The following is a 72,089-nucleotide window of genomic DNA, read 5'->3' as shown; positions in this document are numbered from 1 at the left end:
CAAAATCATCACCAGCACACACATGCCTGCCACTGGCTCCTCATACCGTCATGCACAAGGACCTCACAGTCCCCCCCAGCACACACATGCCTGCCACTGGCCTCTGAAGACGTCATGAACAACTGAGCTCACAATCACCACCAGCAGACACGTGCCTGCCACTGGCTTTTAACTCCCTACGGCACAAGGACCTCACAATCACCACCAGCACACACATGCCTGGCACTGGCCTCTCAACCCGTCACGCACAAGTACCTCACAGTCACCCCCAGCACACACATGCCTGGTAATGGCCTCTGAAGACGTCACGAGCAACTGAGCTCACAATCACCACCAGCACACACATGCCTGGCACCGGCCTCTGATGACATCAGGAACAATTGAGCTCACAATCACCACCAGCACACACATGCCTGCCACTGGCCTCTCATGCCCTCTGGCACAAGGACCCCAAAATCACCACCAGTAGACTAGTGCCTGGCACTGGCATGTTGCAACATCACGAACAACTGAGCTCACAATCACCACCAGCACACACATGCCTGGCACTGGCCTCTCGCCCTCAGGCACAATGACCTCACAATAACCACCAGCACACACATGCCTGGCACTGGCCTCTAACGCCCTAAGCCACAAGGACCTCACAATCACCACCAGCACACACATGCCTGGCACTGGCCTCTCATGACGTCACGAACAACTGAGCTCACAATCACCACCAGCACACACATGCCTGGCACTGGCCTCTCATGACGTCACGAACAACTGAGCTCACAATCACCACCAGCACACACATGCCTGGCACTGGCTTCTCACGCCCTCAGGCACAGGGACCTCACAATCACCACCAGCACACACATGCCTGCCACTGGCTTTTAACTCCCTCAGGTACAAGCACCTCACAATCACAACCAGAACACACCAGTCTGACACTGGCCTCTCATGCCTCCACGCACAACTGACCTCAAAATCAACACCAGCACACACATGCCTGCCACTGGCTCCTCATACCGTCATGCACAAGGACCTCACAGTCCCCCCCAGCACACACATGCCTGCCACTGGCCTCTGAAGACGTCATGAACAACTGAGCTCACAATCACCACCAGCAGACACGTGCCTGCCAATGGCTTTTAACTCCCTACGGCACAAGGACCTCACAATCACCACCAGCACACACATGCCTGGCACTGGCCTCTCAACCCGTCACGCACAAGTACCTCAAAGTCACCCCCAGCACACACATGCCTGGCAATGGCCTCTGAAGACGTAACGAGCAACTGAGCTCACAATCACCACCAGCACACACATGCCTGCCACTGGCCTCTCATGACGTCACGAGCAACTGAGCTCAAAATCACCACCAGCGCACACATGCCTGCCACTGGCTTCTCACGCCCTCAGGCACAGGGACCTCACAATCACCACCAGCACACACATGCCTGCCTCTGGCCTCTCATGACGTCACGAAGAACTGAGCTCACAATCACCACCAGCACACACATGCCTTCCACTGGCCTCTCATGCCCTCAGGCACAGGGTCTTCACAATCACCACCAGCCAACACATACCTGGCACTGGCCTCTCACGCCCTCACGCACAAGCACCTCACAATCACCCCCAGCACACACATGCCTGGCCCTGTCCTCTCACGCCCTCGCACACAACTCCCCTCACAATCACCACCAGCACACACATGCCTGGCACTGGCCTCTCATGACGTCACGAGCAACTGAGCTCACAATCACCACCAGCACACACATGCCTGCCACTGGCTTCTCACGCCCTCAGGCACAGCGACCTCACAATCACCACCAGCACACACATGCCTGCCACTGGCTTTTAACTCCCTCAGGTACAAGCACCTCACAATCACAACCAGAACACACCAGTCTGACACTGGCCTCTCATGCCTCCACGCACAACTGACCTCAAAATCACCACCAGCACACACATGCCTGCCACTGGCTCCTCATACCGTCATGCACAACACCTCACAGTCCCCCCCAGCACACACATGCCTGGCACTGGCCTCTGAAGACGTCATGAACAACTGAGATCACAATCACCACCAGCAGACACGTGCCTGCCACTGGCCTCTCAACCCGTCACGCACAAGTACCTCACAGTCACCCCCAGCACACACAAGCCTGGCAATGGCCTCTGAAGACGTAATGAGCAACTGAGCTCACAATCACCACCAGCACACACATGCCTGGCACTGGCCTCTGATGATGTCACGAACAACTGAGATCACAATCACCACCAGCACACACATGCCTGGCACTGGCTTCTCACGCCCTCAGGCACAGCGACCTCACAATCACCACCAGCACACACATGCCTGCCACTGGCCTCTCGCCCTCAGACACAATGACCTCACAATAACCACCAGCAAAAAAAGCCTGGCACTGGCCTCTAACGCCCTAAGGCACAAGGACCTCACAATCACCACCAGCAAAAAAAGCCTGGCAATGGCCTCTGATGATGTCACGAACAACTGAGCTCACAATCACCACCAGAACACACATGCCTGCCACTGGCCTCTCATGACGACACGAGCAACTGAGCTCACAATCACCACCAGCACACACATGCCTGCCACTGCCTTTTAACTCCCTCAGTACAAGCACCTCACAATCACAACCAGAACACACGAGTCTGACACTTGCCTCTCATACCTCCACGCACAACTGACCTCAAAATCACCACCAGCACACACATGCCTGGCACTGGTTCCTCATACCGTCATGCACAAGGACCTCACAGTCCCCCCCAGCACACACATGCCTGCCACTGGCCTCTCATGACGTCACGAGCAACTGAGCTCACAATCACCACCAGCACACACATGCCTGCCACTGGCCTCTGATGATGTCACGAACAACTGAGCTCACAATCACCACCAGCACACACATGCCTGCCACTGCCTTTTAACTCCCTCAGGTACAAGCACCTCACAATCACAAGCAGAACACACCAATCTGACACTGGCCTCTCATGCCTCCACGCACAACTGACCTCAAAATCACCACCAGCACACACATGCCTGCCACTGGCTCCTCATACCGTCATGCACAAGGACCTCACAGTCCCCCCCAGCACACACATGCCTGCCACTGGCCTCTGAAGACGTCATGAACAACTGAGATGACAATCACCACCAGCAGACACGTGCCTGCCACTGGCTTTTAACTCCCTACGGCACAAGGACCTGACAATCACCACCAGCACACACATGCCTGGCAATGGCCTCTCATGACGTCACACACAAGTACCTCACAGTCACCCCCAGCACACACATGCCTGGCAATGGCCTCTCATGACGTAACGAGCAACTGAGCTCACAATCACCACCAGCACACACATGCCTGCCACTGGCCTCTCATGCCCTCAGGCAGAAGCACCTCAAAATCACCACCACTAGACTAGTGCCTGGCATGGCATGTGACAACATCACGAACAACTGAGCTCACAATCACCACCAGCACACACATGCCTGGCACTGACCTCTCGCCCTCAGATACAATGACCTCACAATAACCACCAGCAAAAAAAGCCTGGCACTGGCCTCTAACGCCCTAAGGCACAAGGACCTCACAATCACCACCACCACACACATGCCTGGCACTGGCCTCTGATGACGTCACGAACAACTGAGCTCACAATCACCATCAGCACACACATGCCTGCCACTTGCCTCTCATGACGTCACGAGCAACTGAGCTCAAAATCACCACCAGCACACACATGCCTGCCACTGGCTTTTCACGCCCTCAGGCACAGGGAAATCACAATCACCACCAGCACACACATGCCTGCCTCTGGCCTCTCATGACGTCACGAAGAACTGAGCTCACAATCACCACCAGCACACACATGCCTTCCACTGGCCTCTCATGCCCTCAGGCACAGGGTCTTCACAATCACCACCAGCCAACACATACCTGCCACTGGCCTCTCACGCCCTCACGCACAAGGACCTCACAATCACCACCAGCAGAAATATGCCTGGCCCTGGCCTCTCACGCCCTCACACACAACTCCCCTCACAATCACCACCAGCACACACATGCCTGCCACTGGCCTCTGAAGACGTCACGAGCAACTGAGCTCACAATCACCACCAGCACACACATGCCTGCCACTGGCTTCTCACGCCCTCAGGCACAGGGACCTCACAATCACCACCAGCACACACATGCCTGCCACTGGCTTTTAACTCCCTCAGGTACAAGCACCTCACAATCACAACCAGAACACACGAGTCTGACACTGGCCTCTCATGCCTCCACGCACAACTGACCTCAAAATCACCACCAGCACACACATGCCTGCCACTGGCTCCTCATACCGTCATGCACAAGGACCTCACAGTCCCCCCCAGCACACACATGCCTGCCACTGGCCTCTGAAGACGTCATGAACAACTGAGCTCACAATCACCACCAGCAGACACGTGCCTGCCAATGGCTTTTAACTCCCTACGGCACAAGGACCTCACAATCACCACCAGCACACACATGCCTGCCACTGGCCTCTCAACCCGTCACGCACAAGTACCTCAAAGTCACCCCCAGCACACACATGCCTGGCAATGGCCTCTCATGACATCACGAGCAACTGAGCTCACAATCACCACCAGCACACACATGCCTGGCACCAGCCTCTGATGACATCAGGAACAATTGAGCTCACAATCACCACCAGCACACACATGCCTGGCACCGGCCTCTCAGGCCCTCAGGCACAAGGACCTCAAAATCACCACCAGTAGACTAGTGCCTGGCATGGCATGTGACAACATCACGAACAACTGAGCTCACAATCACCACCAGCACACACATGCCTGCCACTGGCCTCTCGCCCTCAGATACAATGACCTCACAATAACCACCAGCAAAAAAAGCCTGGCACTGGCCTCTAACGCCCTAAGGCACAAGGACCTCACAATCACCACCAGCACACACATGCCTGCCACTGGCCTCTGATGATGTCACGAACAACTGAGCTCACAATCACCATCAGCACACACATGCCTGCCACTTGCCTCTCATGACGTCACGAGCAACTGAGCTCACAATCACCGCCAGCACACACATGCCTGCCACTGGCTTTTCACGCCCTCAGGCACAGGGAAATCACAATCACCACCAGCACACACATGCCTGCCTCTGGCCTCTCATGACGTCACGAAGAACTGAGCTCACAATCACCACCAGCACACACATGCCTTCCACTGGCCTCTCATGCCCTCAGGCACAGGGTCTTCACAATCACCACCAGCCAACACATACCTGCCACTGGCCTCTCACGCCCTCACGCACAAGGACCTCACAATCACCACCAGCAGAAACATGCCTGGCCCTGGCCTCTCACGCCCTCACACACAACTCCCCTCACAATCACCACCAGCACACACATGCCTGCCACTGGCCTCTCATGACTTCACGAGCAACTGAGCTCACAATCACCACCAGCACACACATGCCTGCCACTGGCTTCTCACGCCCTCAGGCACAGCGACCTCACAATCACCACCAGCACACACATGCCTGCCACTGGCTTTTAACTCCCTCAGGTACAAGCACCTCACAATCACAACCAGAACACACCAGTCTGACACTGGCCTCTCATGCCTCCACGCACAACTGACCTCAAAATCACCACCAGCACACACATGCCTGCCACTGGCTCCTCATACCGTCATGCACAAGGACCTCACAGTCCCCCCCAGCACACACATGCCTGCCACTGGCCTCTGAAGACGTCATGAACAACTGAGCTCACAATCACCACCAGCAGACACGTGCCTGCCACTGGCTTTTAACTCCCTACGGCACAAGGACCTCACAATCACCACCAGCACACACATGCCTGGCACTGGCCTCTCAACCCGTCACGCACAAGTACCTCAAAGTCACCCCCAGCACACACATGCCTGGCAATGGCCTCTGAAGACGTAATGAGCAACTGAGCTCACAATCACCACCAGCAGACACGTGCCTGGCACCGGCCTCTGATGACATCAGGAACAATTGAGCTCACAATCACCACCAGCACACACATGCCTGGCACTGGCCTCTCACGCCCTCACACACATCTCCCCTCACAATCACCACCAGCACACACATGCCTAGCACTGGCCTCTGATGACATCAGGAACAACTGAGCTCACAATCACCACCAGCACACACATGCCTGGCACTGGCTTTTAACTCCCTCCGGCACAAGGACCTCACAATCACCACCAGCAGACACAGGCCTGACACTGGTCTCTCACGCCCTGAGGAAAAAGGACCTCACAGTTACCCCAGCACACACGTGCCTGGCACTGGCCTCTGAAGACGTCACGAACAACTGAGCTCACAATCACCACCACCACACAAGTGACTAGCAAAGGCCTCTCACGCCCTCAGGCACAAGGACCTCAAAATCACCACCAGCAGACACAGGCCTGACACTGGTCTCTCACGCCCTGAGGAAAAAGGACCTCACAATCACCACCACCACACACATGCCCGGCACTGGCCTCTCATGCCCTCAGGCACAAGGACATCACAGTCACAACCAGCAGACACTTGCCTCCCACTGGCCTCCCACTCCCTCACGCACAAGGACCTCACAATCACCACCGGAGGACAAGTGCCTGCCACTGGCCTCTCATACCCACACTCACAAAGACTTTGCAATAACCACCAGCAGACACATGCCTTGCACTGGTCTCTCATGACGTCACGAGCAACTGAGCTCACAATCACCAGCAGCAGAAACATGACTGGCACTGGCTTCTCAGGTGCTTTGGCACAGGGACCTCACAATCACCACGAGCACACACATGCCTGCCACTGGCTTTTAACTCCTTCACCTACAAGGACCTCATAATCACAACCAGAACACACAAGTCTGGCACTGCCCTCTCATGCCTCCACGCACAACTGACCTCACGATCAACACCAGCAGACACATGCCTGACACTGGTCTCTCACACCGTCAAGTAAAAGGACCTCACCATCACCACCAGTACATACGTGCCTGGCACTGGCCTTTGATGACGTCATGAGCAACTGAGCTCACAATCACTACAAGCAGACACGTGCCAGGCACTGGCCTCTCATGTCCTCAGGCACAAGGACCTCAAACTCACCACCAGCCAACACATCTCTGCCAAGGGCCTTTGATGACCTCAGACACAATGACCTCAGAATCACCACCAGCACACACATGCCTGGCACTGGCCTCTCATAACGTCACGAGCAACTAAGCTAACAATCACCACCAGCAGAAACATGCCTGGCACTGGCCTCTCAAGCCGTCACGCACCAGGACCTCACAATCACCACCAGCACACAGATGCCTGCCACTGGCTTTTAACTCCCTCACCTACAAGGACCTCATAATCACAACCAGAACACACGAGTCTGGCATGGCCCTCTCATGCCTCCACGCACAACTGACCTCACAATCACCTGTAGCACACACATGCCGTGCACTGGCCTCTCATGACGTCAAGAACAACTGAGCTCACAATCACCACGAGCACACACATGTCTGGCACTGGCCTCTCATGCCCTCAGGAACAGGGTCTTCACAATCACCACCAGTCAACAAATAGCTGTCAATGGCCTCTCACGCCCCTAGACACAATGACTTCACAATCACCACCAGCACACACATGCCTGGCACGGGCCTCTCATGACGTCACGAGCAACGGAGCTCACAATCACCACCTGCAGAAACATGCCTGGGGCTGGTCTCTCATGCCCTCAGGCACAAGGACATCACAGTCACAACCAGCAGACACATGCCTGCCACTGGCCTCTCACGCCGTCAAGCACAAGGACCTCACAATCACCACCAGTGCATACGTGCCAGGCACTGGCCTCTGAAGACGTCACGAGCAATTGAGCTCACAATCACCACCAGCAGACACGTGCCAGGCACTGGTTTTTAACCCCCTCCGGCACAAGGCCCTCACAGTCACCACCAGCACAGACATGGCTGGCCCTGGCCTGTGATAACATCACAAACAGGGACCTCACAGTCACCCCCAGCACACACATGCCTGGCAATGGCCTCTGATGACGTCACGAACAACTGAGCTCACAATAACCACCAGCACACACATGCCTGGCACCGGCCTCTGATGACATCAGGAACAATTGAGCTCACAATCACCACCAGCAAACACATGCCTGCCACTAGTCCCTCATGCCCTCACGCACAAGGACCTCAAAATCACCACTAGTAGACTAGTGAATGGCACTGGCATGTGACAACATCACGAACAACTGAGCTCACAATCACCACCAGCACACACATGCCTGGCACTGGCCTCTCATGACAACAAGAACAATTGAGCTCACAATCACCACCAGCACACACATGCCTGCCACTGGCCTCTCATGCCTCCACGCACAACTGAGCTCAAAATCACCACCAGCACACACATGCCTGCCACTGGCTCCTCATACCGTCATGCACAACACCTCACAGTCCCCCCCAGCACACACATGCCTGGCACTGGCCTCTGAAGACGTCATGAACAACTGAGATCACAATCACCACCAGCAGACACGTGCCTGCCACTGGCCTCTCAACCCGTCACGCACAAGTACCTCACAGTCACCCCCAGCACACACAAGCCTGGCAATGGCCTCTGAAGACGTAATGAGCAACTGAGCTCACAATCACCACCAGCACACACATGCCTGGCACTGGCCTCTGATGATGTCACGAACAACTGAGCTCACAATCACCACCAGCACACACATGCCTGGCACTGGCTTCTCACGCCCTCAGGCACAGCGACCTCACAATCACCACCAGCACACACATGCCTGCCACTGGCCTCTCGCCCTCAGACACAATGACCTCACAATAACCACCAGCAAAAAAAGCCTGGCACTGGCCTCTAACGCCCTAAGGCGCAAGGACCTCACAATAACCACCAGCAAAAAAAGCCTGGCAATGGCCTCTGATGATGTCACGAACAACTGAGCTCACAATCACCACCAGCACACACATGCCTGCCACTGGCCTCTCATGACGTCACGAGCAACTGAGCTCACAATCACCACCAGCACACACATGCCTGCCACTGGCTTTTAACTCCCTCAGTACAAGCACCTCACAATCACAACCAGAACACACGAGTCTGACACTGGCCTCTCATACCTCCACGCACAACTGACCTCAAAATCACCACCAGCACACACATGCCTGGCACTGGTTCCTCATACCGTCATGCACAAGGACCTCACAGTCCCCCCCAGCACACACATGCCTGCCACTGGCCTCTGAAGACGTCATGAACAACTGAGATCACAATCACCACCAGCAGACACGTGCCTGGCCCTGGCCTCTGATGATGTAACGAACAACTGAGCTCACAATCACCACCAGCACACACATGCCTGCCACTGACTTCTCAAGCCCTCAGGCACAGGGACCTCACAATCACCACCAGCACACACATGCCTGCCACTGCCTTTTAACTCCCTCAGGTACAAGCACCTCACAATCACAACCAGAACACACCAGTCTGACACTGGCCTCTCATGCCTCCACGCACAACTGACCTCAAAATCACCACCAGCACACACATGCCTCCCACTGGCTCCTCATACCGTCATGCACAAGGACCTCACAGTCCCCCCCAGCACACACATGCCTGCCACTGGCCTCTGAAGACGTCATGAACAACTGAGCTCACAATCACCACCAGCAGACACGTGGCTGCCACTGGCTTTTAACTCCCTACGGCACAAGGACCTCACAATCACCACCAGCACACACATGCCTCCCACTGGCCTCTCAACCCGTCACGCACAAGTACCTCACAGTCACCCCCAGCACACACATGCCTGGTAATGGCCTCTGAAGACGTCACGAGCAACTGAGCTCACAATCACCACCAGCACACACATGCCTGGCACCGGCCTCTGATGACATCAGGAACAAGTGAGCTCACAATCACCACCAGCACACACATGCCTGCCACTGGCCTCTCATGCCCTCTGGCACAAGGACCTCAAAATCACCACCAGTAGACTAGTGCCTGGCACTGGCATGTTGCAACATCACGAACAACTGAGCTCACAATCACCACCAGCACACACATGCCTGGCACTGGCCTCTCGCCCTCAGGCACAATGACCTCACAATAACCACCAGCACACACATGCCTGGCACTGGCCTCTAACGCCCTAAGCCACAAGGACCTCACAATCACCACCAGCACACACATGCCTGGCACTCGCCTCTCATGACGTCACGAACAACTGAGCTCACAATCACCACCAGCACACACATGCCTGGCACTGGCCTCTCATGACGTCACGAGCAACTGAGCTCACAATCACCACCAGCACACACATGCCTGCCACTGGCTTCTCACGCCCTCAGGCACAGGGACCTCACAATCACCACCAGCACACACATGCCTGCCACTGGCTTTTAACTCCCTCAGGTACAAGCACCTCACAATCACAACCAGAACACACCAGTCTGACACTGGCCTCTCATGCCTCCACGCACAACTGACCTCAAAATCACCACCAGCACACACATGCCTGCCACTGGCTCCTCATACCGTCATGCACAAGGACCTCACAGTCCCCCCCAGCACACACATGCCTGCCACTGGCCTCTGAAGATGTCATGAACAACTGAGCTCACAATCACCACCAGCAGACACGTGCCTGCCAATGGCTTTTAACTCCCTACGGCACAAGGACCTCACAATCACCACCAGCACACACATGCCTGGCACTGGCCTCTCAACCCGTCACGCACAAGTACCTCAAAGTCACCCCCAGCACACACATGCCTGGCAATGGCCTCTGAAGACGTAACGAGAAACTGAGCTCACAATCACCACCAGCACACACATGCCTGGCACCGGCCTCTGACGACATCAGGAACAATTGAGCTCACAATCACCACCAGCACACACATGCCTGCCACTGGCCTCTCATGACGTCACGAGCAACTGAGCTCAAAATCACCACCAGCGCACACATGCCTGCCACTGGCTTCTCACGCCCTCAGGCACAGGGACCTCACAATCACCACCAGCACACACATGCCTGCCTCTGGCCTCTCATGACGTCACGAAGAACTGAGCTCACAATCACCACCAGCACACACATGCCTTCCACTGGCCTCTCATGCCCTCAGGCACAGGGTCTTCACAATCACCACCAGCCAACACATACCTGCCACTGCCCTCTCACGCCCTCACGCACAAGCACCTCACAATCACCCCCAGCACACACATGCCTGGCCCTGTCCTCTCACGCCCTCGCACACAACACCCCTCACAATCACCACCAGCACACACATGCCTGGCACTGGCCTCTCATGACGTCACGAGCAACTGAGCTCACAATCACCACCAGCACACACATGCCTGCCACTGGCTTCTCACGCCCTCAGGCACAGCGACCTCACAATCACCACCAGCACACACATGCCTGCCACTGGCTTTTAACTCCCTCAGGTACAAGCACCTCACAATCACAACCAGAACACACCAGTCTGACACTGGCCTCTCATGCCTCCACGCACAACTGACCTCAAAATCACCACCAGCACACACATGCCTGCCACTGGCTCCTCATACCGTCATGCACAAGGACCTCACAGTCCCCCCCAGCACACACATGCCTGGCACTGGCCTCTGAAGACGTCATGAACAACTGAGATCACAATCACCACCAGCAGACACGTGCCTGCCACTGGCCTCTCAACCCGTCACGCACAAGTACCTCACAGTCACCCCCAGCACACACAAGCCTGGCACTGGCCTTTGAAGACGTAATGAGCAACTGAGCTCACAATCACCACCAGCACACACATGCCTGCCACTGGCCTCTGATGATGTCACGAACAACTGAGCTCACAATCACCACGAGCACACACATGCCTGGCACTGGCTTCTCACGCCCTCAGGCACAGCGACCTCACAATCACCACCAGCACACACATGCCTACCACTGGCCTCTCGCCCTCAGACACAATGACCTCACAATAACCACCAGCAAAAAAAGCCTGGCACTGGCCTCTAACGCCCTAAGGCACAAGGACCTCACAATAACCACCAGCAAAAAAAGCCTGGCAATGGCCTCTGATGATGTCACGAACAACTGAGCTCACAATCACCACCAGCACACACATGCCTGCCACTGGCCTCTCATGACGACACGAGCAACTGAGCTCACAATCACCACCAGCACACACATGCCTGCCACTGCCTTTTAACTCCCTCAGTACAAGCACCTCACAATCACAACCAGAACACACGAGTCTGACACTTGCCTCTCATACCTCCACGCACAACTGACCTCAAAATCACCACCAGCACACACATGCCTGGCACTGGTTCCTCATACCGTCATGCACAAGGACCTCACAGTCCCCCCCAGCACACACATGCCTGCCACTGGCCTCTGAAGACGTCATGAACAACTGAGATCACAATCACCACCAGCAGACACGTGCCTGGCCCTGGCCTCTGATGATGTCACGAACAACTGAGCTCACAATCACCACCAGCACACACATGCCTGCCACTGGCTTTTAACTCCCTCAGGTACAAGCACCTCACAATCACAAGCAGAACACACCAATCTGACACTGGCCTCTCATGCCTCCACGCACAACTGACCTCAAAATCACCACCAGCACACACATGCCTGCCACTGGCTCCTCATACCGTCATGCACAAGGACCTCACAGTCCCCCCCAGCACACACATGCCTGCCACTGGCCTCTGAAGACGTCATGAACAACTGAGCTCACAATCACCACCAGCAGACACGTGCCTGCCACTGGCTTTTAACTCCCTACGGCACAAGGACCTGACAATCACCACCAGCACACACATGCCTGGCAATGGCCTCTCATGACGTCACACACAAGTACCTCACAGTCACCCCCAGCACACACATGCCTGGCAATGGCCTCTCATGACGTAACGAGCAACTGAGCTCACAATCACCACCAGCACACACATGCCTGCCACTGGCCTCTCATGCCCTCAGGCACAAGCACCTCAAAATCACCACCTGTAGACTAGTGCCTGGCATGGCATGTGACAACATCACGAACAACTGAGCTCACAATCACCACCAGCACACACATGCCTGGCACTGACCTCTCGCCCTCAGATACAATGACCTCACAATAACCACCAGCAAAAAAAGCCTGGCACTGGCCTCTAACGCCCTAAGGCACAAGGACCTCACAATCACCACCACCACACACATGCCTGGCACTGGCCTCTGATGACGTCACGAACAACTGAGCTCACAATCACCATCAGCACACACATGCCTGCCACTTGCCTCTCATGACGTCACGAGCAACTGAGCTCAAAATCACCACCAGCGCACAAATGCCTGCCACTGGCTTTTCACGCCCTCAGGCACAGGGAAATCACAATCACCACCAGCACACACATGCCTGCCTCTGGCCTCTCATGACGTCACGAAGAACTGAGCTCACAATCACCACCAGCACACACATGCCTTCCACTGGCCTCTCATGACGACACGAGCAACTGAGCTCACAATCACCACCAGCACACACATGCCTGCCACTGCCTTTTAACTCCCTCAGTACAAGCACCTCACAATCACAACCAGAACACACGAGTCTGACACTTGCCTCTCATACCTCCACGCACAACTGACCTCAAAATCACCACCAGCACACACATGCCTGGCACTGGTTCCTCATACCGTCATGCACAAGGACCTCACAGTCCCCCCCAGCACACACATGCCTGCCACTGGCCTCTGAAGACGTCATGAACAACTGAGATCACAATCACCACCAGCAGACACGTGCCTGGCCCTGGCCTCTGATGATGTCACGAACAACTGAGCTCACAATCACCACCAGCACACACATGCCTGCCACTGGCTTTTAACTCCCTCAGGTACAAGCACCTCACAATCACAAGCAGAACACACCAATCTGACACTGGCCTCTCATGCCTCCACGCACAACTGACCTCAAAATCACCACCAGCACACACATGCCTGCCACTGGCTCCTCATACCGTCATGCACAAGGACCTCACAGTCCCCCCCAGCACACACATGCCTGCCACTGGCCTCTGAAGACGTCATGAACAACTGAGATCACAATCACCACCAGCAGACACGTGCCTGCCACTGGCTTTTAACTCCCTACGGCACAAGGACCTGACAATCACCACCAGCACACACATGCCTGGCAATGGCCTCTCATGACGTCACACACAAGTACCTCACAGTCACCCCCAGCACACACATGCCTGGCAATGGCCTCTCATGACGTAACGAGCAACTGAGCTCACAATCACCACCAGCACACACATGCCTGCCACTGGCCTCTCATGCCCTCAGGCACAAGCACCTCAAAATCACCACCTGTAGACTAGTGCCTGGCATGGCATGTGACAACATCACGAACAACTGAGCTCACAATCACCACCAGCACACACATGCCTGGCACTGACCTCTCGCCCTCAGATACAATGACCTCACAATAACCACCAGCAAAAAAAGCCTGGCACTGGCCTCTAACGCCCTAAGGCACAAGGACCTCACAATCACCACCACCACACACATGCCTGGCACTGGCCTCTGATGACGTCACGAACAACTGAGCTCACAATCACCATCAGCACACACATGCCTGCCACTTGCCTCTCATGACGTCACGAGCAACTGAGCTCAAAATCACCACCAGCGCACAAATGCCTGCCACTGGCTTTTCACGCCCTCAGGCACAGGGAAATCACAATCACCACCAGCACACACATGCCTGCCTCTGGCCTCTCATGACGTCACGAAGAACTGAGCTCACAATCACCACCAGCACACACATGCCTTCCACTGGCCTCTCATGACGACACGAGCAACTGAGCTCACAATCACCACCAGCACACACATGCCTGCCACTGCCTTTTAACTCCCTCAGTACAAGCACCTCACAATCACAACCAGAACACACGAGTCTGACACTTGCCTCTCATACCTCCACGCACAACTGACCTCAAAATCACCACCAGCACACACATGCCTGGCACTGGTTCCTCATACCGTCATGCACAAGGACCTCACAGTCCCCCCCAGCACACACATGCCTGCCACTGGCCTCTGAAGACGTCATGAACAACTGAGATCACAATCACCACCAGCAGACACGTGCCTGGCCCTGGCCTCTGATGATGTCACGAACAACTGAGCTCACAATCACCACCAGCACACACATGCCTGCCACTGGCTTTTAACTCCCTCAGGTACAAGCACCTCACAATCACAAGCAGAACACACCAATCTGACACTGGCCTCTCATGCCTCCACGCACAACTGACCTCAAAATCACCACCAGCACACACATGCCTGCCACTGGCTCCTCATACCGTCATGCACAAGGACCTCACAGTCCCCCCCAGCACACACATGCCTGCCACTGGCCTCTGAAGACGTCATGAACAACTGAGATCACAATCACCACCAGCAGACACGTGCCTGCCACTGGCTTTTAACTCCCTACGGCACAAGGACCTGACAATCACCACCAGCACACACATGCCTGGCAATGGCCTCTCATGACGTCACACACAAGTACCTCACAGTCACCCCCAGCACACACATGCCTGGCAATGGCCTCTCATGACGTAACGAGCAACTGAGCTCACAATCACCACCAGCACACACATGCCTGCCACTGGCCTCTCATGCCCTCAGGCACAAGCACCTCAAAATCACCACCTGTAGACTAGTGCCTGGCATGGCATGTGACAACATCACGAACAACTGAGCTCACAATCACCACCAGCACACACATGCCTGGCACTGACCTCTCGCCCTCAGATACAATGACCTCACAATAACCACCAGCAAAAAAAGCCTGGCACTGGCCTCTAACGCCCTAAGGCACAAGGACCTCACAATCACCACCACCACACACATGCCTGGCACTGGCCTCTGATGACGTCACGAACAACTGAGCTCACAATCACCATCAGCACACACATGCCTGCCACTTGCCTCTCATGACGTCACGAGCAACTGAGCTCAAAATCACCACCAGCGCACAAATGCCTGCCACTGGCTTTTCACGCCCTCAGGCACAGGGAAATCACAATCACCACCAGCACACACATGCCTGCCTCTGGCCTCTCATGACGTCACGAAGAACTGAGCTCACAATCACCACCAGCACACACATGCCTTCCACTGGCCTCTCATGCCCTCAGGCACAGGGTCTTCACAATCACCACCAGCCAACACATACCTGCCAATGGCCTCTCACGCCCTCACGCACAATGACCTCACAATCACCACCAGCACACACATGCCTGCCACTGGCCTCCTCATACCGTCATGCACAAGGACCTCACAGTCCCCCCCAGCACACACATGCCTGCCACTGGCCTCTCATGACTTCACGAGCAACTGAGCTCACAATCACCACCAGCACACACATGCCTGCCACTGGCTTCTCACGCCCTCAGGCACAGCGACCTCACAATCACCACCAGCACACACATGCCTGCCACTGGCTTTTAACTCCCTCAGGTACAAGCACCTCACAATCACAACCAGAACACACCAGTCTGACACTGGCCTCTCATGCCTCCACGCACAACTGACCTCAAAATCACCACCAGCACACACATGCCTGCAACTGGCTCCTCATACCGTCATGCACAAGGACCTCACAGTTCCCCCCAGCACACACATGCCTGCCACTGGCCTCTGAAGACGTCATGAACAACTGAGCTCACAATCACCACAAGCAGACACGTGCCTGGCACCGGCCTCTGATGACATCAGGAACAATTGAGCTCACAATCACCACCAGCACACACATGCCTGGCACTGGCCTCTCGCCCTCAGACACAATGACCTCACAATCACCACCAGCAAAAAAAAGCCTGGCACTGGCCTCTAACTCCCTAAGGCACAAGGACATCACAATCACCACCAGCACACACATGCCTGGCACGGGTCTCTGATGATGTCACGAACAACTGAGCTCACAATCACCATCAGCACACACATGCCTGGCCCTGGCCTCTCACGCCCTCACACACATCTCCCCTCACAATCACCACCAGCACACACATGCCTGGCACTGGCCTCTGATGACATCAGGAACAACTGAGCTCACAATCACCACCAGCACACACATGCCTGGCACTGGCTTTTAACTCCCTCCGGCACAAGGACCTCACAATCACCACCAGCAGACACAGGCCTGACACTGTTCTCTCACGCCCTGAGGAAAAAGGACCTCACAGTTACCCCCAGCACACACGTGCCTGTCATTGGCCTCTGATGACGTCACGAACAGCTGAGCTCACAATCACCACCACCACACAAGTGACTAGCAAAGGCCTCTCACGCCCTCAGGCACAAGGACCTCAAAATCACCACCAGCAGACACAGGCCTGACACTGGTCTCTCACGCCCTGAGGAAAAAGGACCTCACAATCACCACCACCACACACATGCCCGGCACTGGCCTCTCATGCCCTCAGGCACAAGGACATCACAGTCACAACCAGCAGACACTTGCCTCCCACTGGCCTCTCACTCCCTCACGCACAAGGACCTCACAATCACCACCGGAGGACAAGTGACTGCCACTGGCCTCTCATACCCACACTCACAAAGACCTTGCAATAACCACCAGCAGACACATGCCTGGCACTGGTCTCTCATGACGTCACGAGCAACTGAGCTCACAATCACCAGCAGCAGAAAAATGCCTGGCACTGGCTTCTCACGCCCTCAGGCACAGGGACCTCACAATCACCACCAGCACACACATGCCTGCCACTGGCTTTTAACTCCCTCAGGTACAAGCACCTCACAATCACAACCAGAACACACCAGTCTGACACTGGCCTCTCATGCCTCCACGCACAACTGACCTCAAAATCACCACCAGCACACACATGCCTGCAACTGGCTCCTCATACCGTCATGCACAAGGACCTCACAGTCCCCCCCAGCACACACATGCCTGGCACGGGTCTCTGATGACGTCATGAACAACTGAGCTCACAATCACCACCAGCACACACATGCCTGGCCCTGGCCTCTCACGCCCTCACACACATCTCCCCTCACAATCACCACCAGCGCACACATGCCTGGCACTGGCCTCTGATGACATCAGGAACAACTGAGCTCACAATCACCACCAGCACACACATGCCTGGCACTGGCTTTTAACTCCCTCCGGCACAAGGACCTCACAATCACCACCAGCAGACACAGGCCTGACACTGGTCTCTCACGCCCTGAGGAAAAAGGACCTCACAGTTACCCCCAGCACACACGTGCCTGTCATTGGCCTCTGATGACGTCACGAACAACTGAGCTCACAATCACCACCACCACACAAGTGACTAGCAAAGGCCTCTCACGCCCTCAGGCACAAGGACCTCAAAATCACCACCAGCAGACACAGGCCTGACACTGGTCTCTCACGCCCTGAGGAAAAAGGACCTCACAATCACCACCACCACACACATGCCCGGCACTGGCCTCTCATGCCCTCAGGCACAAGGACATCACAGTCACAACCAGCAGACACTTGCCTCCCACTGGCCTCTCACTCCCTCACGCACAAGGACCTCACAATCACCACCGGAGGACAAGTGCCTGCCACTGGCCTCTCATACCCACACTCACAAAGACCTTGCAATAACCACCAGCAGACACATGCCTGGCACTGGTCTCTCATGACGTCACGAGCAACTGAGCTCACAATCACCAGCAGCAGAAAAATGCCTGGCACTGGCTTCTCACGCCCTCAGGCACAGGGACCTCACAATCACCACCAGCACACACATGCCTGCCACTGGCTTTTAACTCCCTCAGGTACAAGCACCTCACAATCACAACCAGAACACACCAGTCTGACACTGGCCTCTCATGCCTCCACGCACAACTGACCTCAAAATCACCACCAGCACACACATGCCTGCAACTGGCTCCTCATACCGTCATGCACAAGGACCTCACAGTCCCCCCCAGCACACACATGCCTGGCACGGGTCTCTGATGACGTCATGAACAACTGAGCTCACAATCACCACCAGCACACACATGCCTGGCCCTGGCCTCTCACGCCCTCACACACATCTCCCCTCACAATCACCACCAGCGCACACATGCCTGGCACTGGCCTCTGATGACATCAGGAACAACTGAGCTCACAATCACCACCAGCACACACATGCCTGGCACTGGCTTTTAACTCCCTCCGGCACAAGGACCTCACAATCACCACCAGCAGACACAGGCCTGACACTGTTCTCTCACGCCCTGAGGAAAAAGGACCTCACAGTTACCCCCAGCACACACGTGCCTGTCATTGGCCTCTGATGACGTCACGAACAGCTGAGCTCAGAATCACCACCACCACACAAGTGACTAGCAAAGGCCTCTCACGCCCTCAGGCACAAGGACCTCAAAATCACCACCAGCAGACACAGGCCTGACACTGGTCTCTCACGCCCTGAGGAAAAAGGACCTCACAATCACCACCACCACACACATGCCCGGCACTGGCCTCTCATGCCCTCAGGCACAAGGACATCACAGTCACAACCAGCAGACACTTGCCTCCCACTGGCCTCTCACTCCCTCACGCACAAGGACCTCACAATCACCACCGGAGGACAAGTGCCTGCCACTGGCCTCTCATACCCACACTCACAAAGACCTTGCAATAACCACCAGCAGACACATGCCTGGCACTGGTCTCTCATGACGTCACGAGCAACTGAGCTCACAATCACCAGCAGCAGAAAAATGCCTGGCACTGGCTTCTCACGCCCTCAGGCACAGGGACCTCACAATCACCACCAGCACACACATGCCTGCCACTGGCTTTTAACTCCCTCAGGTACAAGCACCTCACAATCACAACCAGAACACACCAGTCTGACACTGGCCTCTCATGCCTCCACGCACAACTGACCTCAAAATCACCACCAGCACACACATGCCTGCAACTGGCTCCCCATACCGTCATGCACAAGGACCTCACAGTCCCCCCCAGCACACACATGCCTGGCACGGGTCTCTGATGACGTCATGAACAACTGAGCTCACAATCACCACCAGCACACACATGCCTGGCCCTGGCCTCTCACGCCCTCACACACATCTCCCCTCACAATCACCACCAGCGCACACATGCCTGGCACTGGCCTCTGATGACATCAGGAACAACTGAGCTCACAATCACCACCAGCACACACATGCCTGGCACTGGCTTTTAACTCCCTCCGGCACAAGGACCTCACAATCACCACCAGCAGACACAGGCCTGACACTGTTCTCTCACGCCCTGAGGAAAAAGGACCTCACAGTTACCCCCAGCACACACGTGCCTGTCATTGGCCTCTGATGACGTCACGAACAGCTGAGCTCAGAATCACCACCACCACACAAGTGACTAGCAAAGGCCTCTCACGCCCTCAGGCACAAGGACCTCAAAATCACCACCAGCAGACACAGGCCTGACACTGGTCTCTCACGCCCTGAGGAAAAAGGACCTCACAATCACCACCACCACACACATGCCCGGCACTGGCCTCTCATGCCCTCAGGCACAAGGACATCACAGTCACAACCAGCAGACACTTGCCTCCCACTGGCCTCTCACTCCCTCACGCACAAGGACCTCACAATCACCACCGGAGGACAAGTGCCTGCCACTGGCCTCTCATACCCACACTCACAAAGACCTTGCAATAACCACCAGCAGACACATGCCTGGCACTGGTCTCTCATGACGTCACGAGCAACTGAGCTCACAATCACCAGCAGCAGAAACATGACTGGCACTGGCTTCTCAGGTGCTTAGGCACAGGGACCTCACAATCACCACGAGCACACACATGCCTGCCACTGGCTTTTAACTCCTTCACCTACAAGGACCTCATAATCACAACCAGAACACACAAGTCTGGCACTGCCCTCTCATGCCTCCACGCACAACTGACCTCACGATCAACACCAGCAGACACATGCCTGACACTGGTCTCTCACACCGTCAAGTAAAAGGACCTCACCATCACCACCAGTACATACGTGCCTGGCACTGGCCTTTGATGACGTCATGAGCAACTGAGCTCACAATCACCACCAGCAGACACGTGCCAGGCACTGGCCTCTCATGTCCTCAGGCACAAGGACCTCAAAATCACCACCAGCCAACACATCTCTGCCAAGGGCCTCTGATGACCTCAGACACAATGACCTCAGAATCACCACCAGCACACACATGCCTGGCACTGGCCTCTCATGACGTCACGAGCAACTTAGCTAACAATCACCACCAGCAGAAACATGCCTGGCACTGGCCTCTCAAGCCGTCACGCACCAGGACCTCACAATCACCACCAGCACACAGATGCCTGCCACTGGCTTTTAACTCCCTCACCTACAAGGACCTCATAATCACAACCAGAACACACGAGTCTGGCATGGCCCTCTCATGCCTCCACGCACAACTGACCTCACAATCACCACTAGCACACACATGCCGTGCACTGGCCTCTCATGACGTCAAGAACAACTGAGCTCACAATCACCACGAGCACACACATGTCTGGCACTGGCCTCTCATGCCCTCAGGAACAGGGTCTTCACAATCACCACCAGTCAACAAATAGCTGTCAATGGCCTCTCACGCCCCTAGACACAATGACTTCACAATCACCACCAGCACACACATGCCTGGCACGGGCCTCTCATGACGTCACGAGCAACGGAGCTCACAATCACCACCTGCAGAAACATGCCTGGGGCTGGTCTCTCATGCCCTCAGGCACAAGGACATCACAGTCACAACCAGCAGACACATGCCTGCCACTGGCCTCTCACGCCGTCAAGCACAAGGACCTCACAATCACCACCAGAGCATACGTGCCAGGCACTGGCCTCTGAAGACGTCACGAGCAATTGAGCTCACAATCACCACCAGCAGACACGTGCCAGGCACTGGTTTTTAACCCCCTCCGGCACAAGGCCCTCACAGTCACCACCAGCACAGACATGGCTGGCCCTGGCCTGTGATAACATCACAAACAGGGACCTCACAGTCACCCCCAGCACACACATGCCTGGCAATGGCCTCTGATGACGTCACGAACAACTGAGCTCACAATAACCACCAGCACACACATGCCTGGCACCGGCCTCTGATGACATCAGGAACAATTGAGCTCACAATCACCACCAGCAGACACGTGCCTGCCACTAGTCTCTCATGCCCTCACGCACAAGGACCTCAAAATCACCACCAGTAGACTAGTGAATGGCACTGGCATGTGACAACATCACGAACAACTGAGCTCACAATCACCACCAGCAGACACATGCCTGGCACTGGCCTCTCATGACAACAGGAACAATTGAGCTCACAATCACCACCAGCACACACATGCCTGCCACTGGCCTCTCATGCCCTCACTCACAGGGTCTTCACAATCACCACCAGCCAACACATACCTGCCACTGGCCTCTCACGCCCTCACGCACAAGCACCTCACAATCACCACCAGCAGAAACATGCCTGGCCCTGGCCTCTAACGCCCTCACACACAACTCTCCTCACAATCACCACCAGCACACACATGCCTGCCACTGGCCTCTCATGATGTCACGAGCAACTGAGCTCACAATCACCACCAGCACACACATGCCTGCCACTGGCCTCTCATGACGTCACGAACAACTGAGCTCACAATCACCACCAGCACACACATGCCTGCCACTGCCTTTTAACTCCCTCAGGTACAAGCACCTCACAATCACAACCAGAACACACCAGTCTGACACTGGCCTCTCATGCCTCCACGCACAACTGACCTCAAAATCACCACCAGCACACACATGCCTGCCACTGGCTCCTCATACCGTCATGCACAACACCTCACAGTCCCCCCCAGCACACACATGCCTGCCACTGGCCTCTGAAGACGCCATGAACAACTGAGATCACAATCACCACCAGCAGACACGTGCCTGCCACTGGCCTCTCAACCCGTCACGCACAAGTACCTCACAGTCACCCCCAGCACACACAAGCCTGGCAATGGCCTCTGAAGACGTAATGAGCAACTGAGCTCACAATCACCACCAGCACACACATGCCTGGCACTGGCCTCTGATGATGTCACGAACAACTGAGCTCACAATCACCACCAGCACACACATGCCTGCCACTGGCCTCTCATGACGTCACGAGCAACTGAGCTCACAATCACCACCAGCACACACATGCCTGCCACTGGCTTTTAACTCCCTCAGGTACAAGCACCTCACAATCACAACCAGAACACACCAGTCTGATACTGGCCTCTCATGCCTCCACGCACAACTGAGCTCAAAATCACCACCAGCACACACATGCCTGCCACTGGCTCCTCATACCGTCATGCACAAGGACCAAACAGTCCCCCCCAGCACACACATGCCTGGCACTGGCCTCTGAAGACGTCATGAACAACTGAGCTCACAATCACCACCAGCAGACACGTGCCTGCCACTGGCTTTTAACTCCCTACGGCACAAGGACCTCACAATCACAACCAGCAGACGAATGCCTGGCACTGGCCTCTCAACCCGTCACGCACAAGTACCTCACAGTCACCCCCAGCACACACATGCCTGGCAATGGCCTCTGAAGACGAAACGAGCAACTGAGCTCACAATCACCACCAGCACACACATGCCTGGCACTGGCCTCTCGCCCTCAGACACAATGACCTCACAATAACCACCAGCAAAAAAAGCCTGGCACTGGCCTCTAACGCCCTAAGGCACAAGGACATCACAATCAACACCAGCACACACATGCCTGGCACTGGCCTCTGATGATGTCACGAACAACTGAGCTCACAATCACCACCAGCACACACATGCCTGCCACTGGCCTCTGATGACGTCACGAGCAACTGAGCTCACAATCACCGCCAGCACACACATGCCTGCCACTGGCTTCTCACGCCCTCACACACAGGGACCTTACAATCACCACCAGCACACACATGCCTGCCACTGGCTTTTAACTCCCTCAGGTACAAGCACCTCACAATCACAACCAGAACACACCAGTCTGACACTGGCCTCTCATGCCTCCACGCACAACTGGCCTCAAAATCACCACCAGCACACTCATGCCTGCCACTGGCTCCTAATACCGTCAAGCACAAGGACTTCACAGTCCCCCCCAGCACACACATGCCTGCCACTGGCCTCTGAAGACGTCATGAACAACTGAGCTCACAATCACCACCAGCAGACACGTGCCTGCCACTGGCTTTTAACTCCCTACGGCACAAGGATCTCACAATCACCACCAGCACACACATGCCTGGCACAGGCCTCTCAACCCGTCACGCACAAGTACCTCACAGTCACCCCCAGCACACACATGCCTGGCAATGGCCTCTCATGACATCACGAGCAACTGAGCTCACAATCACCACCAGCACACACATGCCTGGCACCGGCCTCTGATGACATCAGGAACAATTGAGCTCACAATTACCAACAGCACACACATGCCTGCCACTGACCTCTCATGCCCTCACGCACAAAGACCTCACAATCACCACCAGTAGACTAGTGCCTGGCATGGCATATGACAACATCATGAACAACTGAGCTCACAATCACCACCAGCACACACATGCCTGGCACTGGCCTCTCGCCCTCAGACACAATGACCTCACAATTACCACCAGCAAAAAAAGCCTGGCACTGGCCTCTAACGCCCTAAAGGCACAAGGACCTCACAACCACCACCAGCACACACATGCCTGGCACTGGCCTCTGATGACGTCACGAGCAACTGAGCTCACAATCACCACCAGCACACACATGCCTGCCACTGGCCTCCCATGACGTCACGAGCAACTGAGCTCACAATCACCACCAGCACACACATGCCTGCCACTGGCTTTTAACTCCCTCAGGTACAAGCACCTCACAATCACAACCAGAACACACCAGTCTGACACTGGCCTCTCATGCCTCCACGCACAACTGACCTCAAAATCACCACCAGCACACACATGCCTGCCACTGGCTCCTCATACCGTCATGCACAAGGACCTCACAGTCCCCCCCAGCACACACATGCCTGGCACTGGCCTCTGAAGACGTCATGAACAACTGAGCTCACAATCACCACCAGCAGATATGTGCCTGCCACTGGCTTTTAACTCCCTACGGCACAAGGACCTCACAATCACCACCAGCAGACACATGCCTGCCACTGGCCTCTCAACCCATCACGCACAAGTACCTCACAGTCACCCCCAGCACACACATGCCTGCCACTGGCCTCTCATGCCCTCTGGCACAAGGACCTCAAAATCACCACCAGTAGACTAGTGCCTGGCACTGGCATGTTGCAGCATGACGAACAACTGAGCTCACAATCACCAACAGCACACAAATGCCTGCCACTGGCCTCTCACACCCGCAGGCACAAGGACCTCACAATCACCACCACTAGACTAGTGCATTGCACTGGCATGTGACAACATCATGAACAACTGAGCTCACAATCACCACCAGCACACACATGCCTGCCACTGGCCTCTCATGACGTCACGAACAACTGAGCTCACAATCACCACCAGCACACACATGCCTGCCACTGGCCTCTCATGACGTCACGGGCAACTGAGCTCACAATCACCGCCAGCACACACATGCCTGCCACTGGCTTCTCACGCCCTCAGGCACAGGGACCTCACAATCACCACCAGCACACACATGCCTGCCACTGGCTTTTAACTCCCTCAGGTACAAGCACCTCACAATCACAACCAGAACACACCAGTCTGACACTGGCCTCTCATGCCTCCACGCACAACTGACCTCAAAATCACCACCAGCACACACATGCCTGCCACTGGCTCCTCATACCGTCATGCACAAGGACCTCACAGTCCCCCCCAGCACACACATGCCTGCCACTGGCCTCTGAAGACGTCATGAACAACTGAGCTCACAATCACCACCAGCAGACACGTGCCTGCCACTGGCTTTTAACTCCCTACGGCACAAGGATCTCACAATCACAACCAGCAGACACATGCCTGGCACTGGCCTCTCAACCCGTCACGCACAAGTACCTCACAGTCACCATCAGCACACACATGCCTGGCACTGGCCTCTCAACCCGTCACGCACAAGGACCTCACAGTCCCCCCAAGCACACACATGCCTGGCACTGGCCTCTCATGACGTCACGAACAACTGAGCTCACAATCACCACCAGCAGACACGTGCCTGCCACTGGCTTTTAACTCCCTACGGCACAAGGATCTCACAATCACAACCAGCAGACACATGCCTGGCACTGGCCTCTCACACCCTCACGCTCAAGGACCTCACAGTGACTCCCAGCACACACATGCCTGGCACTGGCCTCTCAACCCGTCACGCACAAGTACCTCACAGTCACCCCCAGCACACACAAGCCTGGCACTGGCCTCTGAAGACGTAATGAGCAACTGAGCTCACAATCACCACCAGCACACACATGCCTGGCACCGGCCTCTGATGACATCAGGAACAATTGAGCTCACAATCACCACCAGCACACACATGCCTGGCACTGGCCTCTCATGCCCTCAGGCACAAGGACCTCAAAATCACCACCACTAGACTAGTGCATGGCACTGGCATGTGACAAAATCATGAACAACTGAGCTCACAATCACCACCAGCACACACATGCCTGCCACTGGCCTCTCATGACGTCACGAGCAACTGAGCTCACAATCACCACCAGCACACACATGCCTGCCACTGCCTTTTAACTCCCTCAGGTACAAGCACCTCACAATCACAACCAGAACACACCAGTCTGACACTGGCCTCTCATGCCTCCACGCACAACTGACCTCAAAATCATCACCAGCACACACATGCCTGCCACTGGCTCCTCATACCGTCATGCACAAGGACCTCACAGTCCCCCCCAGCACACACATGCCTGCCACTGGCCTCTGAAGACGTCATGAACAACTGAGCTCACAATCACCCCCAGCAGACACGTGCCTGCCACTGGCTTTTAACTCCCTACGGCACAAGGACCTCACAATCACCACTAGCAGAAACATGCCTGGCCCTGGCCTCTCACGCCCTCACACACAACTCCCCTCACAATCACCCCCAGCACACACATGCCTGGCACTGGCCTCCGCCCTCAGACACAATGACCTCACAATAACCACCAGCAAAAAAAGCCTGGCACTGGCCTCTAACGCCCTAAGGCACAAGGACCTCACAATCAACACAAGCACACACATGCCTGGCACTGGCCTCTGATGATGTCACGAACAACTGAGCTCACAATCACCACCAGCACACACATGCCTGCCACTGGCCTCTCATGACGTCACGAGCAACTGAGCTCACAATCACCACCAGCACACACATGCCTGCCACTGGCTTCTCACGCCCTCAGGCACAGGGACCTCACAATCACCACCAGCACACACATGCCTGCCACTGCCTTTTAACTCCCTCAGGTACAAGCACCTCACAATCACAACCAGAACACACCAGTCTGACACTGGCCTCTCATGCCTCCACGCACAACTGACCTCAAAATCACCACCAGCACACACATGCCTGCCACTGGCTCCTCATACCGTCATGCACAAGGACCTCACAGTCCCCCCCAGCACACACATGCCTGCCACTGGCCTCTGAAGACGTCATGAACAACTGAGATCACAATCACCACCAGCAGACACGTGCCTGCCACTGGCTTTTAACTCCCTACGGCACAAGGACCTCACAATCACCACCAGCAGACCAGCAGACACATGCCTGGCACTGGCCTCTCAACCCGTCACGCACAAGTACCTGAAAGTCACCCCCAGCACACACATGCCTGGCAATGGCCTCTCATGACGTCACGAGCAACTGAGCTCACAATCACCACCAGCACACACATGCCTGGCAATGGCCTCTGATGACATCAGGAACAATTGAGCTCACAATCACCACCAGCACACACATGCCTGGCACTGACCTCTCATGCCCTCAGGCACAAGCACCTCAAAATCACCACCACTAGACTAGTGCCTGGCATGGCATGTGACAACATCACGAACAACTGAGCTCACAATCACCACCAGCACACACATGCCTGCCACTGGCCTCTCGCCCTCAGATACAATGACCTCACAATAACCACTAGCAAAAAAAGCCTGGCACTGGCCTCTAACGCCCTAAGGCACAAGGACCTCACAATCAACACCAGCACACACATGTCTGGCACTGGCCTCTGATGATGTCACGAACAACTGAGCTCACAATCACCAGCACACACATGCCTGCCACTGGCCTCTGAAGACGTTAGGAGTAACTGAGCTCACAATCACCACCAGCACACACATGCCTGCCTCTGGCCTCTCATGACGTCACGAAGTACTGAGCTCACAATCACCACCAGCACACACATGCCTGCCACTGGCCCCTCATGCCCTCAGGCACAGGGTCTTCACAATCACCACCAGCCAACACATACCTGCCACTGGCCTCTCACGCCCTCACGCACAAGGACCTCACAATCACCACCAGCAGAAACATGCCTGGCCCTGGCCTCTCACGCCCTCACACACAACTCCCCTCACAATCACCACCAGCACACACATGCCTGCCACTGGCCTCTCATGACGTCACGAGCAACTGAGCTCACAATCACCACCAGCACACACATGCCTGCCACTGGCTTCTCACGCCCTCAGGCACAGGGACCTCACAATCACCACCAGCACACACATGCCTGCCACTGGCTTTTAACTACCTCAGGTACAAGCACCTCACAATCACAACCAGAACACACCAGTCTGACACTGGCCTCTCATGCCTCCACGCACAACTGACCTCATGAACAACTGAGCTCACAATCACCACCAGCAGACACGTGCCTGCCACTGGCTTTTAACTCCCTACGGCACAAGGACCTCACAATCACCACCAGCAGACACATGCCTGGCACTGGCCTCTCAACCCGTCACGCACAAGTACCTCACAGTCACCCCCAGCACACACATGCCTGGCAATGGCCTCTGAAGACCTAACGAGCAACTGAGCTCACAATCACCACCAGCACACACATGCCTGGCACCGGCCTCTGATGACATCAGGAACAATTGAGCTCACAATCACCACCAGCAAACACATGCCTGCCACTGGCCTCTCATGCCCTCACGCACAAGGACCTCAAAATCACCACCAGTAGACTAGTGCCTGGCACTGGCATGTGACAACATCACGAACAACTGAGCTCACAATCACCACCAGCACACACATGCCTGGCACTGGCCTCTCATGACAACAGGAACAATTGGGCTCACAATCATCACCAGCACACACATGCCTGCCACTGGCCTCTCCTGCCCTCAGGCACAGGGTCTTCACAATCAACACCAGCCAACACATACCTGCCACTGGCCTCTCACGCCTTCACGCACAAGGACCTCACAATCACCACCAGCACACACATGCCTGCCACTGGCTTTTAACTCCCTACGGCACAAGGACCTCACAATCACCACCAGCAGACAAGCAGACACATGCCTGGCACTGGCCTCTCAACCCGTCACGCACAAGTACCTCACAGTCACCCCCAGCACACACATGCCTCCCACTGGCCTCTGAAGACGTCATGAACAACTGAGCTCACAATCACCACCAGCAGACACGTGCCTGCCACTGGCTTTCAACTCCCTACGGCACAAGGACCTCACAATCACAACCAGAACACACCAGTCTGACACTGGCCTCTCATGCCTCCACGCACAACTGACCTCAAAATCACCACCAGCACACACATGCCTGCCACTGGTTCCTCATACCGTCATGCACAAGGACCTCACAGTCCCCCCCAGCACACACATGCCTGCCTCTGGCCTCTGATGACTTCATGAAGAACTGAGCTCACAATCACCATCAGCAGACATGTGCCTGCCACTGGCTTTTAACTACCTACGGCACAAGGACCTCACAATCACCACCAGCACACACATGCCTGGCACTGGCCTCTCACGCCCTCACACACAACTCCCCTTACAATCACCACCAGCACACACATGCCTGCCACTGGCCTCTCATGACTTCACGAGCAACTGAGCTCACAATCACCACCAGCACACACATGCCTGCCACTGGCTTCTCACGCCCTCAGGCACAGCGACCTCACAATCACCACCAGCACACACATGCCTGCCACTGGCTTTTAACTCCCTCAGGTACAAGCACCTCACAATCACAACCAGAACACACCAGTCTGACACTGGCCTCTCATGCCTCCACGCACAACTGACCTCAAAATCACCACCAGCACACACATGCCTGCCACTGGCTCCTCATACCGTCATGCACAAGGACCTCACAGTCCCCCCCAGCACACACATGCCTGCCTCTGGCCTCTGATGACGTCATGAAGAACTGAGCTCACAATCACCATCAGCAGACACGTGCCTCCCAATGGCTTTTAACTCCCTACGGCACAAGGACCTCACAATCACCACCAGCACACACATGCCTGCCACTGGCTCCTCATACCGTCATGCACAAGGACCTCACAGTCCCCCCCAGCACACACATGCCTGGCACTGGCCTCTCAACCCCTCACGCACAAGTACCTCACAGTCACCACCAGCACACACATGCCTGGCACTGGCCTCTCATGACGTCACGAGCAACTGAGCTCACAATCACCACCAGCACACACATGCCTGCCACTGGCCTCTCATGCCCTCAGGCACAAGGACCTCAAAATCACCACCAGTAGACTAGTGCCTGGCATGGCATGTGACAACATCATGAACAACTGAGCTCACAATCACCACCAGCACACACATGCCTGCCACTGGCCTCTCGCCCTCAGACACAATGACCTCACAATTACCACCAGCAAACAAAGCCTGGCACTGCCCTCTAACGCCCTAAGGCACAAGGACCTCACAATCACCACCAGCACACACATACCTGGCACTGGCCTCTGATGATGTCACGAACAACTGAGCTCACAATCACCATCAGCACACACATGCCTGGCACTAGCCTCTCATGACGTCACGAGCAACTGAGCTCACAATCACCACAAGCACACACATGCCTGCCACTGGCTTCTCACGCCCTCACGCACAGGGACCTCACAATCACCACCAGCACACACATGCCTGCCACTGTCTTTTAACTTCCTCAGGTACAAGCACCTCACAATCACAACCAGAACACACCAGTCTGACACTGGCCTCTCATGCCTCCAGGCACAACTGACCTCAAAATCACCACCAGCACACACATGCCTGCCACTGGCTCCTCATACCGTCATGCACAAGGACCTCACAGTCCCCCCCAGCACACACATGCCTGGCACTGGCCTCTGAAGACGTCATGAACAACTGAGCTCACAATCACCACCAGCACACACATGCCTGGCACCGGCCTCTGATGACATCAGGAACAATTGAGCTCACAATCACCACCAGCAGACACGTGCCTGCCACTGGCTTTTAACTCCCTACGGCACAAGGATCTCACAATCACCACCAGCAGACAAATCCCTGGCACTGGCCTCTCAACAAGTCACGCACAAGTACCTCACAGTCACTCCCAGCAGACACATGCCTGCCACTGGCCTCTCAACCCGTCACGCACAAGTACCTCACAGTCACCCCCAGCACACACAAGCCTGGCAATGGCCTCTGAAGACGTAATGAGCAACTGAGCTCACAATCACCACCAGCACACACATGCCTGCCACTGGCCTCTCATGCCCTCAGGCACAAGGTCCTCAAAATCACCACCACTAGACTAGTGCATGGCACTGGCATGTGACAACATCATGAACAACTGAGCTCACAATCACCACCAGCACACACATGCCTGCCACTGACCTCTGAAGACGTCATGAACAACTGAGCTCACAATTACCACCAGCAGACACGTGCCTGCCACTGGCTTTTAACTCCCTACGGCACAAGGACCTCACAATCACCACTAGAAAACACGAGTCTGAAACTGGCCTCTCATGCCTCCACGCACAACTGACCTCAAAATCACCACCAGCACACACATGCCTGCCACTGGCTCCTCATACCGTCATGCACAAGCACCTCACAGTCTCCACAAGCACACACATGCCTGACACTGGCCTCTCATGCCTCCACGCACAACTGACCTCAAAATCACCACGAGCACACACATGCCTGCCACTGGCTCCTCATACTGTCATGCACAAGGACCTCACAGTCCCCCCCAGCACACACATGCCTGCCTCTGGCCTCTGATGACGTCATGAAGAACTGAGCTCAGAATCACCATCAGCAGACACGTGCCTGCCACTGGCTTTTAACTCCCTACGGCACAAGGACCTCACAATCACCACCAGCACACACATGCCTGGCACTGGCCTCTCACGCCCTCACACACAACTCCCCTCACAATCACCACCAGCACACACATGCCTGCCACTGGCCTCTCATGACGTCACGAGCAACTGAGCTCACAATCACCACCAGCACACACATGCCTGCCACTGGCTTCTCACGCCCTCAGGCACAGGGACCTCACAATCACCACCAGCACACACATGCCTGCCACTGCCTTTTAACTCCCTCAGGTACAAGCACCTCACAATCACAACCAGAACACACCAGTCTGACACTGGCCTCTCATGCCTCCACGCACAACTGACCTCAAAATCACCACCAGCACACACATGCCTCCCACTGGCTCCTCATACCGTCATGCACAAGGACCTCACAGTCCCCCCCAGCACACACATGCCTGGCACTGGCCTCTGAAGACGTCATGAACAACTGAGATCACAATCACCACCAGCACACACATGCCTGGCACCGGCCTCTGATGACATCAGGAACAATTGAGCTCACAATCACCAACAGCACACACATGCCTGCCACTGGCCTCTCATGCCCTCAGGCACAAGGACCTCAAAATCACCACCAGTAGACTAGTGCCTGGCACTGGCATGTGACAACATCACGAACAACTGAGCTCACAATCACCACCAGCACACACATGCCTGGCACTGGCCTCTCGCCCTCAGACACAATGACCTCACAATAGCCACCAGCAAAAAAAAGCCTGGCACTGGCCTCTAACGCCCTAAGGCACAAGGACCTCACAATCACCATCAGCACACACATGCCTGCCACTGGCCTCTGAAGATGTCACGAACAACTGAGCTCACAATCACCACCAGCACACACATGCCTGGCACTGGCCTCTCATGACGTCACGAGCAACTGAGCTCACAATCACCACCAGCACACACATGCCTGCCACTGGCTTCTCACGCCCTCAGGCACAGGGACCTCACAATCACCACCAGCACACACATGCCTGCCACTGCCTTTTAACTCCCTCAGGTACAAGCACCTCACAATCACAACCAGAACACACGAGTCTGACACTGGCCTCTCATGCCTCCACGCACAACTGACCTCAAAATCACCACCAGCACACACATGCCTGCCACTGGCTCCTCATACCGTCATGCACAAGGACCTCACAGTCCCCCCCAGCACACACATGCCTGGCACTGGCCTCTGAAGACGTCATGAACAACTGAGATCACAATCACCACCAGCAGACACGTGCCTGCCACTGGCTTTTAACTCCCTACGGCACAAGGACCTCACAATCACCACCAGCACACACATGCCTGGCACTGGCCTCTCAACCCGTCACGCACAAGTACCTCACAGTCACCCCCAGCACACACATGCCTGGCACTGGCCTCTCATGACGTCACGAGAAACTGAGCTCACAATCACGACCAGCACACACATGCCTGCCACTGGCCTCTCATGCCCTCAGGCACAAGGACCTCAAAATCACCACCAGTAGACTAGTGCCTGGCATGGCATGTGACAACATCACGAACAACTGAGCTCACAATCACCACCAGCACACACATGCCTGGCCCTGGCCTCTCACGCCCTCACACACAACTCCCCTCACAATCACCACCAGCACACACATGCCTGCCACTGGCCTCTGAAGACGTCACGAACAACTGAGCTCACAATCACCACCAGCAGACACGTGCCTGCCACTGGCTTTTAACTCCCTACGGCACAAGGACCTCACAATCACCACTAGCAGAAACATGCCTGGCCCTGGCCTCTCACGCCCTCACACACAACTCCCCTCACAATCACCCCCAGCACACACATGCCTGGCACTGGCCTCCGCCCTCAGACACAATGACCTCACAATAACCACCAGCAAAAAAAGCCTGGCACTGGCCTCTAACGCCCTAAGGCACAAGGACCTCACAATCACCACCAGCACACACATGCCTGGCAATGGCCTCTGATGATGTCACGAACAACTGAGCTCACAATCACCACCAGCACACACATGCCTGGCACTGGCCTCTCATGACGTAACGAGCAACTGAGCTCACAATCACCACCAGCACACACATGCCTGCCACTGGCTTCTCACGCCCTCAGGCACAGGGACCTCACAATCACCACCAGCACTCACATGCCTGCCACTGCCTTTTAACTCCCTCAGGTACAAGCACCTCACAATCACAACCAGAACACACGAGTCTGAAACTGGCCTCTCAACCCTCCACGCACAACTGACCTCAAAATCACCACCAGCACACACATGCCTGCCACTGGCTCCTCATACCGTCATGCACAAGGACCTCACAGTCCCCCCCAGCACACACATGCCTGCCACTGGTCTCTGAAGACGTCATGAACAACTGAGATCACAATCACCACCAGCAGACACGTGCCTGCCACTGCCTTTTAACTCCCTACGGCACAAGGACCTCACAATCACCACCAGCAGACCAGCAGACACATGCCTGGCACTGGCCTCTCAACCCGTCACGCACAAGTACCTCACAGTCACCCCCAGCACACACATGCCTGGCAATGGTCTCTGAAGACGTCACGAGCAACTGAGCTCATACTCACCACCAGCACACACATGCCTGGCAATGGCCTCTGATGACATCAGGAACAATTGAGCTCACAATCACCACCAGCACACACATGCCTGGCACTGACCTCTCATGCCCTCAGGCACAAGCACCTCAAAATCACCACCACTAGACTAGTGCCTGGCATGGCATGTGACAACATCACGAACAACTGAGCTCACAATCACCACCAGCACACACATGCCTGCCACTGGCCTCTCGCCCTCAGATACAATGACCTCACAATAACCACCAGCAAAAAAAGCCTGGCACTGGCCTCTAACGCCCTAAGGCACAAGGACCTCACAATCAACACCAGCACACACATGCCTGGCACTGGCCTCTGATGATGTCACGAACAACTGAGCTCACAATCACCAGCACACACATGCCTGGCACTGGCCTCTGAAGACGTTAGGAGTAACTGAGCTCACAATCACCACCAGCACACACATGCCTGCCTCTGGCCTCTCATGACGTCACGAAGAACTGAGCTCACAATCACCACCAGCCAACACATACCTGCCACTGGCCTCTCACGCCCTCATGCACAAGGACCTCACAATCACCACCAGCCAACACATACCTGCCACTGGCCTCTCATGACATCACGAGCAACTGAGCTCACAATCACCACCAGCACACACATGCCTTCCACTGGCTTTTAACTCCCTCAGGTACAAGCACCTCACAGTCCCCACAAGCACACACATGCCTGGCACTGGCCTCTGATGACGTCATGAACAACTGAGCTCACAATCACCACCAGCAGACATGTGCCTGCCACTGGCTTCTCACGCCCTCAGGCACAGGGACCTCACAATCACCACCAGCACACACATGCCTGCCACTGGCTTTTAACTCCCTCAGGTACAAGCACCTCACAATCACAACCAGAACACACCAGTCTGACACTGGCATCTCATGCCTCCACGCACAACTGACCTCATGAACAACTGAGCTCACAATCACCACCAGCAGACACGTGCCTGCCACTGGCTTTTAACTCCCTACGGCACAAGGACCTCACAATCACCACCAGCACACACATGCCTGGCACTGGCCTCACAACCCGTCACGCACAAGTACCTCACAGTCACCCCCAGCACACACATGCCTGGCAATGGCCTCTGAAGACCTAACGAGCAACTGAGCTCACAATCACCACCAGCACACACATGCCTGCCACTGCCTTTTAACTCCCTCAGGTACAAGCACCTCACAATCACAACCAGAACACACGAGTCTGACACTGGCCTCTCATGCCTCCACGCACAACTGACCTCAAAATCACCACCAGCACACACATGCCTGCCACTGGCTCCTCATACCGTCATGCACAAGGACCTCACAGTCCCCCCCAGCACACACATGCCTGGCACTGGCCTCTGAAGACGTCATGAACAACTGAGATCACAATCACCACCAGCAGACACGTGCCTGCCACTGGCTTTTAACTCCCTACGGCACAAGGACCTCACAATCACCACCAGCACACACATGCCTGGCACTGGCCTCTCAACCCGTCACGCACAAGTACCTCACAGTCACCCCCAGCACACACATGCCTGGCACTGGCCTCTCATGACGTCACGAGAAACTGAGCTCACAATCACGACCAGCACACACATGCCTGCCACTGGCCTCTCATGCCCTCAGGCACAAGGACCTCAAAATCACCACCAGTAGACTAGTGCCTGGCATGGCATGTGACAACATCACGAACAACTGAGCTCACAATCACCACCAGCACACACATGCCTGGCCCTGGCCTCTCACGCCCTCACACACAACTCCCCTCACAATCACCACCAGCACACACATGCCTGCCACTGGCCTCTGAAGACGTCACGAACAACTGAGCTCACAATCACCACCAGCAGACACGTGCCTGCCACTGGCTTTTAACTCCCTACGGCACAAGGACCTCACAATCACCACTAGCAGAAACATGCCTGGCCCTGGCCTCTCACGCCCTCACACACAACTCCCCTCACAATCACCCCCAGCACACACATGCCTGGCACTGGCCTCCGCCCTCAGACACAATGACCTCACAATAACCACCAGCAAAAAAAGCCTGGCACTGGCCTCTAACGCCCTAAGGCACAAGGACCTCACAATCACCACCAGCACACACATGCCTGGCAATGGCCTCTGATGATGTCACGAACAACTGAGCTCACAATCACCACCAGCACACACATGCCTGGCACTGGCCTCTCATGACGTCACGAGCAACTGAGCTCACAATCACCACCAGCACACACATGCCTGCCACTGGCTTCTCACGCCCTCAGGCACAGGGACCTCACAATCACCACCAGCACTCACATGCCTGCCACTGCCTTTTAACTCCCTCAGGTACAAGCACCTCACAATCACAACCAGAACACACGAGTCTGAAACTGGCCTCTCAACCCTCCACGCACAACTGACCTCAAAATCACCACCAGCACACACATGCCTGCCACTGGCTCCTCATACCGTCATGCACAAGGACCTCACAGTCCCCCCCAGCACACACATGCCTGCCACTGGTCTCTGAAGACGTCATGAACAACTGAGATCACAATCACCACCAGCAGACACGTGCCTGCCACTGCCTTTTAACTCCCTACGGCACAAGGACCTCACAATCACCACCAGCAGACCAGCAGACACATGCCTGGCACTGGCCTCTCAACCCGTCACGCACAAGTACCTCACAGTCACCCCCAGCACACACATGCCTGGCAATGGTCTCTGAAGACGTCACGAGCAACTGAGCTCATACTCACCACCAGCACACACATGCCTGGCAATGGCCTCTGATGACATCAGGAACAATTGAGCTCACAATCACCACCAGCACACACATGCCTGGCACTGACCTCTCATGCCCTCAGGCACAAGCACCTCAAAATCACCACCACTAGACTAGTGCCTGGCATGGCATGTGACAACATCACGAACAACTGAGCTCACAATCACCACCAGCACACACATGCCTGCCACTGGCCTCTCGCCCTCAGATACAATGACCTCACAATAACCACCAGCAAAAAAAGCCTGGCACTGGCCTCTAACGCCCTAAGGCACAAGGACCTCACAATCAACACCAGCACACACATGCCTGGCACTGGCCTCTGATGATGTCACGAACAACTGAGCTCACAATCACCAGCACACACATGCCTGGCACTGGCCTCTGAAGACGTTAGGAGTAACTGAGCTCACAATCACCACCAGCACACACATGCCTGCCTCTGGCCTCTCATGACGTCACGAAGAACTGAGCTCACAATCACCACCAGCCAACACATACCTGCCACTGGCCTCTCACGCCCTCATGCACAAGGACCTCACAATCACCACCAGCCAACACATACCTGCCACTGGCCTCTCATGACATCACGAGCAACTGAGCTCACAATCACCACCAGCACACACATGCCTTCCACTGGCTTTTAACTCCCTCAGGTACAAGCACCTCACAGTCCCCACAAGCACACACATGCCTGGCACTGGCCTCTGATGACGTCATGAACAACTGAGCTCACAATCACCACCAGCAGACATGTGCCTGCCACTGGCTTCTCACGCCCTCAGGCACAGGGACCTCACAATCACCACCAGCACACACATGCCTGCCACTGGCTTTTAACTCCCTCAGGTACAAGCACCTCACAATCACAACCAGAACACACCAGTCTGACACTGGCATCTCATGCCTCCACGCACAACTGACCTCATGAACAACTGAGCTCACAATCACCACCAGCAGACACGTGCCTGCCACTGGCTTTTAACTCCCTACGGCACAAGGACCTCACAATCACCACCAGCACACACATGCCTGGCACTGGCCTCACAACCCGTCACGCACAAGTACCTCACAGTCACCCCCAGCACACACATGCCTGGCAATGGCCTCTGAAGACCTAACGAGCAACTGAGCTCACAATCACCACCAGCACACACATGCCTGGCACCGGCCTCTGATGACATCAGGAACAATTGAGCTCACAATCACCACCAGCACACACATGCCTGCCACTGGCCTCTCATGCCCTATGGCACAAGGACCTCAAAATCACCCCCAGTAGACTGGTGCCTGGCACTGGCATGTGACAACATCACGAACAACTGAGCTCACAATCACCACCAGCACACAAATGCCTGGCACTGGCCTCTCATGACAACAGGAACAATTGAGCTCACAATAACCACCAGCACACACATGCCTGCCACTGGCCTCTCCTGCCCTCAGGCACAGGGTCTTCACAATCAACACCAGCGAACACATACCTGCCACTGGCCTCTCACGCCTTCACGCACAAGGACCTCACAATCACCACCAGCACACACATGCCTGCCACTGGCTTTTAACTCCCTCAGGCACAAGGACCTCACAATCACCACCAGCAGACAAGCAGACACATGCCTGGCACTGGCCTCTGAACCCGTCACGCACAAGTACCTCACAGTCACCCCCAGCACACACATGCCTTGCACTGACCTCTGAAGACGTCAAGAACAACTGAGCTCACAATCACCACCAGCACACACATGCCTGGCACCGGCCTCTCAGGCCCTCAGGCACAAGGACCTCAAAATCACCACCAGTAGACTAGTGCCTGGCATGGCATGTGACAACATCACGAACAACTGAGCTCACAATCACCACCAGCACACACACGCCTGCCACTGGCCTCTCGCCCTCAGATACAATGACCTCACAATAACCACCAGCAAAAAAAGCCTGGCACTGGCCTCTAACGCCCTAAGGCACAAGGACCTCACAATCAACACCAGCACACACATGCCTGCCACTGGCCTCTGATGATGTCACGAGCAACTGAGCTCACAATCACCACCAGCACACACATGCCTGCCACTGGCTTCTCACGCCCTCAGGCACAGGGACCTCACAATCACCACCAGCACACACATGCCTGCCTCTGGCCTCTCATGACGTCACGAAGAACTGAGCTCACAATCACCACCAGCACACACATGCCTTCCACTGGCCCCTCATGCCCTCAGGCACAGGTTCTTCACAATCACCACCAGCCAACACATACCTGCCACTGGCCTCTCACGCCCTCACGCACAAGAACCTCACAATCACCACCAGCACACACATGCCTGGCACTGGCCTCTCACGCCCTCACACACAACTCCCCTCACAATCACCACCAGCACACACATGCCTGCCACTGGTTTCTCACGCCCTCAGGCACAGGGACCTCACAATCACCACCAGCACACACATGCCTGCCACTGGCTTTTAACTCCCTCAGGTACAAGCACCTCACAATCACAACCAGAACACACGAGTCTGACACTGGCCTCTCATGCCTCCACGCACAACTGACCTCACAGTCCCCCCCAGCACACACATGCCTGCCACTGGCTCCTCATACCGTCATGCACAAGGACGTCACAGTCCCCACCCCCAACCACACACATGCCTGGCACTGGCCGCTGAAGACGTCATGAACAACTGAGCTCACAATCACCACCAGCAGACACATGCCTGCCAATGGCTTTTAACTCCCTACGGCACAAGGATCTCACAATCACCACCAGCAGACAAATGCCTGGCACTGGCCTCTGAACCCGTCACGCACAAGTACCTCACAGTCACCCCCAGCACACACAAGCCTGGCAATGGCCTCTGAAGACGTCATGAACAACTGAGCTCACAATCACCACCAGCACACACATGCCTGGCACTGGCCTCTCATGCCCTCAGGCACAAGGACCTCAAAATCACCACCACTAGACTAGTGCATGGCACTGGCATGTGACAACATCATGAACAACTGAGCTCACAATCACCACCAGCACACACATGCCTGCCACTGGCCTCTCATGACGTCATGAACAACTGAGCTCACAATCACCACCAGAACACACGAGTCTGACACTGGCCTCTCATGCCTCCAGGCACAACTGACCTCAAAATCACCACCAGCACACACATGCCTGCCACTGGCTCCTCATACCGTCATGCACAAGCACCTCACAGTCCCCACAAGCACACACATGCCTGACACTGGCCTCTCATGCCTCCACGCACAACTGACCTCAAAATCACCACCAGCACACACATGCCTGCCACTGGCTCCTCATACCGTCATGCACAAGGACCTCACAGTTCCCACAAGCACACACATGCCTGCCTCTGGCCTCTGATGACGTCATGAACAACTGACCTCACAATCACCACCAGCAGACACATGCCTGGCACTGGCCTCTGATGATGTCACGAACAACTGAGCTCACAATCACCACCAGCACACACATGCCTGCCACTGGCCTCTCATGATGTCACGAGCAACTGAGCTCACAATTACCACCAGTACACACATGCCTGCCACTGGCTTCTCACGCCCTCAGGCACAGGGACCTCACAATCACCACCAGCACACACATGCCTGCCACTGCCTTTTAACTCCCTCAGGTACAAGCACCTCACAATCACAACCAGAACACACCAGTCTGACACTGGCCTCTCATGCCTCCACGCACAACTGACCTCAAAATCACCACCAGCACACACATGCCTGCCACTGGCTCCTCATACAGTCATGCACAAGGACTTCCCAGTCCCCCCCAGCACACACATGCCTGCCACTGGCCTCTGAAGACGCCATGAACAACTGAGCTCACAATCACCACCAGCACACACATGCCTGCCATTGGCCTCTCATGCCCTCAGGCACAAGGAACTCAAAATCACCACCAGTAGACTAGTGCCTGGCACTGGCATGTGACAACATCACGAGCAACTGAGCTCACAATCACCACCAGCACACACATGCCTGCCACTGGCCTCTCGCCCTCAGACACAATGACCTCACAATAGCCACGAGCAAAAAAAAGCCTGGCACTGGCCTCTAACGCCCTAAGGCACAAGGACCTCACAATCACCATCAGCACACACATGCCTGGCACTGGCCTCTGATGATGTCACGAACAACTGAGCTCACAATCACCACCAGCACACACATGCCTGCCACTGGCCTCTCATGACGTCACGAGCAACTGAGCTCACAATCACCACCAGCACACACATGCCTGCCACTGGCTTCTCACGCCCTCAGGCACAGCGACCTCACAAACACCACCAGCACACACATGCCTGCCACTACCTTTTAACTCCCTCAGGTACAAGCACCTCACAATCACAACCAGAACACACCAGTCTGACACTGGCCTCTCATGCCTCCACGCACAACTGACCTCACAGTCCCCCCCAGCACACACATGCCTGCCACTGGCTCCTCATACCGTCATGCACAAGGACCTCACAGTCCCCCCCAGCACACACATGCCTGCCACTGGCCTCTGAAGACGTCATGAACAACTGCGCTCACAATCACCACCAGCAGACACGTGCCTGCCACTGGCTTTTAACTCCCTACGGCACAAGGACCTCACAATCACCACCAGCAGACACATGCCTGGCACTGGCCTCTCAACCAGTCACGCACAAGTACCTCACAGTCACCCCCAGCACGCACATGCCTGGCACCGGACTCTGATGACATCAGGAACAATTGAGCTCACAATCACCACCAGCACACACATGCCTGCCACTGGCCGCTCATGCCCTCAGGCACAAGGACCTCAAAATCACCACCAGTAGACTAGTGCCTGGCATGGCATGTGACAACATCATGAACAACTGAGCTCACAATCACCACCAGCACACACATGCCTGGCACTGGACTCTCACGCCCTCACACACAACTTCCCTCACAATCACCATCAGCACACACATGCCTGGCACTGGCCTCTCATGAGTTCACGAGCAACTGAGCTCACAATCACCACCAGGACACACATGCCTGCCACTGGCCTCTCATGCCCTCAGACACAATGACCTCACAATAACCACCAGCAAAAAAAAGCCTGGCACTGGCCTCTAACGCCCTAAGGCACAAGTACCTCACAATCACCATCAGCACACACATGCCTGGCACTGGCTTCTGATGATGTCACGAACAACTGAGCTCACAATCACCACCAGCACACACATGCCTGCCACTGGCCTCTCATGACGTCACGAGCAACTGAGCTCACAATCACCACCAGCACACACATGCCTGCCACTGGCTTCTCACGCCCTCAGGCACAGGGACCTCACAATCACCACCAGCACACACATGCCTGCCACTGCCTTTTAACTCCCTCAGGTACAAGCACCTCACAATCACAACCAGAACACACCAGTCTGACACTGGCCTCTCATGCCTCCACGCACAACTGACCTCACAGTCCCCCCCAGCACACACATGCCTGCAACTGGCTCCTCATACCGTCATGCACAAGGACCTCACAGTCCCCCCCAGCACACACATGCCTGCCACTGGCCTCTGAAGACGTCATGAACAACTGAGCTCACAATCACCACCAGCAGACACGTGCCTGCCACTGGCTTTTAACTCCCTACGGCACAAGGACCTCACAATCACCACCAGCAGACACAGGCCTGGCACTGGCCTCTCAACCCGTCACGCACAAGTACCTCACAGTAAACCCCAGCACACACATGCCTGGCACCGGCCTCTGATGACATCAGGAACAATTGAGCTCATAGTCACCACCAGCACACACATTCCTGGCACTGGCTCCTCATACCGTCATGCACAAGGACCTCACAGTCCCCCACCAAGCACACACATGCCTGCCACTGGCCTCTGAAGACGTCATGAACAACTGAGCTCACAATCACCACCAGCAGACACGTGCCTGCCACTGGCTTTCAACTCCCTACGGCACAAGGACCTCACAATCACCACCAGCAGACAAATGCCTGGCACTGGCCTCTCAACCCGTCACGCACAAGTACCTCACAGTCACTCCCAGCAGACACATGCCTGCCACTGGCCTCTCAACCCGTCACGCACAAGTACCTCACAGTCACCCCCAGCACACACAAGCCTGGCAATGGCCTCTGAAGACGTAATGAGCAACTGAGCTCACAATCACCACCAGCACACACATGCCTGCCACTGGCCTCTCATGCCCTCAGGCACAAGGACCTCAAAATCACCACCACTAGAATAGTGCATGGCACGGGCATGTGACAACATCATGAACAACTGAGCTCACAATCACCACCAGCACACACATGCCTGCCACTGGCCTCTCATGACGTCATGAACAACTGAGATCACAATTACCACCAGCAGACACGTGCCTGCCACTGGCTTTTAACTCCCTACGGCACAAGGACCTCACAATCACCACTAGAACACACGAGTCTGACACTGGCCTCTCATGCCTCCACGCACAACTGACCTCAAAATCACGACCAGCACACACATGCCTGCCACTGGCTCCTCATACCGTCATGCACAAGCACCTCACAGTCCCCCCCCAGCACAAACATGCCTGACACTGGCCTCTCATGCCTCCACGCACAACTGACCTCAAAATCAACACCAGCACACACATGCCTGCCACTGCCTCCTCATACCGTCATGAACAAGGACCTCACAGTCCCCCCCAGCACACACATGCCTGCCTCTGGCCTCTGATGACGTCATGAAGAACTGAGCTCACAATCACCATCAGCAGACACGTGCCTGCCACTGGCTTTTAACTCCCTTCGGCACAAGGACCTCACAATCACCACCAGCACACACATGCGTGGCACTGGCCTCTCACGCCCTCACACACAACTCCCCTCACAATCACCACCAGCACACACATGCCTGCCACTGGCCTCTCATGACGTCACGAGCAACTGAGCTCACAATCACCACCAGCACACACATGCCTGCCACTGGCTTCTCACGCCCTCAGGCACAGGGACCTCACAATCACCACCAGCACACACATGCCTGCCACTGGCTTTTAACTCCCTCAGGTACAAGCACCTCACAATCACAACCAGAACACACCAGTCTGACACTGGCCTCTCATGCCTCCACGCACAACTGACCTCAAAATCACCACCAGCACACACATGCCTGCCACTGGCTCCTCATACCGTCATGCACAAGGACCTCACAGTCCCCCCCAGCACACACATGCCTGGCACTGGCCTCTGAAGACGTCATGAACAACTGAGCTCACAATCACCACCAGCACACACATGCCTGGCACCGGCCTCTGATGACATCAGGAACAATTGAGCTCACAATCACCACCAGCACACACATGCCTGCCACTGGCCTCTCATGCCCTCAGGCACAAGGACCTCAAAATCACCACCAGTAGACTAGTGCCTGGCACTGGCATGTGGCAACATCATGAACAACTGAGCTCACAATCACCACCAGCACACACATGCCTGCCACTGGCCTCTGGCCCTCAGACACAATGACCTCAGAATAGCCACCAGCAAAAAAAAGCCTGGCACTGGCCTCTAACGCCCTAAGGCACAAGGACCTCACAATCACCACCAGCACACACATGCCTGGCACTGGCTTCTGATGATGTCACGAACAACTGAGCTCACAATCACCACCAGCACACACATGCCTGCCACTGGCCTCTCATGACGTCACGAGCAACTGAGCTCAAAATCACCACCAGCACACACATGCCTGCCACTGGCTTCTCACGCCCTCAGGCACAGGGACCTCACAGTCCCCCCCAGCACACACATGCCTGCCACTGGCCTCTGAAGACGTCATGAACAACTGCGCTCACAATCACCCCCAGCAGACACGTGCCTGCCACTGGCTTTTAACTCCCTACGGCACAAGGACCTCACAATCACCACCAGCAGACACATGCCTGGCACTGGCCTCTCAACCCGTCACGCACAAGTACCTCACAGTCACCCCCAGCACACACATGCCTGGCACTGGCCTCTCATGCCCTCAGGCACAAGGACCTCAAAATCACCACCAGTAGACTAGTGCCTGGCATGGCATGTGACAACATCATGAACAACTGAGCTCACAATCACCACCAGCACACACATGCCTGCCACTGGCCTCTCGCCCTCAGACACAATGACCTCACAATAACCACCAGCAAACAAAGCCTGGCACTGCCCTCTAACGCCCTAAGGCACAAGGACCTCACAATCACCACCAGCACACACATGCCTGGCACTGGCCTCTGATGATGTCACGAACAACTGAGCTCACAATCACCATCAGCACACACATGCCTGGCACTAGCCTCTCATGACGTCACGAGCAACTGAGCTCACAATCACCACAAGCACACACATGCCTGCCACGGGCTTCTCACGCCCTCACGCACAGGGACCTCACAATCACCACCAGCACACACATGCCTGCCACTGCCTTTTAACTCCCTCAGGTACAAGCACCTCACAATCACAACCAGAACACACCAGTCTGACACTGGCCTCTCATGCCTCCACGCACAACTGACCTCAAAATCACCACCAGCACACACATGCCTGCCACTGGCTCCTCATACCGTCATGCACAAGGACCTCACAGTCCCCCCCAGCACACACATGCCTGGCACTGGCCTCTGAAGACGTCATGAACAACTGAGATCACAATTACCACCAGCAGACACGTGCCTGCCACTGGCTTTTAACTCCCTACGGCACAAGGACCTCACAATCACCACTAGAACACACGAGTCTGACACTGGCCTCTCATGCCTCCACGCACAACTGACCTCAAAATCACGACCAGCACACACATGCCTGCCACTGGCTCCTCATACCGTCATGCACAAGCACCTCACAGTCCCCCCCAGAACACACATGCCTGACACTGGCCTCTCATGCCTCCACGCACAACTGACCTCAAAATCAACACCAGCACACACATGCCTGCCACTGGCTCCTCATACCGTCATGCACAAGGACCTCACAGTCCCCCCCAGCACACACATGCCTGCCTCTGGCTTCTGATGACGTCATGAAGAACTGAGCTCACAATCACCATCAGCAGACACGTGCCTGCCACTGGCTTTTAACTCCCTACGGCACAAGGACCTCACAATCACCACCAGCACACACATGCCTGGCACTGGCTTCTGATGATGTCACGAACAACTGAGCTCACAATCACCACCAGCACACACATGCCTGCCACTGGCCTCTCATGACGTCACGAGCAACTGAGCTCACAATCACCACCAGCACACACATGCCTGCCACTGGCTTCTCACGCCCTCAGGCACAGCGACCTCACAATCACCACCAGCACACACATGCCTGCCACTGGCTTTTAACTCCCTCAGGTACAAGCACCTCACAATCACAACCAGAACACACCAGTCTGACACTGGCCTCTCATGCCTCCACGCACAACTGACCTCAAAATCACCACCAGCACACACATGCCTGCCACTGGCTCCTCATACCGTCATGCACAAGGACCTCACAGTCCCCCCCAGCACACACATGCCTGGCACTGGCCTCTGAAGACGTCATGAACAACTGAGCTCACAATCACCACCAGCACACACATGCCTGGCACCGGCCTCTGATGACATCAGGAACAATTGAGCTCACAATCACCACCAGCACACACATGCCTGCCACTGGCCTCTCATGCCCTCAGGCACAAGGACCTCAAAATCACCACCAGTAGACTAGTGCCTGGCACTGGCATGTGACAACATCACGAACAACTGAGCTCACAATCACCACCAGCACACACATGCCTGCCACTGGCCTCTCGCCCTCAGACACAATGACCTCAGAATAGCCACCAGCAAAAAAAAGCCTGGCACTGGCCTCTAACGCCCTAAGGCACAAGGACCTCACAATCACCACCAGCACACACATGCCTGGCACTGGCTTCTGATGATGTCACGAACAACTGAGCTCACAGTCACCACCAGCACACACATGCCTGCCACTGGCCTCTGAAGACGTCACGAGCAACTGAGCTCAAAATCACCACCAGCACACACATGCCTGCCACTGGCTTCTCACGCCCTCAGGCACAGGGACCTCACAGTCCCCCCCAGCACACACATGCCTGCCACTGGCCTCTGAAGACGTCATGAACAACTGCGCTCACAATCACCCCCAGCAGACACGTGCCTGCCACTGGCTTTTAACTCCCTACGGCACAAGGACCTCACAATCACCACCAGCAGACACATGCCTGGCACTGGCCTCTCAACCCGTCACGCACAAGTACCTCACAGTCACCCCCAGCACACACATGCCTGGCACTGGCCTCTCATGCCCTCAGGCACAAGGACCTCAAAATCACCACCAGTAGGCTAGTGCCTGGCATGGCATGTGACAACATCATGAACAACTGAGCTCACAATCACCACCAGCACACACATGCCTGCCACTGGCCTCTCGCCCTCAGACACAATGACCTCACAATCACCACCAGCAAACAAAGCCTGGCACTGCCCTCTAACGCCCTAAGGCAGAAGGACCTCACAATCACCACCAGCACACACATGCCTGGCACTGGCCTCTGATGATGTCACGAACAACTGAGCTCACAATCACCATCAGCACACACATGCCTGGCACTAGCCTCTCATGACGTCACGAGCAACTGAGCTCACAATCACCACAAGCACACACATGCCTGCCACTGGCTTCTCACGCCCTCACGCACAGGGACCTCACAATCACCACCAGCACACACATGCCTGCCACTGTCTTTTAACTTCCTCAGGTACAAGCACCTCACAATCACAACCAGAACACACCAGTCTGACACTGGCCTCTCATGCCTCCACGCACAACTGACCTCAAAATCACCACCAGCACACACATGCCTGCCACTGGCTCCTCATACCGTCATGCACAAGGACCTCACAGTCCCCCCCAGCACACACATGCCTGCCACTGGCCTCTGAAGACGTCATGAACAACTGAGCTCACAATCACCACCAGCAGACACGTGCCTGGCACCGGCCTCTGATGACATCAGGAACAATTGAGCTCACAATCACCAACAGCACACACATGCCTGCCACTGGCCTCTCATGCCCTCAGGCACAAGGACCTCAAAATCACCACCAGTAGACTAGTGCCTGGCACTGGCATGTGACAACATCACGAACAACTGAGCTCACAATCACCACCAGCACACACATGCCTGCCACTGGCCTCTGGCCCTCAGACACAATGACCTCAGAATAGCCACCAGCAAAAAAAAGCCTGGCACTGGCCTCTAACGCCCTAAGGCACAAGGACCTCACAATCACCACCAGCACACACATGCCTGGCACTGGCTTCTGATGATGTCACGAACAACTGAGCTCACAATCACCACCAGCACACACATGCCTGCCACTGGCCTCTCATGACGTCACGAGCAACTGAGCTCACAATCACCACCAGCACACACATGCCTGCCACTGGCTTCTCACGCCCTCAGGCACAGGGACCTCACAGTCCCCCCCAGCACACACATGCCTGCCACTGGCCTCTGAAGACGTCATGAACAACTGCGCTCACAATCACCCCCAGCAGACACGTGCCTGCCACTGGCTTTTAACTCCCTACGGCACAAGGACCTCACAATCACCACCAGCAGACACATGCCTGGCACTGGCCTCTCAACCCGTCACGCACAAGTACCTCACAGTCACCCCCAGCACACACATGCCTGGCACTGGCCTCTCATGCCCTCAGGCACAAGGACCTCAAAATCACCACCAGTAGACTAGTGCCTGGCATGGCATGTGACAACATCATGAACAACTGAGCTCACAATCACCACCAGCACACACATGCCTGCCACTGGCCTCTCGCCCTCAGACACAATGACCTCACAATCACCACCAGCAAACAAAGCCTGGCACTGCCCTCTAACGCCCTAAGGCAGAAGGACCTCACAATCACCACCAGCACACACATGCCTGGCACTGGCCTCTGATGATGTCACGAACAACTGAGCTCACAATCACCATCAGCACACACATGCCTGGCACTAGCCTCTCATGACGTCACGAGCAACTGAGCTCACAATCACCACAAGCACACACATGCCTGCCACTGGCTTCTCACGCCCTCACGCACAGGGACCTCACAATCACCACCAGCACACACATGCCTGCCACTGGCTTTTAACTCCCTCAGGTACAAGCACCTCACAATCACAACCAGAACACACCAGTCTGACACTGGCCTCTCATGCCTCCACGCACAACTGACCTCAAAATCACCACCAGCACACACATGCCTGCCACTGGCTCCTCATACCGTCATGCACAAGGACCTCACAGTCCCCCCCAGCACACACATGCCTGGCACTGGCCTCTGAAGACGTCATGAACAACTGAGCTCACAATCACCACCAGCACACACATGCCTGGCACCGGCCTCTGATGACATCAGGAACAATTGAGCTCACAATCACCACCAGCAGACACGTGCCTGCCACTGGCTTTTAACTCCCTATGGCACAAGGATCTCACAATCACCACCAGCAGACACATGCCTGGCACTGGCCTCTCAACACGTCACGCACAAGTACCTCACAGTCACTCCCAGCAGACACATGCCTGCCACTGGCCTCTCAACCCGTCACGCACAAGTACCTCACAGTCACCCCCAGCACACACATGCCTGGCAATGGCCTCTCATGCCCTCAGGCACAAGGACCTCAAAATCACCACCACTAGACTAGTGAATGGCACTGGCATGTGACAACATCATGAACAACTGAGCTCACAATCACCACCAGCACACACATGCCTGCCACTGGCCTCTCATGACGTCATGAACAACTGAGATCACAATTACCACCAGCAGACACGTGCCTGCCACTGGCTTTTAACTCCCTACGGCACAAGGACCTCACAATCACCACTAGAACACACGAGTCTGACACTGGCCTCTCATGCCTCCACGCACAACTGACCTCAAAATCACCACGAGCACACACATGCCTGCCACTGGCTCCTCATACCGTCATGCACAAGCACCTCACAGTCCCCACAAGCACACACATGCCTGACACTGGCCTCTCAACCCTCCACGCACAACTGACCTCAAAATCACCACGAGCACACACATGCCTGCCACTGGCTCCTCATACTGTCATGCACAAGGACCTCACAGTCCCCCCCAGCACACACATGCCTGCCTCTGGCCTCTGATGACGTCATGAAGAACTGAGCTCACAATCACCATCAGCAGACACGTGCCTGCCACTGGCTTTTAACTCCCTACGGCACAAGGACCTCACAATCACCACCAGCACACACATGCCTGGCACTGGCCTCTCACGCCCTCACACACAACTCCCCTCACAATCACCACCAGCACACACATGCCTGCCACTGGCCTCTCATGACGTCACGAGCAACTGAGCTCACAATCACCACCAGCACACACATGCCTGCCACTGGCTTCTCACGCCCTCAGGCACAGGGACCTCACAATCACCACCAGCACACACATGCCTGCCACTGGCTTTTAACTCCCTCAGGTACAAGCACCTCACAATCACAACCAGAACACACCAGTCTGACACTGGCCTCTCATGCCTCCACGCACAACTGACCTCAAAATCACCACCAGCACACACATGCCTGCCACTGGCTCCTCATACCGTCATGCACAAGGACCTCACAGTCCCCCCCAGCACACACATGCCTGGCACTGGCCTCTGAAGACGTCATGAACAACTGAGCTCACAATCACCACCAGCACACACATGCCTGGCACCGGCCTCTGATGACATCAGGAACAATTGAGCTCACAATCACCACCAGCACACACATGCCTGCCACTGGCCTCTCATGCCCTCAGGCACAAGGACCTCAAAATCACCACCAGTAGACTAGTGCCTGGCACTGGCATGTGACAACATCACGAACAACTGAGCTCACAATCACCACCAGCACACACATGCCTGCCACTGGCCTCTCGCCCTCAGACACAATGACCTCAGAATAGCCACCAGCAAAAAAAAGCCTGGCACTGGCCTCTAACGCCCTAAGGCACAAGGACCTCACAATCACCACCAGCACACACATGCCTGGCACTGGCTTCTGATGATGTCACGAACAACTGAGCTCACAATCACCACCAGCACACACATGCCTGCCACTGGCCTCTCATGACGTCACGAGCAACTGAGCTCAAAATCACCACCAGCACACACATGCCTGCCACTGGCTTCTCACGCCCTCAGGCAAAGGGACCTCACAGTCCCCCCCAGCACACACATGCCTGCCACTGGCCTCTGAAGACGTCATGAACAACTGCGCTCACAATCACCCCCAGCAGACACGTGCCTGCCACTGGCTTTTAACTCCCTACGGCACAAGGACCTCACAATCACCACCAGCAGACACATGCCTGGCACTGGCCTCTCAACCCGTCACGCACAAGTACCTCACAGTCACCCCCAGCACACACATGCCTGGCACTGGCCTCTCATGCCCTCAGGCACAAGGACCTCAAAATCACCACCAGTAGACTAGTGCCTGGCATGGAATGTGACACCATCATGAACAACTGAGCTCACAATCACCATCAGCACACACATGCCTGGCACTAGCCTCTCATGACGTCACGAGCAACTGAGCTCACAATCACCACAAGCACACACATGCCTGCCACTGGCTTCTCACGCCCTCACGCACAGGGACCTCACAATCACCACCAGCACACACATGCCTTCCACTGTCTTTTAACTCCCTCAGGTACAAGCACCTCACAATAACAACCAGAACACACCAGTCTGACACTGGCCTCTCATGCCTCCACGCACAACTGACCTCAAAATCACCACCAGCACACACATGCCTGCCACTGGCTCCTCATACCGTCATGCACAAGGACCTCACAGTCACCACCAGCACACACATGCCTGGCACTGGCCTCTGAAGACGTCATGAACAACTGAGCTCACAATCACCACCAGCACACACATGCCTGGCACCGGCCTCTGATGACATCAGGAACAATTGAGCTCACAATCACCACCAGCAGACACGTGCCTGCCACTGGTTTTTAACTCCCTATGGCACAAGGATCTCACAATCACCACCAGCAGACACATGCCTGGCACTGGCCTCTCAACACGTCACGCACAAGTACCTCACAGTCACTCCCAGCAGACACATGCCTGCCACTGGCCTCTCAACCCGTCACGCACAAGTACCTCACAGTCACCCCCAGCACACACAAGCCTGGCAATGGCCTCTGAAGACGTAATGAGCAACTGAGCTCACAATCACCACCAGCAAACACATGCCTGCCACTGGCCTCTCATGCCCTTAGGCACAAGGACCTCAAAATCACCACCACTAGACTAGTGCATGGCACGGGCATGTGACAACATCATGAACAACTGAGCTCACAATCACCACCAGCACACACATGCCTGCCACTGGCCTCTGAAGACGTCATGAACAACTGAGCTCACAATTACCACCAGCAGACACGTGCCTGCCACTGGCTTTTAACTCCCTACGGCACAAGGACCTCTCAATCACCACTAGAACACACGAGTCTGACACTGGCCTCTCATGCCTCCACGCACAACTGACCTCAAAATCACCACCAGCACACACATGCCTGCCACTGGCTCCTCATACCGTCATGCACAAGCACCTCACAGTCCCCACAAGCACACACATGCCTGACACTGGCCTCTCATGCCTCCACGCACAACTGACCTCAAAATCACCACGAGCACACACATGCCTGCCACTGGCTCCTCATACTGTCATGCACAAGGACCTCGCAGTCCCCCCCAGCACACACATGCCTGCCTCTGGCCTCTGATGACGTCATGAAGAACTGAGCTCACAATCACCATCAGCAGACACGTGCCTGCCACTGGCTTTTAACTCCCTACGGCACAAGGACCTCACAATCACCACCAGCACACACATGCCTGGCACTGGCCTCTCACGCCCTCACACACAACTCCCCTCACAATCACCACCAGCACACACATGCCTGCCACTGGCCGCTCATGACTTCACGAGCAACTGAGCTCACAATCACCACCAGCACACACATGCCTGCCACTGGCTTCTCACGCCCTCAGGCACAGGGACCTCACAATCACCACCAGCACACACATGCCTGCCACTGGCTTTTAACTCCCTCAGGTACAAGCACCTCACAATCACAACCAGAACACACCAGTCTGACACTGGCCTCTCATGCCTCCACGCACAACTGACCTCAAAATCACCACCAGCACACACATGCCTGCCACTGGCTCCTCATACCGTCATGCACAAGGACCTCACAGTCCCCCCCAGCACACACATGCCTGGCACTGGCCTCTGAAGACGTCATGAACAACTGAGCTCACAATCACCACCAGCACACACATGCCTGGCACCGGCCTCTGATGACATCAGGAACAATTGAGCTCACAATCACCAACAGCACACACATGCCTGCCACTGGCCTCTCATGCCCTCAGGCACAAGGACCTCAAAATCACCACCAGTAGACTAGTGCCTGGCATGGCATGTGACAACATCACGAACACCTGAGCTCACAATCACCACCAGCACACACATGCCTGCCACTGGCCTCTCGCCCTCAGACACAATGACCTCAGAATAGCCACCAGCAAAAAAAAGCCTGGCACTGGCCTCTAACGCCCTAAGGCACAAGGACCTCACAATCACCACCAGCACACACATGCCTGGCACTGGCTTCTGATGATGTCACGAACAACTGAGCTCACAATCACCACCAGCACACACATGCCTGCCACTGGCCTCTCATGACGTCACGAGCAACTGAGCTCACAATCACCACCAGCACACACATGCCTGCCACTGGCTTCTCACGCCCTCAGGCACAGGGACCTCACAATCACCACCAGCACACACATGCCTGCCACTGCCTTTTAACTCCCTCAGGTACAAGCACCTCACAATCACAACCAGAACACACCAGTCTGACACTGGCCTCTCATGCCTCCACGCACAACTGACCTCAAAATCACCACCAGCACACACATGCCTGCCACTGGCTCCTCATACCGTCATGCACAAGGACCTCACAGTCCCCCCCAGCACACACATGCCTGCCACTGGCCTCTGAAGACGTCATGAACAACTGAGCTCACAATCACCACCAGCAGACACGTGCCTGCCACTGGCTTTTAACTCCCTACGGCACAAGGACCTCACAATCACCACCAGCAGACACATGCCTGGCACTCGCCTCTCATGACGTCACGAGAAACTGAGCTCACAATCACCACCAGCACACACATGCCTGCCACTGGCCTCTCATGCCCTCAGGCACAAGCACCTCAAAATCACCACCACTAGACTAGTGCCTGGCATGGCATGTGACAACATCACGAACAACTGAGCTCACAATCACCACCAGCACACACATGCCTGCCACTGGCCTCTCGCCCTCAGACACAATGACCTCACAATAATCACCAGCAAACAAAGCCTGGCACTGGCCTCTAACGCCCTAAGGCACAAGGACCTCACAATCACCACCAGCACACACATGCCTGGCACTGGCCTCTGATGATGTCACGAACAACTGAGCTCACAATCACCATCAGCACACACATGCCTGCCACTGGCTTCTCATGACGTCACAAAGAACTGAGCTCACAATCACCACCAGCACACACATGCCTTCCACTGGCCTCTCATGCCCTCAGGCACAGGGTCTTCACAATCACCACCAGCCAACACATACCTGCCACTGGCCTCTCACGCCCTCACGCACAAGGACCTCACAATCACCACCAGCACACACATGCCTGGCCCTGGCCTCTCACGCCCTCACACACAACTCCCCTCACAATCACCACCAGCACACACATGCCTGCCACTGGCCTCTCATGACGTCACGAACAACTGAGCTCACAATCACCACCAGCACACACATGCCTGCCACTGGCTTCTCACGCCCTCAGGCACAGGGACGTCACAATCACCACCAGCACACACATGCCTGCCACTGGCTTTTAACTCCCTCAGGTACAAGCACCTCACAATCACAACCAGAACACACCAGTCTGACACTGGCCTCTCATGCCTCCACGCACAACTGACCTCAAAATCACCACCAGCACACACATGCCTGCCACTGGCTCCTCATACCGTCATGCACAAGGACCTCACAGTCCCCCCCAGCACACACATGCCTGCCACTGGCCTCTGATGACGTCATGAACAACTTGAGCTCACAATCACCACCAGCAGACACGTGCCTGCCACTGGCTTTTAACTCCCTACGGCACAAGGACCTCACAATCACCACCAGCACACACATGCCTGGCACTGGCCTCTAAACCCGTCACGCACAAGTACCTCACAGTCACCCCCAGCACACACAAGCCTGGCAATGGCCTCTGAAGACGTAATGAGCAACTGAGCTCACAATCACCACCAGCACACACATGCCTGGCACCGGCCTCTGATGATATCAGGAACAATTGAGCTCACAATCACCACCAGCACACACATGCCTGCCACTGGCCTCTCATGCCCTCAGGCACAAGGACCTCAAAATCACCACCACTAGACTAGTGCATGGCACTGGCATGTGACAACATCATGAACAACTGAGCTCACAATCACCACCAGCACACACATGCCTGCCACTGGCCTCTCATGACGTCACGAGCAACTGAGCTCACAATCACCACCAGCACACAAATGCCTTCCACTGGCTTTTAACTCCCTCAGGTACAAGCACCTCACAGTCCCCACAAGCACACACATGCCTGGCACTGGCCTCTGATGATGTCATGAACAACTGACCTCACAATCACCACCAGCAGACACGTGCCTGCCACTGGCTTTTAACTCCCTCAGGTACAAGGACCTCACAATCACCACCAGCACACACATGCCTGGCAATGGCCTCTCACGCCCTCACACACAACTCCCCTCACAATCACCACCAGCACACACATGCCTGCCACTGGCCTCTCATGACGTCACGAGCAACTGAGCTCACAATCACCACCAGCACACACATGCCTGCCACTGGCTTCTCACGCCCTCAGGCACAGGGACCTCACAATCACCACCAGCACACACATGCCTGCCACTGCCTTTTAACTCCCTCAGGTACAAGTACCTCACAATCACAAGCAGAACACACCAGTCTGACACTGGCCTCTCAACCCTCCACGCACAACTGACCTCAAAATCACCACCAGCACACACATGCCTTCCACTGGCTCCTCATACCGTCATGCACAAGCACCTCACAGTCCCCACAAGCACACACATGCCTGGCACTGGCCTCTGATGACGTCATGAACAACTGAGCTCACAATCACCACCAGCAGAAACGTGCCTGCCACTGGCTTTTAACTCCCTACGGCACAAGGACCTCACAATCACCCCCAGCACACACATGCCTGGCACTGGCCTCTCAACTCGTCACGCACAAGTACCTCACACTCACCACCAGCACACACATGCCTGCCACTGGCTCCTCATACCGTCATGCACAAGGACCTCAGAGTCCCCCCCCAGCACACACATGCCTGGCACTGGCCTCTGAAGACGTCATGAACAACTGAGATCACAATCACCACCAGCAGACACGTGCCTGCCACTGGCTTTTAACTCCCTACGGCACAAGGACCTCACAATCACCACCAGCAGACACATGCCTGGCACTGGCCTCTCAACCCGTCACGCACAGGTACCTCACAGTCACCCCCAGCACACACATGCCTGGCAATGGCCTCTCATGACGTTACGAGCAACTGAGCTCACAATCACCACCAGCACACACATGCCTGCCACTGGCCTCTCATGCCCTCAGGCACAAGGACCTCAAAATCACCACCAGTAGACTAGTGCCTGGCATGGCATGTGACAACATCATGAACAACTGAGCTCACAATCACCACCAGCACACACATGCCTGCCACTGGCCTCTCGCCCTCAGATACAATGACCTCACAATAACCACCAGCAAACAAAGCCTGGCACTGGCCTCTAACGCCCTAAGGCACAAGGACCTCACAATCACCACCAGCACACACATGCCTGCCACTGGCCTCTGATGATGTCACGAACAACTGAGCTCACAATCACCACCAGCAGACACGTGCCTGCCACTGGCTTTTAACTCCCTACGGCACAAGGACCTCACAATCACCACCAGCACACACATGCCTGGCACTGGCCTCTAAACCCGTAACGCACAAGTACCTCACAGTCACCACCAGCACACACATGCCTGCCACTGGCTCCTCATACCGTCATGCACAAGGACCTCACAGTCCCCCCCAGCACACACATGCCTGCCACTGGCCTCTGAAGACGTCATCAACAACTGAGCTCACAATCACCACCAGCGGACACGTGCCTGCCACTGGCTTTTAACTCCCTATGGCACAAGGACCTCACAATCACCACCAGCAGACACATGCCTGGCACTGGCCTCTCAACCCGTCACGCACAAGTACCTCACAGTCACTCCCAGCAGACACATGCCTGCCACTGGCCTCTCAACCCGTCACGCACAAGTACCTCACAGTCACCCCCAGCACACACAAGCCTGGCAATGGCCTCTGAAGACGTAATGAGCAACTGAGCTCACAATCACCACCAGCACACACATGCCTGGCACCGGCCTCTGATGACATCAGGAACAATTGAGCTCACAATCACCACCAGCACACACATGCCTGCCACTGGCCTCTCATGCCCTCAGGCACAAGGACCTCAAAATCACCACCACTAGACTAGTGCATGGCACTGGCATGTGACAACATCATGAACAACTGAGCTCACAATCACCACCAGCACACACATGCCTGCCACTGGCCTCTCATGACGTCACGAGCAACTGAGCTCACAATCACCACCAGCACACACATGCCTTCCACTGGCTTTTAACTCCCTCAGGTACAAGCACCTCACAGTCCCCACAAGCACACACATGCCTGGCACTGGCCTCTGATGACGTCATGAACAACTGACCTCACAATCACCACCAGCAGACACGTGCCTGCCACTGGCTTTTAACTCCCTACGGCACAAGGACCTCACAATCACCACCAGCAGACACATGCCTGGCACTGGCCTCTCAACCCGTCACGCACAAGTACCTCACAGTCACCCCCAGCACACACATGCCTGGCACTGGCCTCTCATGACGTCACGAGCAACTGAGCTCACAATCACCACCAGCACACACATGCCTGCCACTGGCCTCTCATGCCCTCAGGCACAAGGACCTCAAAATCACCACCAGTAGAATAGTGCCTGGCATGGCATGTGACAACATCACGAACAACTGAGCTCACAATCACCACCAGCACACACATGCCTGCCACTGGCCTCTCGCCCTCAGACACAATGACCTCACAATAACCACCAGCAAACAAAGCCTGGCACTGGCCTCTAACGCCCTAAGGCACAAGGACCTCACAATCACCACCAGCACACACATGCCTGGCACCGGCCTCTGATGATGTCACGAACAACTGAGCTCACAATCACCATCAGCACACACATGCCTGGCACTGGCCTCTCATGACGTCATGAGCAACTGAGCTCACAATCACCACAAGCACACACATGCCTGCCACTGGCTTCTCACGCCCTCAGGCACAGGGAAATCACAATCACCACCAGCACACACATGCCTGCCTCTGGCCTCTCATGACGTCACGAAGAACTGAGCTCACAATCACCACCAGCACACACATGCCTTCCACTGCCCTCTCATGCCCTCAGGCACAGGGTCTTCACAATCACCACCAGCCAACACATACCTGCCACTGGCCTCTCACGCCCTCACGCACAAGGACCTCACAATCACCACCAGCAGAAACATCCCTGGCCCTGGCCTCTCATGCCCTCACACACAACTCCCCTCACAATCACCAACAGCACACACATGCCTGCCACTGGCCTCTCATGACGTCACGAACAACTGAGCTCACAATCACCACCAGCACACACATGCCTGCCACTGGCTTCTCACGCCCTCAGGCACAGGGACCTCACAATCACCACCAGCACACACATGCCTGCCACTGCCTTTTAACTCCCTCAGGTACAAGCACCTCACAATCACAACCAGAACACACCAGTCTGACACTGGCCTCTCAAGCCTCCTTGCACAACTTACCTCAAAATCACCACCAGCACACACATGCCTGCCACTGGCTCCTCATACCGTCATGCACAAGGACCTCACAGTCCCCCCCAGCACACACATGCCTGCCACTGGCCTCTGAAGACGTCATCAACAACTGAGCTCACAATCACCACCAGCAGACACGTGCCTGCCACTGGCTTTTAACTCCCTACGGCACAAGGACCTCACAATCACAACCAGCACACACATGCCTGGCACTGGCCTCTCAACACGTCACGCACAAGTACCTCACAGTCACTCCCAGCAGACACATGCCTGCCACTGGCCTCTCAACCCGTCACGCACAAGTACCTCACAGTCACCCCCAGCACACACAAGCCTGGCAATGGCCTCTGAAGACGTAATGAGCAACTGAGCTCACAATCACCATCAGCAGACACGTGCCTGCCACTGGTTTTTAACTCCCTACGGCACAAGGACCTCACAATCACCACCAGCACACACATGCCTGGCACTGGCCTCTCACGCCCTCACACACAACTCCCCTCACAATCACCACCAGCACACACATGCCTGCCACTGGCCTCTCATGACGTCACGAGCAACTGAGCTCACAATCACCACCAGCACACACATGCCTGCCACTGGCTTCTCACGCCCTCAGGCACAGGGACCTCACAATCACCACCAGCACACACATGCCTGCCACTGGCTTTTAACTCCCTCAGGTACAAGCACCTCACAATCACAACCAGAACACACCAGTCTGACACTGGCCTCTCATGCCTCCACGCACAACTGACCTCAAAATCACCACCAGCACACACATGCCTGCCACTGGCTCCTCATACCGTCATGCACAAGGACCTCACAGTCCCCCCCAGCACACACATGCCTCGCACTGGCCTCTGAAGACGTCATGAACAACTGAGCTCACAATCACCACCAGCACACACATGCCTGGCACCGGCCTCTGATGACATCAGGAACAATTGAGCTCACAATCACCACCAGCACACACATGCCTGCCACTGGCCTCTCATGCCCTCTGGCACAAGGACCTCAAAATCACCACCAGTAGACTAGTGCCTGGCACTGGCATGTGACAACATCACGAACAACTGAGCTCACAATCACCACCAGCACACACATGCCTGGCACTGGCCTCTCGCCCTCAGACACAATGACCTCACAATAGCCACCAGCAAAAAAAAGCCTGCCACTGGCCTCTAACGCCCTAAGGCACAAGGACCTCACAATCACCATCAGCACACACATGCCTGCCACTGGCCTCTGATGATGTCACGAACAACTGAGCTCACAATCACCACCAGCACACACATGCCTGCCACTGGCCTCTCATGACGTCACGAGCAACTGAGCTCACAATCACCACCAGCACACACATGCCTGCCACTGGCTTCTCACGCCCTCAGGCACAGGGACCTCACAATCACCACCAGCACACACATGCCTGCCACTGCATTTTAACTCCCTCAGGTACAAGCACCTCACAATCACAACCAGAACACACCAGTCTGACACTGGCCTCTCATGCCTCCACGCACAACTGACCTCAAAATCACCACCAGCACACACATGCCTGCCACTGGCTACTCATACCGTCATGCACAAGGACCTCACAGTCCCCCCCAGCACACACATGCCTGCCACTGGCCTCTGAAGACGTCATGAACAACTGCGCTCACAATCACCACCAGCAGACACGTGCCTGCCACTGGCTTTTAACTCCCTACGGCACAAGGACCTCACAATCACCACCAGCAGACACATGCCTGGCACTGGCCTCTCAACCCGTCACGCACAAGTATCTCACAGTCACCCCCAGCACACACATGCCTGGCACTGGCCTCTCATGACGTCACGAGAAACTGAGCTCACAATCACCACCAGCACACACATGCCTGCCACTGGCCTCTCATGCCCTCAGGCACAAGGACCTCAAAATCACCACCAGTAGACTAGTGCCTGGCATGGCATGTGACAACATCATGAACAACTGAGCTCACAATCACCACCAGCACACACATGCCTGCCACTGGCCTCTCGCCCTCAGACACAATGACCTCACAATAATCACCAGCAAACAAAGCCTGGCACTGGCCTCTAACGCGCTAAGGCACAAGGACCTCACAATCACCACCAGCACACACATGCCTGGCACTGGCCTCTGATGATGTCACGAACAACTGAGCTCACAATCACCATCAGCACACACATGCCTGCCACTGGCTTCTCACGCCCTCAGGCACAGGGAAATCACAATCACCACCAGAACACACATGCCTGCCTCTGGCCTCTCATGACGTTACAAAGAACTGAGCTCACAATCACCACCAGCACACACATGCCTTCCACTGGCCTCTCATGCCCTCAGGCACAGGGTCTTCACAATCACCACCAGCCAACACATACCTGCCACTGGCCTCTCACGCCCTCACGCACAAGGACCTCACAATCACCACCAGCACACACATGCCTGGCACTGGCCTCTCACGCCCTCACACACAACTCCCCTCACAATCACCACCAGCACACACATGCCTGCCACTGGCCTCTCATGACGTCACGAACAACTGAGCTCACAATCACCACTAGCACACACATGCCTGCCACTGGCTTCTCACGCCCTCAGGCACAGGGACCTCACAATCACCACCAGCACACACATGCCTGCCACTGGCTTTTAACTCCCTCAGGTACAAGCACCTCACAATCACAACCAGAACACACCAGTCTGACACTGGCCTCTCATGCCTCCACGCACAACTGACCTCAAAATCACCACCAGCACACACATGCCTGCCACTGGCTCCTCATACTATCATGCACAAGGACCTCACAGTCCCCCCCAGCACACACATGCCTGCCACTGGCCTCTCATGACGTCATGAACAACTTGAGCTCACAATCACCACCAGCAGACACGTGCCTGCCACTGGCTTTTAACTCCCTACGGCACAAGGACCTCACAATCACCACCAGCACACACATGCCTGGCACTGGTCTCTAAACCCGTCACGCACAAGTACCTCACAGTCACCACCAGCACACACATGCCTGCCACTGGCTCCTCATACCGTCATGCACAAGGACCTCACAGTCCCCTCCCAGCACACACATGCCTGGCACTGGCCTCTGAAGACGTCATGAACAACTGAGCTCACAATCACCACCAGCAGACAAGTTCCTGCCACTGGCTTTTAACTCCCTACGGCACAAGGATCTCACAATCACCACCAGCAGACACATGCCTGGCACTGGCCTCTCAACACGTCATGCACAAGTACCTCACAGTCACTCCCAGCAGACACATGCCTGCCACTGGCCTCTCAACCCGTCACGCACAAGTACCTCACAGTCACCCCCAGCACACACAAGCCTGGCAATGGCCTCTGAAGACGTAATGAGCAACTGAGCTCACAATCACCACCAGCACACACATGCCTGGCACCGGCCTCTGATGACATCAGGAACAATTGAGCTCACAATCACCACCAGCACACACATGCCTGCCACTGGCCTCTCATGCCCTCAGGCACAAGGACCTCAAAATCACCACCACTAGACTAGTGCATGGCACTGGCATGTGACAACATCATGAACAACTGAGCTCACAATCACCACCAGCACACACATGCCTGCCACTGGCCTCTCATGACGTCACGAGCAACTGAGCTCACAATCACCACCAGCACACAAATGCCTTCCACTGGCTTTTAACTCCCTCAGGTACAAGCACCTCACAGTCCCCACAAGCACACACATGCCTGGCACTGGCCTCTGATGACGTCATGAACAACTGAGCTCACAATCACCACCAGCAGACACGTGCCTGACACTGGCTTTTAACTCCCTACGGCACAAGGACCTCACAATCCCCACCAGCACACACATGCCTGGCACTGGCCTCTCACGCCCTCACACACAACTCCCCTCACAATCACCACCAGCACACACATGCCTGCCACTGGCCTCTCATGACGTCACGAGCAACTGAGCTCACAATCACCACCAGCACACACATGCCTGCCACTGGCTTCTCACGCCCTCAGGCACAGCGACCTCACAATCACCACCAGCACACACATGCCTGCCACTGCCTTTTAACTCCCTCAGGTACAAGTACCTCACAATCACAACCAGAACACACCAGTCTGACACTGGCCTCTCAACCCTCCACGCACAAGTGACCTCAAAATCACCACCAGCACACACATGCCTGCCACTGGCTCCTCATACCGTCATGCACAAGCACCTCACAGTCCCCACAAGCACACACATGCCTGGCACTGGCCTCTCATGACGTCACGAACAACTGAGCTCACAATCACCACCAGCAGAAACGTGCCTGCCACTGGATTTTAACTCCCTACGGCACAAGGACCTCACAATCACCCCCAGCACACACATGCCTGGCACTGGCCTCTCAACTCGTCACGCACAAGTACCTCACAGTAACCACCAGCACACACATGCCTGCCACTGGCTCCTCATACCGTCATGCACAAGGACCTCACAGTCCCCCCCAGCACACACATGCCTGCCACTGGCCTCTGAAGACGTCATGAACAACTGAGATCACAATCACCACCAGCAGACACGTGCCTGCCACTGGCTTTTAACTCCCTACGGCACAAGGACCTCACAATCACCACCAGCAGACACATGCCTGGCACTGGCCTCTCAACCCGACACGCACAGGTACCTCACAGTCACCCCCAGCACACACATGCCTGGCAATGGCCTCTCATGACGTCACGAGCAACTGAGCTCACAATCACCACCAGCACACACATGCCTGCCACTGGCCTCTCATGCCCTCAGGCACAAGCACCTCAAAATCACCACCAGTAGACTAGTGCCTGGCATGGCATGTGACAACATCATGAACAACTGAGCTCACAATCACCACCAGCACACACATGCCTGCCACTGGCCTCTCGCCCTCAGACACAATGACCTCACAATAACCACCAGCAAACAAAGCCTGGCACTGGCCTCTAACGCCCTAAGGCACAAGGACCTCAAAATCACCACCAGCACACACATGCCTGCCACTGGCCTCTGATGATGTCACGAACAACTGAGCTCACAATCACCACCAGCAGACACGTGCCTGCCACTGGCTTTTGACTCCCAACGGCACAAGGACCTCACAATCACCACCAGCACACACATGCCTGGCACTGGCCTCTAAACCCGTCACGCACAAGTACCTCACAGTCACCACCAGCACACACATGCCTGCCACTGGCTCCTCATACCGTCATGCACAAGGACCTCACAGTCCCCCCCCAGCACTAACATGCCTGGCACTGGCCTCTGAAGACGTCATCAACAACTGAGCTCACAATCACCACCAGCAGACACGTGCCTGCCACTGGCTTTTAACTCCCTATGCCACAAGGATCTCACAATCACCACCAGCAGACACATGCCTGGCACTGGCCTCTCAACACGTCACGCACAAGTACCTCACAGTCACTCCCAGCAGACACATGCCTGCCACTGGCCTCTCAACCCGTCACGCACAAGTACCTCACAGTCACCCCCAGCACACACAAGCCTGGCAATGGCCTCTGAAGACGTAATGAGCAACTGAGCTCACAATCACCACCAGCACACACATGCCTGCCACCGGCCTCTGATGACATCAGGAACAATTGAGCTCACAATCACCACCAGCACACACATGCCTGCCACTGGCCTCTCATGCCCTCAGGCACAAGGACCTCAAAATCACCACCACTATAATAGTGCATGGCACTGGCATGTGACAACATCATGAACAACTGAGCTCACAATCACCACCAGCACACACATGCCTGCCACTGGCCTCTCATGACGTCACGAGCAACTGAGCTCACAATCACCACCAGCACACACATGCCTTCCACTGGCTTTTAACTCCCTCAGGTACAAGCACCTCACAGTCCCCACAAGCACACACATGCCTGGCACTGGCCTCTGATGACGTCATGAACAACTGACCTCACAATCACCACCAGCAGACACGTGCCTGTCACTGGCTTTTAACTCCCTCAGGCACAAGGACCTCACAATCACCACCAGCACACACATGCCTGGCACTGGCCTCTCACGCCCTCACACACAACTCCCCTCACAATCACCACCAGCACACACATGCCTGCCACTGGCCTCTCATGACGTCACGAGCAACTGAGCTCACAATCACCACCAGCACACACATGCCTGCCACTGGCTTCTCACGCCCTCAGGCACAGCGACCTCACAATGACCACCAGCACACACATGCCTGCCACTGCCTTTTAACTCCCTCAGGTACAAGCACCTCACAATCACAACCAGAACACACCAGTCTGACACTGGCCTCTCAACCCTCCACGCACAACTGACCTCAAAATCACCACCAGCACACACATGCCTGCCACTGGCTCCTCATACCGTCATGCACAAGCACCTCACAGTCCCCACAAGCACACACATGCCTGCCACTGGCCTCTGATGACGTCATGAACAACTGAGCTCACAATCACCACCAGCAGACACGTGCCTGCCACAGGCTTTTAACTCCCTACGGCACAAGGACCTCACAATCACTACCAGCAGAAACATGCCTGGCACTGGCCTCTCAACCCGTCACGCACAAGTACCTCACAGTCACCCCCAGCACACACATGCCTGCCACTGGCCTCTCATGACGTCACGAGCAACTGAGCTCACAATCACCCCCAGCACACACATGCCTGCCACTGGCCTCTGATGACGTCATGAACAACTGAGATCACCATCACCACCAGCAGACACGTGCCTGCCACTGGCTTTTACCTCCCTACGGCACAAGGACCTCACAATCACCACCAGCACACACGTGCCTGGCACTGGCCTCTCAACCCGTCACGCACAAGTACCTCACAGTCACCCCCAGCACACACATGCCTGGCACTGGCCTCTCATGACGTCACGAGCAACTGAGCTCACAATCACCACCAGCACACACATGCCTGCCACTGGCCTCTCATGCCCTCAGGCACAAGGACCTCAAAATCACCACCAGTAGACTAGTGCCTGGCATGGCATGTGACAACATCACGAACAACTGAGCTCACAATCACCACCAGCACACACATGCCTGCCACTGGCCTCTCGCCCTCAGACACAATGACCTCACAATAACCACCAGCAAAAGAAGCCTGGCACTGGCCGCTAACGCCCTAAGGCACAAGGACCTCACAATCACCACCAGCACACACATGCCTGCCACTGGCCTCTGATGATGTCACGAACAACTGAGCTCACAATCACCATCAGCACACACATGCCTGGCACTGGCCTCTCATGACGTCACGAGCAACTGATCTCACAATCACCACCAGCACACACATGCCTGCCACTGGCTTCTCACGCCCTCAGGCACAGGGAAATCACAATCACCACCAGCACACACATGCCTGCCTCTGGCCTCTCATGACGTCACGAAGAACTGAGCTCACAATCACCACCAGCACACACATGCCTTCCACTGGCCTCTCATGCCCTCAGGCACAGGGTCTTCACAATCACCACCAGCCAACACATACCTGCTACTGGCCTCTCACGCCCTCACGCACAAGGACCTCACAATCACCACCAGCACACACATGCCTGGCCCTGGCCTCTCACGCCCTCACACACAACTCCCCTCACAATCACCACCAGCACACACATGCCTGCCACTGGCCTCTCATGACGTCACGAACAACTGAGCTCACAATCACCACCAGCACACACATGCCTGCCACTGGCTTCTCACGCCCTCAGGCACAGCGACCTCACAATCACCACCAGCACACACATGCCTGCCACTGCCTTTTAACTCCCTCAGGTAGAAGCACCTCACAATCACAACCAGAACACACCAGTCTGACACTGGCCTCTCATGCCTCCACGCACAACTGACCTCAAAATCACCACCAGCACACACATGCCTGCCACTGGCTCCTCATACCGTCATGCACAAGGACCTCACAGTCCCCCCCAGCACACACATGCCTGCCACTGGCCTCTGAAGACGTCATGAACAACTGAGCTCACAATCACCACCAGCAGACACGTGCCTGCCACTGGCTTTTAACTCCCTACGGCACAAGGACCTCACAATCACAACCAGCAGACACATGCCTGGCACTGGCCTCTCAACCCGTCACGCACAAGTACCTCACAGTCACCCCCAGCACACACATGCCTGCCACTGGCTCCTCATACCGTCATGCACAAGGACCTCACAGTCCCCCCCCAGCACACACATGCCTGGCACTGGCCTCTGAAGACGTCATGAACAACTGAGCTCACAATCACCACCAGCAGACACGTGCCTGCCACTGGCTTTTAACTCCCTATGCCACAAGGATCTCACAATCACCACCAGCAGACACATGCCTGGCACTGGCCTCTCAACACGTCACGCACAAGTACCTCACAGTCACTCCCAGCAGACACATACCTGCCACTGGCCTCTCAACCCGTCACGCACAAGTACCTCACAGTCACCCCCAGCACACACAAGCCTGGCAATGGCCTCTGAAGACGTAATGAGCAACTGAGCTCACAATCACCACCAGCACACACATGCCTGGCACCGGCCTCTGATGACATCAGGAACAATTGAGCTCACAATCACCACCAGCACACACATGCCTGGCACTGGCCTCTCAACCCGTCACGCACAAGTACCTCACAATCACCACCAGCACACACATGCCTGGCACTGGCCTCTCACGCCCTCACACACAACTCCCCTCACAATCACCACCAGCACACACATGCCTGCCACTGGCCTCTCATGACGTCACGAGCAACTGAGCTCACAATCACCACCAGCACACACATGCCTGCCACTGGCTTCTCACGCCCTCAGGCACAGGGACCTCACAATCACCACCAGCACACACATGCCTGCCACTGGCTTTTAACTCCCTCAGGTACAAGCACCTCACAATCACAACCAGAACACACCAGTCTGACACTGGCCTCTCATGCCTCCACGCACAACTGACCTCAAAATCACCACCAGCACACACATGCCTGCCACTGGCTCCTCATACCGTCATGCACAAGCACCTCACAGTCCCCACAAGCACACACATGCCTGCCACTGGCCTCTGATGACGTCATGAACAACTGAGCTCACAATCACCACCAGCAGAAACGTGCCTGCCACTGGCTTTTAACTCCCTACGGCACAAGGACCTCACAATCACCACCAGCAGACACATGCCTGGCACTGGCCTCTCAACCCGTCACGCACAAGTACCTCACAGTCACCCCCAGCACACACATGCCTGGCACTGGCCTCTCACGCCCTCACACACAACTCCCCTCACAATCACCCCCAGCACACACATGCCTGGCACTGGCCTCTCAACTCGCCACGCACAAGTACCTCACAGTCACCACCAGCACACACATGCCTGCCACTGGCTCCTCATACCGTCATGCACAAGGACCTCACAGTCCTCCCCCAGCACACACATGCCTGCCGCTGGCCTCTGAAGACGTCATGAACAACTGAGATCACAATCACCACCAGCAGACACGTGCCTGCCACTGGCTTTTAACTCCCTACGGCACAAGGACCTCACAATCACCACCAGCAGACACATGCCTGGCACTGGCCTCTCAACCCGTCACGCACAAGTACCTCACAGTCACCCCCAGCACACACATGCCTGGCACTGGCCTCTCATGACGTCACGAGCAACTGAGCTCACAATCACCACCAGCACACACATGCCTGCCACTGGCCTCTCATGCCCTCAGGCACAAGGACCTCAAAATCACCACCAGTAGACTAGTGCCTGGCATGGCATGTGACAACATCACAAACAACTGAGCTCACAATCACCACCAGCACACACATGCCTACCACTGGCCTCTCGCCCTCAGACAAAATGACCTCACAATAACCACCAGCAAACAAAGCCTGGCACTGGCCTCTAACGCCCTAAGGCACAAGGACCTCACAATCACCACCAGCACACACATGCCTGGCACTGGCCTCTGATGATGTCACGAACAACTGAGCTCACAATCACCATCAGCACACACATGCCTGGCACTGGCCTCTCATGGCGTCATGAGCAACTGAGCTCACAATCACCACAAGCACACACATGCCTGCCACTGGCTTCTCACGCCCTCAGGCACAGGGAAATCACAATCACCACCAGCACACACATGCCTGCCTCTGGCCTCTCATGACGTCACGAAGAACTGAGCTCACAATCACCACCAGCACACACATGCCTTCCACTGGCCTCTCATGCCCTCAGGCACAGGGTCTTCACAATCACCACCAGCCAACACATACCTGCCACTGGCCTCTCACGCCCTCACGCACAAGGACCTCACAATCACCACCAGCACACACATGCCTGGCCCTGGCCTCTCACGCCCTCACACACAACTCCCCTCACAATCACCACCAGCACACACATGCCTGCCACTGGCCTCTCATGACGTCACGAGCAACTGAGCTCACAATCACCACCAGCACACACATGCCTGCCACTGGCTTCTCACGCCCTCAGGCACAGGGACCTCACAATCACCACCAGCACACACGTGCCTGCCACTGCCTTTTAACTCCCTCAGGTACAAGCACCTCACAATCACAACCAGAACACACCAGTCTGACACTGGCCTCTCAAGCCTCCACGCACAACTGACCTCAAAATCACCACCAGCACACACATGCCTGCCACTGGCTCCTCATACCGTCATGCACAAGGACCTCACAGTCCCCCCCCAGCACACACATGCCTGCCATTGGCCTCTGAATACGTCATGAACAACTGCGCTCACAATCACCACCAGCAGACACGTGCCTGCCACTGGCTTTTAACTCCCTACGGCACAAGGACCTCACAGTCACGACCAGCACACACATGCCTGGCACTGGCCTCTAAACCCGTCACGCACAAGTACCTCACAGTCACTCCCAGCAGACACATGCCTGCCACTGGCCTCTCAACCCGTCACGCACAAGTACCTCACAGTCACCCCCAGCACACACAAGCCTGGCAATGGCCTCTGAAGACGTAATGAGCAACTGAGCTCACAATCACCACCAACACACACATGCCTGGCACCGGCCTCTGATGACATCAGGAACAATTGAGCTCACAATCACCACCAGCACACACATGACTGCCACTGGCCTCTCATGCCCTCAGGCACAAGGACCTCAAAATCACCACCACTAGACTAGTGCATGGCACTGGCATGTGACAACATCATGAACAACTGAGCTCACAATCACCACCAGCACACACATGCCTGCCACTGGCCTCTCATGACGTCACGAGCAACTGAGCTCACAATCACCACCAGCACACACATGCCTTCCACTGGCTTTTAACTCCCTCAGGTACAAGCACCTCACAGTCCCCACAAGCACACACATGCCTGACACTGGCCTCTGATGACGTCATGAACAACTGACCTCACAATCACCACCAGCAGACACGTGCCTGCCACTGGCTTTTAACTCCCTCAGGCACAAGGACCTCACAATCACCACCAGCACACACATGCCTGGCACTGGCCTCTCACGCCCTCACACACAACTCCCCTCACAATCACCACCAGCACACACATGCCTGCCACTGGCCTCTCATGACGTCACGAGCAACTGAGCTCACAATCACCACCAGCACACACATGCCTGCCACTGGCTTCTCACGCCCTCAGGCACAGGGACCTCACAATCACCACCAGCACACACATGCCTGCCACTGCCTTTTAACTCCCTCAGGTACAAGTACCTCACAATCACAACCAGAACACACCAGTCTGTCACTGGCCTCTCAGCCCTCCATGCACAACTGACCTCAAAATCACCACCAGCACACACATGCCTGCCACTGGCTCCTCATACCGTCATGCACAAGCACCTCACAGTCCCCACAAGCACACACATGCCTGGCACTGGCCTCTGATGACGTCATGAACAACTGAGCTCACAATCACCACCAGCAGAAACGTGCCTGCCACTGGTTTTTAACTCCCTACGGCACAAGGACCTCACAAT

This window comes from Struthio camelus, chromosome 33, assembly GCF_040807025.1.
Source record: "Struthio camelus isolate bStrCam1 chromosome 33, bStrCam1.hap1, whole genome shotgun sequence".
NCBI lineage: Eukaryota > Metazoa > Chordata > Aves > Struthioniformes > Struthionidae > Struthio > Struthio camelus.
This window is presented reverse-complemented; position numbering follows the sequence as displayed.